Source organism: Moschus berezovskii, chromosome 11 (genome assembly GCF_049115385.1).
Source record: "Moschus berezovskii isolate FMDL1 chromosome 11, NW_MosBer_1.0, whole genome shotgun sequence".
Lineage (NCBI taxonomy): Eukaryota > Metazoa > Chordata > Mammalia > Artiodactyla > Moschidae > Moschus > Moschus berezovskii.
The window spans coordinates 91,753,690-91,825,778 of record NC_142470.1 but is presented as its reverse complement, the minus strand read 5'-3'; positions in this window follow the sequence as shown (position 1 = coordinate 91,825,778).

Genomic DNA, 72,089 nt, shown 5'->3' with positions numbered 1-72,089 from the left:
GTCATTCCACTTCCTAAGTGTTTCTCAATTTCAACCATCATGCAAGGCATTTAATCAAGATGGGCTTTTAAATAACACACTATGCTATTAACCAAATACCATTACTATAGAAAATGATGAAGAGTACTTTAGCTGAATTATTTGTAGCCAAAAATGCCCCAGATACAAGCTTTTTGCATATTTTCTTCAGGCAAATGCCTCAGTCACCTTGTCATTGAATAACTTTGCACCTGAATACTGCACTTGAGATTCCCTGATGGCTCAGACTATAAAGAATCTGCCTGAAAAGTAGGAGAACCTGGTTTTGATGCTTGAGTTTGGAAGATCCCCTGGAGGAGAGAATGGCTACCCACTTCAGTATTCTTGCCTGGGAAATCCCATGGACAGAGCAGCCTGGCTGGCTACTCTTGGGCATAGCGAAGACTTGGACACCACTGAATGATTAACACTTTCACCACATTAATACATCCTTTTCTAAACAGCTCTGTAAACAACTAAGCACACAAGGAAAACCCAGTAGAACACATTTCAAGGCATTCTAGCCATTCTTCCTATGGGCAGGATATGTATTATTTTAGGATATTTGCATTTGTATATATGCTGTTCTTATACACGAAGACGCTATCAATTTTCTCATAAGATTTATGACTTCTGAAATCGATCAGTCATTTAGGTGACAACCTGTACGATTTTCTCCCATGTCATGATGAGGTATGAGTATGTCTATGTGTGACTTCGATGAATGAATTCCTCTGTTCCCTGTATTTCCTGTAAATTGATATTTAGAGTTATATGTTGGGATAATTTAGATTGGATCACTTCAGAAAGACTGTTTCATAGATGTTGTTGGTTACATTCATCATTAGCAAAACATTTCTGGTTGTTCCTCTTTTGGTGATACTAGCAGACTTTGATTATCAACATTTAAACTCATTTTTTAAAATTAAGGTTTATGAAATGTCTATATTTGACTACAGTTATTTATTCTTTAGTTACTAGCTGGAATATTTCTATAATGAGAAGCTTTCCATCATCAACTATTTATTTCCTGTGAGATATAATTTTTACAGTAAAGAAAGAAAAACAGGTTTGATTCATTCTCATTTATTTACCAGTTTTCAAATAATGAAGTGGTTTTCTAACATTAGGTGTATTTTTATAGTATTATTATAAATGTGTGAATTAAAAAATATTTGATATATTTTATCATTTTGTAATTATTTTTCTTATTTATTCTTACATTGTCTAAACAATGGCCAGAGTAACCTCTTCATTTTAAATTCTGAGACCCTTGGATACTATCCTAGTAGTCACTGGTAGCATTCTTGCTTTCTGGTATGGGAGCCCATCTCTTTTTTTTTCCTTCAAGTTTATTAACATATAATTGACATACAGCACTAAGTTAAAGGTACAGCTAAAGGCTTATATTTAACAGTCCTGGAAAAAGCCATTTCTCAAAGGAGTCCTAGATCCTTTTATGTAGAAATCTGTTTAGAGATACAAATCTGAATTCTAGGCATGCTTATTGTTAGTGAATTGCTCATTTTTAATAGTAGTAGGAGTTTAGTCATAGTAGTATAGTAGTAGTAGTAGTTTAGTTGCTAAGTCGTGTCCGACTCTTGCGAGCTGGGAAATAAGTAAATATTTAAAAATTCAGAAGTGTGCTATTTTTTCTTTAATAATCACTTGACATCTGAATCTTCTTGGTTTCATGCCCTAAACTCTCTGTTCCTAATTACATTAATGTCAGTACTCATTTATTTATCCCATTATGGCACATGGAATTTTCCAAAAAAATGGGCACAAACATGTTTCCGATGCCATGTGTGCTTCTAGAAACTTGCCACTTTCCATCAGGAGGCAGTTTATTTTTCTTCCACTGAAATTGAGCAGACATTTGTGTGCACCTCAATAAATAGAATGAGACAGAAATGATACCACATGACTTCTGGAAGTTAGGTCATGAAAAGCAACGCAGCTTCTGCTGAGCTTTCTCATGAATGCTCAGCCACCTCTGAGGAAGTCCAGGTTCCAGGAAGAAGTTGCCTGTAGGATTTCTGACCAAGAACCTCTGGTAGGGTCTCAGCTGATAGACAATATTATAACGACCAGACATGTTAATGAGCCTTCAGATGGTTGCATTTCTCCAGCTGACAAAGTATTATTATTTTCTGATTCATCTGCTGTTCAGTTCAGTTCAGTTCAGTCGCTCAGTCGTGTCCGACTCTGTGACCCCATGAATCACAGCACGCCAGGCCTCCCTGTTTATCACCAACTCCCGGAGTTCACTCAGACTCATGTCCATCGAGTCGGTGATGCCATCCAGCCATCTCATTCTCTGTCGTCCCCGTCTCCTCCCGCCCCCAATCCCTCCCAGCATCAGAGTCTTTTCCAGTGAGTCAACTCGTCGCATGAGGTGGCCAAAGTATTGGAGTTTCAGCTTTAGCATCAGTCCTTCCAATGAGCACCCAGGATTGATCTCCTTTAGAATGGACTGGTTGGATCTCCTTGCAGTCCAAGGGACTCTCAAGAGTCTTCTCCAGCACCACAGTTCAAAAGCATCAATTCTTAGTGTCTATGAATAGTTCATTCCTTCTTATTCTTCTATTTTTAATCTGTTCCCTACTACTAGAAATCAAGACCATTACTAGTAACTTCTTCCTTCCTCCCTTTCTCCTGCATGTATTTGAAATAATATAGCTTCACTCCCAAATAGTATCAAAAGGCAATCAGTAAGCTTATTCTCCTTTTCATATATGGCCCTGTTTTTGTTCATCTATGTCCCATTTTATTATTGTCAGAAACTGTATTGTCACATATGATACTTTTCTCATTGTAATTATCACTTTATCTTAGTTGTACAGATAAATCCACTGCCAGATCTTGCATCAAAGTTTCTCATCATTTTGGTTGTCTGAAGATTTCTTTAGTGGAGGAAGTGGTATTCTGTTTTTGTGAGGCTTGTTGCAGCTGTTGTTTTCCTGTTTGTTTTGGCAGGTTAGTAATAGTTGTGCACTTTTTACCTGAAGTTATGTTTGTCTGGCTAATACACACTGGTTCACATTTTCTTTTCCACAAGTAAGTTACATATTTTCCTTCATTTTATTCTGACATAAAGTAAAAATGTCTGATGACAACCTGATTTTCTTTTTCTTACAGGTGAATTTGGGAAGTGGGGCACACTTCATATGTGCAAGACTCTTTTTTTCTTTAAAGTACAATTATTTTACTAGAATACACCATGACTGTCCTGTGATGACTTTCCCATACATGTGGAACAACTTTTCAATCAAAATTTCAAGCATTTTTATTTTATTATTGTTTTAACTTCAGAGAAGTTTTCCTGATTTGTAGCTTTTAGTACTACTTTTTTTTTCTTCTTTGCTTTAATTTTCTTCAGGGACTCTTATAACAATATGTCAAATCTTCTTTGCTTATCTTCTATAGCTGTCTCTTTCTCAAGAATGTTTTGAATCTTATTTGTATTTATTATTTTTAAAACTTCCCTGCTTTCCACTTTCTCTTTCTCTTAAGAAGTTATGCATTTTGTTCATTTACTTTAGAATGATTTCAATTTTAGTATTTTCTAAAATGATATTTTTTCTATTCATGTTCATTTCTGAGTTATGTCCCCTATCCTTGCATAGCTTCCATTTCCCAGTCAACTCATTTCTACATGTTTTTAATTCTCTTTTATGCTCTTCTTTCACAGCTTCTATGACTTTTTTTAAAAACAATTTTGCTTTTTTTTACTAAAATATTAAGATAGAGTTTTGTGGATGTATATTTCTAGAGAGCCTTATTATATTCTGCTCCTTACTTTTTTAAGAGTAACTTTGTATGGAACTTAATAATACTTTCTTTTTTGCTTATGTTTAAGAGAATGTTTCTCTATATTTAAACAGAAAAGCTTTTCTACATTCAAACTAGATTTATAACTACCTTTTCTATTGATTTCACAAAATGATTAAAAAAAAAAGCATAGTAGTTTTGAGATCTGACTTCTCTGCACCCTTCTTCCATTTTCATCTGAATTTTCTTTTTCCTTTGTTCTAGTGTACCTGCCCTGCTAAATTGGTATTCTTCTTAAGGTGGGCTTTTATCTTGCATGGGAGCTTCCTTTATTCATTTTGAAAATTCAGGGCTACATCTAATCTTACCATGATCCCCCCCACCCCCCACCCCCACATTCAGATGATGACAGTAAAAGCCCTCCTAGCTTCTGTTTCCAGATTGGCATCACAGTGAGTGTTTTGGCACTTTAGGGCACTATGGTTCTTAGAGCCATTAGAAGCTGCTTTGCCTTCTTTTCCTCCCCTCCCCACACATGAGGCTAACGTGTATATTTGCAACTGCTGGTTTTCCTCACTTCTTACTCATATATTTGGTTTTTGTATACCTGGTGGGCTGCCGTCTATGGGGTCTCACAGAGTCGGATACGACTGAAGTGACTTATCTGCAGCAGCAGCAGCAGTTTTGTTGCAGCAGTTGCTGGTGGCTGTTTAGATTTGTTCTTTCAGATTTGGTTGGAGTGGGGAAAGGTTCTGGGATATTTAGTAAGTATCCCACTGCTGTTCTCCCCAAGTCCTTGATTTTTTAAATTAGTTTCTCTGGTGATTGTAAAAAAGAGTCAGAGTTGAGAAATCCAAAGATCTGAATTCTTGTTCTACCTCCATCACTATCTGGCAATGCCACTTTTTAAAGTCACTTAAACTATGTGAATTTCAATTTCCTTATCAATAAGATGTCACAGTAGTACCTGTGCTCTCTTCCTCATAAAAGATGTGTATTATTCATGATTAATATAAGTGAAAATTCTTTGAAAATATAAAATTCTATTCAGTCTGTATACTAGTAGTTCATTCTTAAGCGAATACCAACAGCAGTAGCCACCATGCTTCTGATCCACATACAGTGTATTATACAGATGTTGCAAATGTGAGAGCAATATTTATATTTCTTACTAAGAAATCTGAGCCCTTGTGTTATTTTGAGAACCTGTTCCTTCTTGCTTCAGAGCAGTGGTTTTCAAGGTCTGCCTTGTATTTGGGGACCTCGGAGAGAACTGGAGATCAGGATTCCTGGGTTCTGATTCAGGCAAAGCTGCTTTCCTCTTTTTATGCTTTATATTGTTCTACAGATGACTATGTATGTAAAAGAGTTCTTCAACAGCAAGGACTACAACAACAGCAACAATATATTGGTTTGGAAATCTTGGATTTGGTAATTCCAAATTTAGGTACACACTAAGAAGAAAAATTTTATTTCCCCTTCAGTTACTTGGGACTCTATGCATTTTCTATAAAATACAATATATGCTAGTTCATCTGTAACCTACCATTAAAAATATACTGAACTGCCAATTGACCCACACAAGAGACTTCCCAGGTAGTGCTAATGGTAAAGAATCTACCAATGCAGGAAACACAAGAGACAGGATTTAATCCTTGGGTTGGGAAGATCCCCTAAAGAAGGAAATGGCAACCCACTCCAATATTCTTGCCTGGAAAATTCCATGGACAAAGGAGCCAAGTGAGCTATGGTCCATAGGGTCACAAAGAGTCAGACATGACTGAAAACAACACACACACATGCACACACACACGTGTGCTTTTAATATTAGCTGAGAACACTATGTCATGTACCCTGCTAACTAAGAGTGTTATGGTGCTGAAGACAGAAAGGGATTTTTTTCTCTTACCAATTCCTGGTACCCTGACAATTTCAGGCAAATTTTAGAAATAATTAAGTTTTAATTTTCCATCAGTCTACCTTTCTCTGCACCCCACTCCAATACTGTCAAGTCCCTTTCCTTCTGGTCTCTAATAATTTTGAGGCTATGCCTTTGTACCATTTCAACTGAGAAACAGAACAACGTTTTGGTCTTCTAAAGTGATTTACTTACCTCACTTGGCCATGAGTTATAGTTTCCTTTCTACAAAGAAGCTGATATTTGTCAGTCATTAGAAAATTAATATAATTAAACCAATTTACGCTAATGAATAACTAGTAGCCTATAACCACTCCATCACGATTAATATTTTAAAACTAGGATGCTTGAATTACTAATTGTGGAATTTTAAACACTTACTATAAAAGTGGGGAACAAAAGCAAAGCAACAGGCCAAATCAGAGATGGATTCTGCATGGGTGGGCTAATAAGTAGGTCACTTGGTTAGGACCACTGCAAAGAATGCAAGCTATGCTCTTTATATTTCCAGAAGGTGCCACCATGCACGAGGTGCCTCTGGAGCTGAGTCACTCTGAGGCCCTTCCACATTTTCTTTTTTTTTTTTTCCCATGATGTACCTCACAGCTTTATTCAAAGCTTTAAATTTTACAATGTCTTCTCAAACAGTAGAGCAGGTCACTTGTAAACACGAGACTGCCAGTTGCCTGTCCCAACATCCATTCTCTCCTTCCTCCTTTGTCCATAGATAATAGGGATATGTCTAAGATCTGGCCACTGAGATGGAAGCAAAGTGTTGTGTGAATTTTTCATAAACACACTTTGCAAGGGAGGGCATGAATTTTTGTCTTTGTTCCCTTTCTTTGGCGCACTTGCTGGAACTTGGACCTGATCACTGGAGATATAGAAACCATTTAGATGAGGGAAAAGATAAAATCCAGGGTTCTTGATGTCAGCGTGAAGCTGAAATAACAACTCTGGTCTTCTCATGTGTGGACTGCTTTTACTTGAGAGAGAAATTCCTGTCTCTCTTTTCCAACTCTCCATTACTTACAGCAAAGCCTATTATTGTTTCAAGCCCCTAATTCACAGTTTAACTACAGTGAGGACATTGTTTCCATGCCATGTATAGTTGAAGAAAATGACTTAAATTCTGTTCTAAAATATAAGTTTCAGTTTAAGAATATTTATTCTACCAATAAATTAAATTCATCAGACTTGAGAAATTCTTTCTAGTCCTTATCTGAATTATAACAGGGACTCTTATGCTTAAAACATTGCTGCTCAAGCTTCAATATGTGTATGAATAATCTGAGAATCTTGATAAAATTTAGATTCTGACTCAAGGTCTGGGGTGGAGCCTGAAATTCTAAATTTCGAACAGGCTTTAAATGGTCCCGATGCTGCAGCTGACTAGCACTTTAGACACGGGGGGTGTCTTTCAATGTGCAGCTCTCTTTCTTTGTTTCATTTCCCCTCACTGGAGTTTCTGGAGGCAGGCATCAGAAAGCTGGGTGATGAAGAAATATCAAATAAAATTTTTATAAACACACAAGTTTGAAAGTCACAGATATGGCACATGCGTTGGTATTTGTAAATTTCACATAGTATAGTACATACTGATGCAGGCTGGAAAATGAATTTCCTTTTTTTAAGAGCAATAGTAAATCTCCTTCCTTCTAATTTGGAAAAGATAATCTGTTTTAACCCAGAGTGTACAGAAATAGTCATGTTTTAAAACATTCAGCATATTTCTTGTCCAAGGAGAAATAGAAAAAAGTGCCAGAGCAGAGATTCTTTTTGTTTCTGAAATATTATTCAAGTGTCTGATTGGGAATACAAGGGGGTAAAAACCATTCTTTGTATCAAATTATGCACTGTTACCCTGGAGAGCTATTTGGATTAAAACATGTTCAAAGAGACCTATGCTATATTTGATCTTGGAATGAGTTAGATGTTTTATAGAATTACATTATTTATAGAAATTGTGGTCTTTGAGTCATCTCTATGATTAAATATCAAGCTTTTGAATAGAAGAAAGAATTCTGTACATTCAAAGTAAAACATTTTAACAATAATCCGTATTAACTGATTCAAAAATTTTCTGGGAACATTCAGAAATTCTAAGAGAAGTGTTTTTCTCTTAGTTTTTAGTAATTCATAGACTTTAACTTGTGTTTTGTATGTAAACAGCCATGTATGATTATGAATTTCTATAATTATTTTCTTTTTCTGTAATGTTTTTCTTTTTGTTCTTCCTCTGAAGGAATATAATTTCTAAAGATATTCTTTGATCTTAGTTTTAAAATAGATTTTTGATTATGAGTTCCCTTTGATTTGATACTTTCTTTATATATGATACATTCTATTCCTTTTTTTCACCTATCTTTTCTCATCATTATTTCATTAATTGAGGTTCCTTGTTTTCCCATTAGTTTTCTCCTTCTGTTTGTTTGGAAGTATATGTTCTGTTTTATTTTTTAAGTGATTACTCTAGCTGTTTTAACATGTATGTTTATGAAACATTTTACATGTTAATGACATTTTACTTTCTTCCAGGTTAAGATAAGACTTCTAGAATTTTTAAGCCACAATCTTCATCCCTACTGCTGCTGCTGCTGCTAAGTCATCCCTACTACTTATATGCAATTGTCGTTCAGTGTTTTATGTTTCCCTGATTATTATTTCTCTTGGATAATTACTGTTGTAGTTGTTGAGGTTGAATCAGTCACCAGTGACAACTGATTTAATAAATCATGCCTAAGTAATGAAGCCTCCGTAATAACCAAAAAGAACAAGATTTCAATAGCTTCTAGATTGGTGAACATGTGTTGGTGCTGGAGGCTTGGTAACATGCCTGGAGAGCGTGAAACTCTGTGCACCTTCCTCCATCCCTTGCCTTGTGAACCGCTTCCATATGGCTGTTCCTGAGTCATACTCATTTATAGTAAATCACTAATCTAGTAAGTAAATTCTTTTGTTGACATCTGTGAACCATTCTAGCAAATGATTGAATCCAAGGACAGGGTGATGGGAAGTCCTAATTTATAGCTGGGGCATCAGAAGCACAGGTAGTAATGTGAAGTTTTGATTGGTATCTGGAGTTGGGAGAGCAATGTTATGGGGTTGAGCCCTTAACCTGTGGGATCTAATTCTGTCTCCCAGGTACATAATGTCAGAATTGGGTTAACTTACAGGACACTCAGCTGATGTCCAGAGAATCAGAAAGTTGCTTCATGTGGAAATACCAGAATATATATTTGGTAACTAGAAGTTAATTGGGCTTCCTTGGTAGCTCAGCTGGCAAGGAATCTGCCTGCAATGCAGGAGACCCTGGTTCAATTCCTGGGTAAGAAGATCCGCTGGAGAAGGGATCAGCTACCCACTTGAGTTAGTTAATTGTGTGTGTTGTGTGTAGAGATGAAGCACGGTTTTCTTGTGTTCCATTTAAATTTCAATCAGGATTGTTATTTAAAGGATAGGATTTATTATAGTCAAGCAACTATATGTTAAAGTTATTTGTTGTTTAGAATGTGAATATAGGCATATTTTAGATTTTAAAATTAAAAAATCTCTGGGAAAATGGAGGTTTATATGTATGTGATAAATAATAGCAATTATCATGTGTGATTCAATAGATATTTGACTACTCGAATCTCAGTTATATTCAATAAATTGTTTTTGAATTTATGAATGAGTTAATATTGTTTATAAGTCAAAGAAAGAAATGGTATGGTGGAGACTCTGTGTGTGTGTGTGTGTGTGTGTGTGTGTGTGTGCACCTGTATAGGAAAGTCATTGAATATAGTCATTTCTCTATATTCAAGGAACAGATAGCCAAATAGGGACTGGCCTGTCTTTTTTATTGACTGGTCATGTAATCAGCTGATCATGTAATCAGCAGTTTTTACTGCTATCATCTGGGCTATCAGACAGAGCAGACTTGATACTAAGTCATCATCTTCCAGGACTCTGAAGCATCCCGACAAACAAAGCTAGTGGAGGTGATGGAATTCCAGTTGAGCTATTTCAAATCCTAAAAGATGATGCTGTTAAAGTACTGCACTCAATATGCCAGCAAATTTGAAAAACTCATCAGTGGCCACACTGACCTTGGAAAAGGTCAGTTTTCATTCCAAGCCCAAGAAAGGCAATGCAAAAGAATGTTCAGGCTACCACACAATTGCACTCATCTCACATGCTAGCAAAGTCATGCTCAAAATTCTCCAAACCAGGCTTCAACAGTACATGAACCATGAAATTCCAGATGTTCAAGCTGGATTTAGAAAAGGCAGAGGAACCAGAGATCAAATTGCCAACATCTGTTGAATCATCAAAAAAGCAAGAGAGTTCCAGTAAAACATCTACTTCTGCTTTATGGATTACACCAAAGCCTTTGATTGTGTAGATCACAACAAACTGTGGAAAATTTTTAAAGAGAGGGGAATACCAGACCACCTGACCTGCCTCCTGAGAAATATGTAGGCAGGTCAAGAAGCAGCAGTTAGAACTGTACATGGAACAGACTGGTTCCAAATCGGGAAAGGAGTACGTCAAGGCTGTCTATTCTCACCCTGTTTATTTAACTTGTATGCAGAGTACATCATGTGAGATGCTGTGCTGGGTGAAGCAAAAACTGGAATTAAGTTTGCCAGGAAATATATCAGTAACCTCAGATATACAGATGATACCACCCTTATGGCAGAAAGTGAAAAACTAAAGAGCCTCTTGATGAAAGTGAAAGAGGAGAGTGAAAAAGCTGGCTTAAAATCAACATTCAAAAAACAAAGATCATGTCATTTGGTCCCATCACTTCATGGCAAATAGATGGGGAAACAATGGAAACAGTGACAGACTTTCTTTTCCTGGGCTCCAGGTAGTGACTTCAGCCATGAAATTAAAAAATGCTTGCTCCTTGGAAGAAAAGTTATGACCAACCTAGACAGCATATTAAAAAACAGAGACATTACTTTGCCAACAAATGTCCATCTAGTCAAAAGTATGGTTTTTCCAGTAGTCATGTATGGATGTGAGAGTTGGACTATAAAGAAAGCTGAGCACTGAAGAATTGATGCTTTTGAACTGTGGTGCTGGAGAAGACTCTTGAGAGTCCCTTGGACTGCAAGGAGATCCACCCAGTCCATCCGAAAGCAGATCAGTCCTGGGTGTTCATTGGAAGGACTGATGCTGAAGCTGAAACACCAATACTTTGGCCAACTGATGTGAAGAACTGACTCATTTGAAAAGACCCTGATGCTTGGAAAGATTGAAGGCAGGAGGACATGTGGTCGATAGAAGATGAGATGGTTGGGTGGCATCACCGACTCAATGGACATGGGTTTGGGTGGACTCTGGGAGTTGGTGATGGGCAGGGAAGCCTGGCGTGCTGCAGTCCATGGGGTCACAAAGAGTCGGACACGACTGAGCAATTGAACTGTATAGTCAATCTACTGCTATCTACTGAGAAGAGGGAAGGGATGCTGCTAAACATTCTACAATACTTAAGAATGACCTTTCATAAAAAAATTATTCAATCTAACTTAGTAATATGCAAAGTTAGACCAATCTGCTCCTGCTTAGTAGCTCTGTACCTTGGCTGAAGTTTAGAATGATTTGGGAAGCAACTAGACTAGTTATATTAGAATCTCAGAGAGTGGGATTTTTTTTTTTTTAAGTTCCCTAGGTGATTCCAACGTACAGTCAATGTAGAGGTCTACTGCCCTGGGGAAATTTGTTCTTTTGAATGCAAGGCCCTAGTAAATTCTGTTGTGTTTCCATCTTCATTGATTCCAAAAGTGGCTGGTGAGAGAGGCAGGAGTTACATTACAGCAGTTTTACTTTTTGAGAACTTTTGCACCTTCTCTAAGAAAATAAGATAAAAATGAGTCTGAAGAACAAAACAGAATATGTGCTCATTCTCTATAGGGGCTGCTCTAAAGTTATACTGTTTATTTTGTACCAAAATCTTGATTAACCAGTCCTTGTCAAACTTGATTAAGACTAACTTGTTGATCTTGATGTCAGTTTGTAGGACTAAGAACTTTACTGGATGTGGGAGACTTATTATTAGTATGTGCATGGTTGTGGTGGAGGGACTGTTATAGCTAGAAGGTGGGGAAGTTGAGAATGATAGTTCCAGGTGTCTCTCACTTGTGAAGGCACAGGTTTACTCAGGGAACTTGAAGGAGGACTTTGACAGGTACGTTGGCAGCGGTGCCTTATGTGTCTTTGAGAAGAGCACATGTCTAGAGGTGAGCTCTTGAGTGACGGCCATGATGATTGTCTACTTAATATTCACCAGGATCTAGGAGGCGGCAAAAGTCAAATTTCTTATATAAACTTTAGAGATCAAACCAGATCATCTAAGGCAAATTATTTAAGTATTTAGATGTTCTTTGCTTTTAATACTTTAAAAGTCCTAAAAATTTTATAAAATCAACCTTTAATATTCTAAGTTTGACCCAACTGTGCTATGGGATCTTAAGAGAGAATATTTCCATGCTTGAGTCAGAATATTGAAGAATGGACAGCACTTTATAAGAATTTTGTTGTGCTGGTAACAGTTCCCCATAAAATGTTTCCTAAAGGAACCATGAATGCTTCAGCTGGGACTACCATCCAGACAGTCCCCTGCATCTAGAAGTCCCTCATTTTAAGACTAGGATTTGCAGAGTGTTTTATTTGTTTTAAAATTTAATTTGTTCCAGAGAAATACAGCTTTGTCAACATTTTGATTTTAGTCTGGAAGATCCATTTTGGACTCCTTACCTTTATAAACGTAAGATAATATTGGCGTTGATTTAGGCTACCAAGTGTATAGTAGTTTATTGAAGCAGCCGTGAGCAACTCATAATGCCCCTCTTCCTTGTAGAGTCCATCCACTGCTTTCGGACCCTTGCCCATTCATTACAGTAATCTCTCCTGTTATTATTAGTAAGACATATGAACGTAGGAAATGTGATGACCAAAAGTAAGAGCGAATGAATAAGCATGATATAGCCTCATCAAACATTTTCCATACTAAATTGTGAGGAATTATCTGTTAGAAGATATTTTTCAAGTCCATAATAGTCAGTTACAGGAAAAGTATGTTAAAGATACATAGAACATTTTGCATAATGTAATATATGGATATGTGTTATATACATTTAATTTAATATATCTAGAATAATGAAATTTCATGCAAATATGAGCCTAAAAATTCCAGCTTGTATATGGGGGAAGAAAATTTTAAAGTCCTTTATTATCCAGTTGAACACATAATTTCTAGGTCCCTGTTTTTCTAATGCCTATTACAACCTTGATTTAAAATTCTTTAATTATTAATGCTCAAATTTTTGCAAATGCAGATTTTTAAAATTTTTTCATAAGCAAGAAAATGATATTTCCTTTTGATTACTACTTCCAAGAAGAAAAATATTTTGGTTCTTCCATTTTTTGAATTTATATTCTAGTGTCAGAAATAACATTTAGAGATTTGGAGTTCAGAATATCAGTTACAGAACAGTATTTGCTGGATGAAATTAAAGGTAATTTTTCTCTGGGAAGGACAGAGAATACATAGAATATTCAGGTAAGACAAACAAGTGAGTTAGTAGGTGTTGGTAAAGGAAAAAGAGAGCTGGGAAAATAGACCAAAGTAGCTGATAAGTGACTCCAAAGTATGACAATTCTGGGGATAGTTTCATAGGTGACAGCATAGCCAGTGTAGAGATAGGCAAGCTTAATGATATACTTCAGATTTTGTTTGTCATGTGTATATATATACAGGGAAGAATATTGGAATGGGTTGCCATTTCCATCTCCAAGGGATCTTCCCAACCCAGGGATTGCACCCATGTCTCCTGCATTGTAGGTGAATTCTTTACCACTGAGCCACCAGGGAAGCCCCATATGTGTATATATATACATATATACATACATATATATATATATAAGTTATGTATCAGGGTGATTCTATTGTTTTCAAACTCCTACCTCTATTTCTGGTTTTAACTGGAAATTAGAGAAGGCTTAAAATCATTAAATTAATAATGCATTTAAAGTTATGATTCATTATTGAATGATTATGGGACTCGTAGTTCTTTTAATTATCCATTCTCTAACTCTTAGCGGTTCTCAGATTTTAATGTGTATATAGGATTACGCCGGGAGCTTGTTTAACTGGCTCTGATTGGATGTGTTTGGGGTGAGGCCTTGGAATTTTAATAAGTACCTCAAATGATTTTTGTGGTGGCTGATCCACAAACCGCACATGGACCAGCCCCAGGCTGCCTACATCCACCCCATGGCCACTGACTTGAAGTTGGGATATAAAGCTTGCTTACTTGCCTCATAGAGTGGGGTCCCCACACCAGCAGTATGGACGTCACCAGGGCTGCTGCGACCCCATAGACGGCAGCCCACCAGGCTCCGCCGTCCCTGGGATTCTCCAGGCAAGAACACTGGAGTGGGTTGCCGTTTCCTTCTCCAGTGCATGAAAGGGAAAAGTAAAAGTGAAGTCGCTCAGTTGTGTTTGACTCTTAGCGACCCCATGGACTGCAACCTACGAGGTTCCTCCGTCCATGGGATTTTCCAGGCAAGAGTACTGGAGTGGGTTGCCATTGCCTTCTCCCGTCACCAGGGAGCTTGTTGTAAATGTAGAAACTCAGCCCTATCCCAGACCCCCTGAGTCAGAATATTTTAACGAAGATCCTGAGATTGGGGGGCGGTATTGGGATTATTTTCAAGCACATTGAAGTTTGAGAAACACTGTTCTCCTGGAAATCATCCTCTATCACAGTAGTTCTTAATCAGTGCCTCCAAGTCCTCTAAGGAACTTTGAAAAATCACCCCAGTTCCAGTGACTTCAGACCCAGTGACCTTTCAGTGATACAGGGTCAAAAATACAATAGGTTTTTAAAAGATATCCAAAGGTGACTCTGATACACACCACTGGTTAAAACCAATTGCTGTATAGGGCTTGTCTGGCGACTCAGAACCTTTGCAATGACAGAAATCACACCAGATCACTCTACAATCTCAGTTTTGCTTTGTGGTGTGACAGCTTAAAATTCAGAGCTGCCGTTTTTATTACCTCCTTTAGCCTTTGTTCTCTTTGCTTCTTTGTCCTAGTCACACTGGGAGAACTCAAAGAAGTCAGCAAGTTTTCATCTCTGTTCTGTGTCCTCAGGGGATGGCTGATTTATTCCCAAGTTCTCCTGCCTTTTAATTTTTTTTTTAAGTTGAAGGCTGTACTAGTGTAGGTCAGCCAATTCATAATTCACTATGAGACTGGGGAAAGAACTCTGAGGTCCTCATTTTGCTCAGGAATTGAACAGTAGTTTGTTAAAACTCCTGAGAGCTGTCAGTTCTCACTGTAACTTTGATTCTCATAAATGTGAAGAAATGATGAAACTTTATTAAAGGACAATCCAGGCATGAATCTTTGTTTCATCTAATGGTTCTTGTATTACTGCAACTTTTAAGACATTCTGATGGAATTTTTAACTCAGTCATTTGTGGGGTAGACAGATAATTTTATTTTATAATTGGATGGGACTATAAATTACAGCCTAGTTCTGATGGTCTTTAAGGACAAACCACCTACAAACCTTTGTAGGTGGACTCTGAACCAATGGAAAACAATCAGATGATTGGTAGTCTGTAGCTAAAGCATCATTTACTTATACTTTTCTTGGATTCAGAAGGGAATAAAGAAGCTAGGCCTGATTGGTGATGAACTCTGATGGTGGAATTCTTTAGGAATTTCTCTGACTTACTTTGTGTTCAGTCCAAACACCAATCCAGCAGCAGAAAACCTTCTTTTCAACTTTTCAGTCAATTGACATAAGAATTGATTTTGTTACAAGAGGAACTATGGGGTGAGGTTTTTCTTCTGTTGCACCTTTTCTTCAGCATCTTGGAGAAGATCCATCTCCTTTCTTTGGGTCCAGAGCTGTCACAGAGATCCCTTGTTGTCCAAGACTTTCACCTGCATTTTCAAATGGGACCATGCTTAAGTAAAATTGCTGCTTTCTATGATGAAGCATTTTTGGGCTGAGGAAGTTATTCTTAAACTTTGTAAGTAATCGCTGCTTTGCCCTATTCTATTTGACCTGTCACTTTCTCTATGCAAAGAGAACTCACAGTTGAGAGGACATTTGCTTCAAGCTGAGAAGTGTTAGAGGATATTACTTCTAGTAGATGGTTTCTCTTCAAAGGAAGAGGCCTAATTTGATAAGTGAGAGAATAACATCCATTGTGCCATCTTGCCATTGAAGGAAGCCTATTTGCTTGAATATAAGAAATGTCTTTCCCTGCAGGCAGTGCTTTTCCTTAAGGATTTTATAGCAAAGATAAAAACTGTGATTGGGAAAGTAGTAAACATTTTACATGCTTTTAATGTTATATAATAACGGCACAAACATGCATATAGTGAGGGAGCAGACTCATCTGCTGCATTAATTGTGTTAGCATTTAGCATGAAAAATAATTCTTGCCCATGACTACTTATAAGGCTGAAGTGACTTGAAGGAAGAAACAGGCATCAGGACTTCATAACCAGGGTAGGGATGGACGCTCAGCGTCTGTGAAGCTTCACAATGTACTTTCCACAGAAGTAAGCCTTGTATACTTTTTAGTCAAATTGGAAGATCAAAGTGATTTTGTCCTCATGGAGAAGCACCTTGATTTTCTGAAGCAGTTGTTTAGCAAATTATACTCAGCAGTTTTCTAGCTTCAGTCACTGGAACGGTGATTGTGTCACATTATAGTAATTTTTTTCAAGGAGTGGTGTGACCTGGTACAACATTCTGTGGCAACTCATCACTGACTTACTCCTTCCATGGCCACTTTGTGAACGAAAGAAAGAGGAATGCAAGGAGAATTTTGTCATTTTCTAATTTAACATTAGGGGGACTTGTGGAGTGTGCAGCAGACTTAGAGAAAGAGTACACAGCTCTGTTTATGGTTCAGCAATGCCAGGCCTGTTACTCTGCTGACAGGAGTCAATGCCTACCTCATTGATTCTTTACAGTCATCTTGGAAAACCCCTTACCCATTGCTCTTATAACATGGTGACCAATAAGGGGATCATTTTAATAATTCTACTTTCTCACAAAATCATTAAAGGATAAACAATTACTCAAAAAAAAATTCTAATTCCTGCCTTTGATTCTTAACCTTTATTTAGGGATATAGACCTTTTGTGTCGGTGTAACCCAGAATGTCAGAACTCTTCATTCTGACCCATCTGTCTTGAGTGGCCCTGCATAGCATGGCTTTTAGCTTCATTGAGCTATGCAAGACCCTTTGCCACAACAAGGTACCACTCTAATGGCAGAAAGTGAAGAGGAACTAAAGAACCACTTGATGAGGGTGAAAGAGGAGAGTGAAAAAGCTGATTTGAACATCAACATTAAAAAAAAAAAACCCTGAGATCATGCATCTGGTCCCATCATTTCATGGCAAATAGACAGGGAAAAAATGGAACCAGTGACAGATTTTATTTTCTTGGGCTCCAAAATCACTGTGGATGATGACTGAAGCCATGAAATTAAAAGGCGCTTGCTCCTTGGAAAAAAAGCTTTGACAAACCTAGACAGTGTATTAAAAAGCAGAGAAATCATTTTGCTGACAAAGATCCATATAGTCAAAGCTATGGATTTTCCTGTAGTCATGTACGGATATGAGAGTTGGATCAAGAAGACTGAGTGCTGAAAGATTGGTGCTTTCAAATTGTGTTGCGGAGACGATGCTTAAGAATCCCTTGGACTACAAGTAGATCAAGCCAGTGAATCCTAAAGGAAATCAGTCCTGAATATTCTTTGGAGGGACTGATGCTGAAGCTGAAGCTCCCATACTTTGGCCACCTGATGCAAAGAACTGACTCCTTAGAAAAGACCCTGATGCTGGGAAAGACTGAAGACAGGAGAAGGGGTCGACAGAGGATAAGATGGTTAAATAGCATCACTGATTCAATCAATGGACATGAATTTGAGCAAACTTTGGGAGATAGTGAAGTAGGAAGCCTGGAGTTCTACAGTCCATGAAGTAACAAAGAGTCAGACAAAACCTTATGACTAAACAAAAACAACAAACCCAGAAATGTGGTATAGTATAAAGGGAGGGTTTTAAAAGTTAAACATTTAATTTTTACTAGTTCATAAACCCATACCTAATTGATGGGAAAAACTCAGAACACAATCAAAAGGATCATGTCTTCCTGTTCACCACAGCATCCATAGTACAGAGCACCTGTCTGCCATATGATCCTCTATAAAGACATGTTGATTACTGGACTAATTGGAAGATCACCTAAAATACTATGAGTGAAAGCAAACAGAGGACAGACTGTGAATGCTGTGTGCCTTTCTCTGCTCTGCTGGTGTGTGCATGATAAAAATCATCACTTTCTGTAAACAAGTGTCAGCCATACAGTGCCTGTGCTCAGAAATGCCAGGGATCAATTCATTTAATAGATAAGTCCAAGATGACAAAGTCCAACAGGAGTTGTGGAAGAAATAGCTAAGCCAGATCTTCTTTCCATTTTATGTTCTCTTCCTGTGTGTGTGTGTGTGTGTGTGTGTGTGTGTGTGTGTGTGTGTGTGCTCGTGAGCATGTGTGTGCTAAGTTGCTTCAGTCATGTCTGATTCTTTGTGATTCTATGGACTGTAGCCCACTAGGCACCTCTGTCCATGGCATTTTCCAGGCAAGAATACTGGAGTGGGTTGCCATGTCCTCCAGGTGATCTTCCTGACATAGGGATTGAATCCATGTCTCCGGCTCCTGCATTGCAGGTGGATTCTTTATTGCTGAGCCTCCAGGGAAGCCTCCTCTTCATGTGACGCATTTACAATTCCTTAATTAACCTTGACTTATAACAATATTTTCTGGGAGGATACAACTTTAGAGGAAAGCAGATATTGATGATTAGTTTGCCTCTTTCTGCTTAGTATCCTTTTATCATTTTTGTTTTTTTGTACTGACAGGATTTCAATCTTTGCAAATCAAGATGATTAAATGCTTAGCATCCTGACTAGCTAAACCCATAGCACTGTCTATAGTGGTTATGAGCTGTTCTGCTGTTACTAAGCAGTTATTGAAAAGTAGTTGAGTACACAGGATGATGGTAATTAGTGCATTGCTATTGTTATTTGCTGTTGTTTAGTCTGTAAGTCATGTCTGGCTGTTTTGTGACCCCATGGACTACAGCCTGCCAGGCTCCTCTGTCTGTGGGACTTCCCAGGCAATACTGGAGTGGGTTGCCATTTCCTTCTCCAGGGGATCTTCCTGACCCAGGATGGAATCCACATCTCCTGGACTGGTAGGCAGATTCTTTGCCACTAAGCCACCTGGGAAATCCAATTAGTACATAAAATACACAAATAAAAGGTGGCATTGTAGAAGGAATAAGCAATATTCTATAAAAGGTATCACTAATTTGGAGTTCTCCATTCTGGGACAAGAATCATATCTGCAATGGTCTCCGTACCAAAATTTTAGAATTTCTTTAATTAAAACTTATAGGGACGCAGAAAAAACAATTAGTTGGTAGAGAGTTAATGCATTAGTTGTGAATAAATGAAAATAGTGTATAGTGAACTTAAGACATCATCTATATTCAGTACTGCTGATATTAATATATCAGGGTTTGATATAAACTTTGGGTTTCTCTCTACCATCCTGGTGAAGACTTTAGTCTCTTTATCCTGCCTAGTAATGCAGAGAGGGTAGGCTTTAGATTTGATTCCATGGACATATGGGGATACTGCCTCAGGTTTATGCTTGAGCCATTCTGGGCTGAACTCTTATTTCAAAATCCTTGCTTTTAGTTTTGTGTATGTATGGGCTCAAGTTTTGTTTCTTTAACTTTATGACATTAATTAAGCCCTACAAAATGTTTATTGTTAATTTTTTATTCAACTAAAGTAGGTCTTCAATTCTTGGTCTTTTTGCATGAAACTTTAGTATCCATCACCAGGCTTTTACTTACTTCAGAATTGTTCAAATCTGTTTTCAGAGCTTCAAACCTCCGTGTTCAAATGCCTTCTGGGATGTTCCCAGGATCATTCAAACTCAGCATGACTAAACATGAGACTATTTTCAACTCTCTCCCACTGTTAGATTGTTCAGACTCACATTTAGCCATTTCCTGGTGTGGGACATGTGCAGTTCATTCAGCCTTTCTGTACTGCAGTTCCTCACTTATAAAAGGGAATAAGAAAAACAATTATAGAGTTAAGGAGAATGGTTAATATGCGTGCCTTTGCATAATAAACACTGTATAAACAATAATTATTATTTTTAAAAGTCCCTTGGTACTCTAACTTTTAAATGACACCACCTTCACCCAATTACTCAAGTTGAAAAACTCAGATTGCCTCATCCTCAATTTCTACCTCACTTTCCCCACTCCAGTCAAAGATTGAGTCCTAGATATTACTTTCTACACATCTCTTGAGTTTCCCTCTTTTCTCTAACCCCAATGCCACTGCATAATTATGTATTACTGCAGTAGCCTTCTAGCTAGCATTTTACTATTCATAATACCTTCTTCATTCTTACTCTCTACACAAAACACATGACTGTATTATAAAAATGTGAATCTCTTTGAATGTTGTCCCCACTTAAAACCTTTCCATCCCATTATCTTTCCACTGTCTTTAACAAGGTACACAGAGGTCTGAATAAGCTGGTCTCTTCTTTCTTCTTTAATCTCAGTTCAGTTCAGTTGCTCAGTCGTCCGACTCTTTGTGAGCCCATGGACTGCAGCACAACAGGCTTCTCTGTCCATCACCGACTCCCGGAGCTTGCTCAAACTCATGTCCATCAAGTTGGTGATGCCATCCAACCATCTCATCCTCTGTTGTCTCCTTTTCCCCCTGCCTTCAATCTTTTCCAGCATCAGGGTCTTTTCTAAGGAGTCAGTTCTTCACAACAGGTGGCCAAAGTATTGGAGTTTCAGCTTCAGCATCAGTCCTTCCAATGAATATTCAGAACTCATTTACTTTAGGATTGACTGGTTTGATCTCCTTGCTGTCCAAGAGATCATCAAGAGTCTTCTCCAGAACCACAGTTCAAAAGCATCAATTCTTTGGTGCTCAGCTTTCTTAATAGTCCAACTCTCATATCCATACGTGACTACTGGATGTTACCTCATCTCCTCCCTTTTCTCATTTTTGAGTCTTTACTGAAACTGTTTCTCATGCCTGGTTTGAAGAGCTTTTCTTGCCCAACTCTTCCTTCCCCCACCTCCCACCCACAACTTAGCTACCTTCTTGTACATTAGATTTCAACTTAAATATCACTTTTTCCCTTCCAAGTAGGCTTCGAAGTCTTTATTAATTCCTGTGGATTATATATTGCTTTGAGTGCTTAGCATGTTCTTCCCTGATTGGACAGTCAACTACAGTGCCTGAAACTGATCTGTTGCCACTGCAGAGGTAACTTTGTGACTAACTATATATCTAAGACCATAGACAGTGATTCTTCTGTCAAATATTGTTCTCTGCATCAGAGAACAAAACAGCCCCAAGACCAAAATAGTATATAGAAATTCAGTTTTCCTAAATACATTTACAAGGTAGGGAAAATGGGGTCCAATTTTAGATTGTCACTAGAATGAGCAATCTTAACACAGGGGATTAACAAGTATCAGTTTTTAGGAAAAAACACAATGATAACATTTATGTCTCTTTCATTAAATCTTCAGTTCAGTTCAGTCACTCAGTTGTGTCTGACTCTTTGTGACCCCATGCACTGCAGCATGACAGGCCTCCCTGTCTATCACCAACTCCTGGAGTTTACCAAAACTCATGTCCATTGAGTTGGTGATGCCATCTAACTATCTCATCCTCTGTCATCCCCTTCTCCTCCTGCCTTCAATCTTTCCCAACATCAGGGTCTTTTCAGATGAGTCAGCTCTTTGCATCAGGTGACCAAAGTATTAGAACTTCAGCTTCAGTATCAGTTCTTCCAATGAATATTCAGCACTGATCTCCTTTAGGATGGAGTGTTTGGATCTCCTTGCAGTCCTAGGGACTCTCAAGAGTCTTCTCCAACACCACAGTTTAAAAGCATCGATTCTTCAGCACTCAGCTTTCTTTATAGTCCAACTCTCACATCCATACATGACTACTCAGGAAACCATAGCCTTGACTAAACAGAACTTTGTTGGCAAAGTGATGTCTCTGCTTTTTAATATGCTGTCTAGGTTGGTCATAACTTTCCTTCCAAGGAGTAAGTGTCTTTTAATTTCATGGCTGCAGTCACCATCTGCAGTGATTTTGGAGCTAGGAAAAATAAAGTCTGACACTGTTTCCACTGTTTCCCCATCTATTTGCCATGAAGTGATGGGACCAGATGCCATGATCTTTGTTTTCTGAATGTTGAGCTTTAAGCCCACTTTTTCACTCTCCTCTTTCACTTTCATCAAAAGGCTTTTTAGTTCTTCTTCACTTTCTGCCATAAAGGTGGTGTCATCTGCATATCTGAAGTTATTGGTATTTCTCCCGACAATCTTGATTCCAGCTTGTGCTTCATCCAGCCCAGCATTTCTCATGATGTACTCTGCATATAAGTTAAATAAGCAGGGTGACAATATACAGCCTTGACGTACTCCTTTTCCTATTTGGAACCAGTCTGTTGTTCCATGTCCAGTTCTAACTGTTGCTTCCTGACCTGCATACAGGTTTCTCAAGAGGCAGGTCAGGTGGTCTGGTATTCCCATCTCTTCCAGAATTTTCCACAGTTTATTGTGATCCACACAGTCAAAGGCTTTGGCATAGTCAATGAAGCAGAAATAGATGTTTTTCTGGAACTCTCTTTTCTATGATCCAGCGAATATTGGCAATTTGATCTCTGGTTCCTCTGCCTTTTCTAAAACCAGCTTGAGCTTCTGGAACTTCACGGTTCACGTATTGCTGAAGCCTGGCTTGGAGAATTTTGAGCTTTACTAGCATGTGATATGAGTGCAATTGTGTGGTAGTTTGAGCATTCTTTGGCATCACCTTTCTTTGGGATTGGAATGATAACTGACCGTTTCCAGTCCTGTGGCCACACCTTACTCTCTCCAAATATAAGGACTTTGTCTTATATAATGTTTGCTATTGTAGCTTTTGTGCCTTATCATGAAACTATCGTTTAAAAAATAATGTATAGAATTGAGTTGTCTGAGTTGTCTATCTTAGAGTGTGAAGAAGTACTAAGAAATGATTTTGTCCAGCCCTCTGATAAAAGTATATATCTTAATATTACTATTCTTATATTTGACAACTAGGTCACCTGAAATCCAGAAATTTAGAGACTCACTCTAAGCCACATGGAATAGACTGAAAATAGTCTTCTCTTCCCTAATATTACTCTCTTTCTACCATTCCTTGTTGCCAACCAGTTGCATTTGTACATTTCTAATATGCTAATTTGCCTACACAGAGACTGGAAAAAACTGGCTCTCATATCCTAATTATATAGCACTTTTTGCTTGTTAAGTCTTGGGATTGAAAACAAAGGTGGAAGTTGGATTAGAATGGGCCAAAAATATCTGTTTAGGGAGTTTGGGTTTTATCCTCTAGGATGATTTTTAAATTATACTCAGTGGAGCTCTTGTCAGGGACACCAAGAGCTTTGTCTGGACTTCCTACTTATATTTCAATCAGTGAAACTCCTTGTTTATTTATTTTCCTTGGCTTTATGGAAAGTTTCTTTCAAAGAAAGAAATGTGTGAATAAAAATACATTTGAAAACTATTGCTTCAGGGAGTGTTGTAACATTTTCACTCACTACTCAAATATCATCTTTGGCTGAGCTCTTAAGGTAAAATTTGCCTTTTCTTTTTTGTCTTTGACCAGATTATCTTAATAGCTTATAGTGTGGGGTTGATTTTAAATCTATATGTTTAAATAACTAAATGCTATCAGTTATAAAATAAAATATATTAGAACCTAAAATAATTTTATCTGCCAGATTAAGAGAAATAGCAAATACTTTAAGTGTTCTTTTCCATTTCCTTTGAAAAAATATGCAGTTGTGGGGAATTTTGAAAAAAAAAAAGTCTTTTCCATGCATGTTCTTATATTCTCTGGGCTAGTTTAGTAATAATTGCAACTGTTGAGTTAAATGAGAATGGCTAGAAAAACTGCTGACGTTTGACCAGTAATTGTGGACTAGTTAATGGGAATTTGCCTGGGGGTGGGTGCTAATGGTCGTAATGATTTTTGGAAAGTATTGCAAAGGCTTTTGAAGAATCTTGTAAATCACTCAGTCTATTCTGTTATTTGTAAAATGTGGGACTTTATATACCAATAGATGAGGACAATACATATTTTATAGATTTGTGTGATACTTTACCGTTTCTAAGTGCTTTCACATTTTCCTCTTCTGAGAGAAATATAAGGCTTTCTGCAGCTCCAACATTCTATTACTTTATGTTTTATTGGTTCTTCTGAATATTCTTTGAGATTTTCAGAATTTGAAATTGATGGTTTTTAAAATTTGAAGGGTTTAATTTAAGCAGTGATATGACCTTCCAACCCCTTGCTTTCCTAAAAATTATTTGGGTTATGATCATGGACTCCATTAATGAATATGAATGAATTAATAGTACAGAAATATTCATAAGGATGCATTTCTAAAGAACTATCTAATCCTAATACCTTGTGAGCAACCAAAGTACTAAATAGTTGAAGATTACCCCATTGTAGCACAAAGTTCCATTTATCTTTTTCATTTTCTTTAAAGAATTCCACAAAACTGGGGAAATGATCTAGTTCATATGGAAACTGACTTTCAGGTTATCTTATCTTGGGCAGCCCAGTGAGAGTTGAATTATTAAGGTGAATTACACACACACACACAATGGAATACTACTCAGCAAAAAGAAGAATGAAATTTTGCCATTTGCAACAACGTGGATGGACTTGGAGGTTATTATGCACAGTGGAGTAAATTAGACAGAGAAAGACAAATACTGTATGTTATTACTTATCTGTGGAATCTAAGAAAATAAATTAGTGAAATAACAAAGAAGAAACAGACTCACAGGTATAAACAGCAAACTAGTGGTCACCAGTGGGAAAAGGGAAGAGGGGAGGGGCAATGTAGGGGTTGGGGATTAGTAGGTACAAATTCGCAAAGAATCAGACACGACTGAGCGACTGAACTGAACAATAAATAAACCACAAACATATATTGTATATCACAGGAAACATAGCCAATATTTTATAATAACTATCAATAAAGTATAACCTTTAAAGCTGAATTACTGTGAATACATCTGAAAATTATATAATATGGTGAACCAACTATACTTTTAAAAACCACAAATAATGGCCATTGTCAGAAGACAATCTAAATGTTTCTACTAACTCAAATATTTTCTCATTTCTCTAGCTTTAGTTTGAAATTATAGCCACTTAAAATGAGCCCCCCAAAGGAGATGAAACATTTTGATATAGGCTATTTTTAAATTAAAAGGAATGAACTATGGGGGGCTTTGCTTTTTGCTTAGTCTTTTTTTGGGGGGGTAGAGAGAGGATAGGGCAAGAGACTGATTGGGAGTGATTCCAGTCATTTCTCATACAGATCTTTATATAAGAAAAGAGATTGTCAAAGAAATATGGTAGGTTAATGCTCTTCCCTGGTGTCTCAGAGGTTAAAGCATCTGCCTCCAATGTGGGAGACCCAGGTTCGATGCCTGGGTCGGGAAGATCCCCTGGAGAAGGAAATGGTAACCCACTCCAGTATTCTTGCCTGGAGAACCCCATGCATGGAGAAGTCGGACACGACTGAGCGACTGAACGGAACGGAACGGAATGCTAATACAGGTCCTTCTTATAGACATAACCCATGTTCCTGTTCAGATTTTCATGCCTTTTCATGAAAAAACCTAGAGTAAGAAAATATGTAGAATGACATTTATTGAATGTCTGCTATTTATTCTCTGTACACTGAGAATAAATAGACTAAGATGGAGACTGTAGATCTAGGTAGAGTCATACTCTTTTCTATGAGGTACTTCAGTTTAGTAACTCAGTCATGTCCAACTCTGCGACCCCATGGACTGAAGCACACCAAGCTTCCTTGTCCGTCATCAACTTCCAGAGCCTGCTCAAATTCATGTCCATCAAGTCGGTGATACCATCCAACCATCTCATCCTCTGTTGACCCCTTCTCCTCCTGCTTTCAATCTTTCCCAGCATCAGGGTCTTTTCTAATAAGTATTTCTTTGCATCAAGTAGCCAAAGTATTGGAGCTTCAGCTTCAGCATCAGTCCTTCCAATGAATATTACAATGAATAATGAGGTGCTTCAGTTCAGTTCAGTTCAGTCGCTCAGTCGTGTCCGACTCTTTGTGACCCCATGAATCACAGCACGCCAGGCCTCCCTGTCCATCACCGACTCCCGGAGTTCACTCAAACTCACGTCCATCGAGTCGGTGATGCCATCCAGCCATCTCATTCTCTGTCGTCCCCGTCTCCTCCCACCCCCAATCCTTCCTAGCATCAGACTCTTTTCCAGTGAGTCAACTCGTCGCATGAGGTGGCCAAAGTATTGGAGTTTCAGCTTTAGCATCAGTCCTTCCAATGAACACCCAAGATTGATCCTCTCCAGAATGGACTGGTTGGATCTCCTTGCAGTCCAAGGGATTCTCAAGAGTCTTCTCCAGCACCACAGTTCAAAAGCATCAATTCTTCGGCGATCAGCTTTCTTCATACATTTAGAAATAGCCATTGTCCATCTTCTATTTCTACACATAAATTTGCAGAGGAAAAGATCTGAGATTCATGTCTTGAGAGTCACACTTGTTGAAACTAGTCCAGTGAACTGGAGTGGCATTTACTAGTCTATCTTAAAGAAATGAGAGGAACAAGCGTCTCAGTCAGACTTGACTTGCATCAAGGACCAGAGACTGAGGACACTGAATAGAGCTAATAATCTGTAAAGCAGCAGACTCTGGAACCTGATCCAAACCAACAAACCTGGAAGCTAAATTATGACCCAGGAATATGTCTGAGTGAGGACATGGGGCTTGGTTAATATAGAAATTTAACTCTCAAATTCAATAACATATATGGCAGAGACTAGAAAGTCAAAATTACAATTTAACTTTTTTGAACATTTCTAGATTTGCTATCACTGAATTTCACAGAGTAAAATGGGAGACTTCATCTTTTGTTTACTTCTCAGATTTGTTTCTCATATACCTCCCATACTGTGAGCACCTCTCTACATGGAGAGATAACTCATATTTAAAAGTTTGTGCATTGACTCTAATTGTGATTTTTCAACTCTGATATTACATTCTAATTCCCATATATTATGGGGCTCTGGTGTAATAATGGGATACAAGCCAAGTTTGAAGTAGATTTTCCCTGATTAAGCAGAATGCTGTCAAGGAATGACCTAATTGTCAACTTGAAGTTTCTGCTGTTGCCTTTGCAAAATGACTAGCTTCTGTAATGGAAACCAGGCACCAAGAAGGACAACAGAGGGCATTGGTTACTCTGTTAAGTGCAGAGTACTCTGATTTTTGTCAAGAAATGATACTGAGGTTCTGGTCTCAGGAATGGTGTGAACAAGACACTGGCATGAGCATGGAGTAAGGGGTATGTGTCTATAAGAAGTCAGTTGTGTTTGCCCTGATGAGCTCTGGTGGTGAAATAAAGAGCTTTTATCACACTAGGAAGTGCAAGTTTTGGGAACCTAAGTGCTACTCCTTTGTGGTGCTCCTTCCAACATCCATTCCTTTCACTCTCTCTTGTAGTTAATACTGAAGGAATTAGCTCTTTATCTTGGTTACTAATGTGCAAGTAAAGATTAGTGTTTTAAAAATCATTCACGCTTATCAAAAAATACTCTGAAGACAGCAGCTATATGAGCTTTTCTGTCAATATAAGTAGGTTAGGCCAAAAGGGAAAGATTGTTTTTCTGTCTCAGAATTCTGGTAAAAGAAATACAGACTACCCAGTCACAGTAAATATTTTAGCTCCCTTAATTATTTTTCCTGTGCCATGAAGAAAGCTCATAAATGATATATAGTGGTCAAAACAACAAATATTTATAAAGTTCTTTCTCAGTCACATTTTACAAAAGATTCCAAGTGTGCTTTTTTCCCTCTGTAATTAAGTTTTGTACAGTTTTATTGAATGAGGAAAATGGCCCAATTTTGACTTTTCCTTTTTTATAACTTCTAGAAATGAGCATCATTCTGGAATATGCCCCTAGAAATCAAGTAATGCTATGGAACTTATTTTCTCATATACAATAGTAGAGTTAGGCATCACATTTCTTATCCAGGTCTTAGTGACCTACAAATCATACCCATGATCCAAAATATATCACAAAATATATCCAAAAGAATCAAAGATAACTAGTCATCACTATGAATATTTGATAGATGACTTTTATTCTTAGAAACAATCTATTTAATTATATACTATAGAAAGCAGTGTACTTTCATTCTGCAGGTCTGTGATTGTCAAATAATGGCAATGTCTAATAGTTTAATCTGTTGTATATAATATACATGAAACTCACAAAAGCAGCTAGGTTATAAATTTGGCCGTAACCAATATCTTAGTTCAAACATGTTTTTTAAAGTTTTTATTTAATGATAACTTTCCTTGCCTGATTTGGGAAAGTTCTTTTAGGGTAATTTGGATGACAGTCCTAGGAAGTTTACATGAATATCTTTTTCCTTTATATTGAGCAGGGCATCCAAAATCATTATGTTGACTTTAGTTTTGTGCATAAAATATCAGGGACATCTTTACTATTGTGGATAAAATTTTAGTGATTCCTTTGTTGGCAATAATATTAAAGCATTATTTTTTATAGTGAAATGCCAAATGAAATGATTAGCTAAATGAATTACATAACAGAGGAAAGTTTCATAGATGTTAAAAATGATACAAGCATTTTTTGTTAATATTGAAAAATTATTATATGTTTTTAAGTAAAAAGCATAGATTGCAAAATAATACAACATAAAATTATGTAGGTTATATAAGACTACTCAACAACAGAATTACTAATATAGTGGTTTCTCTCATTGTATTTAGTTTTATTTTGCCAGTCTGAATATCTGAGTAACAAAAGAAAATTGTTAAAGAATTGCTTTATCCCTGTGATAAGAAAAAAAAGAAAATTTAGAACTTCTTTCCAAATCCCAAGATTTTTGTGACTTATTTTAAACTATTAGAAACTCCTTGTATATGTATCTTTACATTCTTGAGGACATATTATTTATGGATTGAACTGCTGACAGCTGAGTTGTTGGAGGAAAGCATATTTGCAATATAATTTTTGATGTAGATCTCATCCAATACAAGGGAAATGATATGAAAAGATAACTTATAGAAGGACAAATACAAATGGTGACCAATAATATGAAAATCAACTCAAAGTAGCATGAATTTTAGACTTAACAGATATGTGTAAAGTTAATGAATCTGATCTGTCAAGTTTTGGTAAGGGTGAGGGAAACAAGTGCTCTCATGTATAGTTGAAGGGAATATCAATTGGTGCAGGGTGTTATTTTTAAAAGAAATGAATAGGATTGATCTTTCCTTATATTATCTCGGGTTCTTCAAAACCACATTTTGAACCTACTGTCATCCCTACCTTTATCTCCAGAATAGACAAAGACTTGAGAGTTATCTTATTTTTCACATCCATTTTCCTTTCTCAAAACACTCTTAATCTAACTGTGCAAAGAAGGTTTGTATCCTTTTTTTTTCTATAGGGACCCTACAATTTGGATAGGCTTTTACATGTCAGTTTTGCTGTGCATTAACCTTAAAGTACCAGAGGATTACATCATGAATCTCATGGGATTACATCATGAACCTCATTGTTGAACAAAAACCAGAGAAAAGATGATTCTTACGTTATTAATGATTCCATCAGTGGAGGGGAACTGTGTAAGCCTGCACTTCAAGTTCCAGTCTGCTGCATGTTTTTTCTTTCTTTCTTGACCTGGGTACCCTGGGCACATTCTTCTTGTGGCTGATGGAGGGAAGGCAGAAGTAAGAGGCAAGCCAATCCATGCATGCACATTTAACCTCTGCTGCCATCGTATCCACTAATATTCCACTGACCAAAGCAGAAAACACATCCAAGCCCAGAAGTCATTTGGGTGAGAAATGAACTCTGCCTAACAACAACTCTTAGTGGGAGGTACCCCAAATTTATACAGCAAGGGTAAGTCATGTGTATTAACACCTGTCTATTTTAATACCTTGAGTGGTAAGAAGGCATTTCTCCTGCAGTAAAAGAATGATTTGCTTTAAAAAGAATTCCCTAGTAGGTCTCCAAATACACATTTTGAGATCATACTGGTTTTATTATTGTGGTGGATAAAATTATTTTTCATGTGAAATTTTTCTTTTTTAATGGTCAAAATTATGAACATAAGGATCCATAGCTGCTCCTGTATATTTTACCAATCACTTTCTCATAAATTCTTTTTCTATTTGATTCTCACAATCACTCTAAACTTTATTATTTTGAGTACCCTGAATAGTTAAATGATATGGTGGCATTCAATAGTTGGGATCTTTAGCAATGCATAGCAGACCATGTAGTAACTCCTGCATGTGACTTTTTAAATTGTCTTTCTCAAGGTCACAGACTTAATATGTGGCAAAACCAGTGTTGGAACACTTGTGTCCTTTCTCCTTCTAACTCTGCCAATACACATCTTCTGTAATCAGTGTCCAACAAACGGTCTGGTTTTTCTAAATGCCTCTTCTAAAACCACATTAAAAAGAAATTAGCCTAAAGGTGTAATCAGGTTAAATACTGACCTTATGACTGAAGAGGCCTGTTCAGATGGCTAGACCCACATGGCTCAGGGAGTTTAGGCACCAGACACATTTTCTGTGAGAATGACAATGAATAAATATTTACCCCAAATTTGGGCCAGGCCATTACCTGACTGCTTCATTGCTTTTGCCATTATCTCTCCTTATTTGCATCTCTCCTTATTTAATTCCCTGGTAGCTCAGATGGTGAAGCGTCTGCCTACAATGCGGGAGACCTGGGTTCAACCCCTGGGTCAGGAAGATCCTCTGGAGAAGGAAATGGCAACCCACTCCAGTACTCTTGCCTGGAAAATCCCGCGGGTGAAGGAGTGTGGTAGGCTACAGTCCATGGGGTTGCAAAGAGTTGGACATGACTGAGCAACGTCACTTTCACTTTATTTAATTTAGATGAAATAAAATTAAGAAGCCTCAGTTTAATCCCACATGGGGCAAATATAGTTGTGCCATACACTACTTTTATTACTTTGAACCTACTCTATCTAAGACTATAGAATAGGCAAGTTTATTCATCCATCAATGACTGGATTTGTGAAGTGACATAGGTCATAAAGATCAGTGAGGTGGTTGTTTTTATTTAAATTACCTTGGAAAAGCATTAATTTAAATAAGCCTAACCCAAGCCTTATAACTGGGAAGTATAGGATTTTAGAATTTCATTTTTAAGAATTAAATTTATACTAGGATTTAAAAAAAAATTAAATGATCTTTCCATGCCTTACAGTATGTGTGTTAGGAAACATTGATGTTTCAGTTCTTTTCAGGAGAAAGCTTTCTTCCCTCTTTTAATGAAGAACATTAAAATATATAATGGCTGAGGGAGCTCATTTTGTTTCACTTACTAACTGCTGCACCTTTGAAATAAAAGGAAATACAGTATCAAAGTTATTCTTAATTCTATCTTTCATTGTTGAACAAAAACAGGAGGAAAGATGATTCTGATGTTATTAATGAAATATTCGTTAAGAAAAAGAGACTATAAAAGTAAGATACATTTAACTGCAATACTTTGGCCACCACATGCGACAAGTTGACTCACTGGAAAAGACTCTGATGCTAGGAAAGGTTGGGGGTGGGAGGAGAAGGGGATGACCGAGAATGAGATGGCTGGATGGCATCACCGACTCTGTGGACATGAGTTTGAGTGAACTCCGGGAGTTGGTGATGGACAGGGAGGCCTGGCGTGCTGTGATTCATGGGGTCGCGGAGAGTCGGACACGACTGAGCGACTGAACTGAACTGAAAACTATTCCAAAGTAAATGAAAAAGTTTTCTTTAGGGTAGAAAAATTATAATCTTCCACCTATAACTATTTCAAGCTTTTAGGACCTGGGAAAAGTTAGTAAATTCTTTGTTGTACCAATGTCTAAAAGATATCCAAAATGAGAGTGAGCCAGAATGTGCCTACCTCTAAACATTACATTTTAAAAGGGGCAATGTGAATCTTTAGGAAATCACTTATTTCCATCTTTTATCTTGAATGACAACAATAGGAAAAGCCAGACTTACAAAAAAAATTACCCCTGATATTGAAGGATATGTCTAATTAAGAGATCACCTCCTTTATGGAAAATCCTCAGAAGTACATTTTGCTATTAAATACTCACTTTTCTTTCAATAATCGTTTTAAAAGCCCTGTATATGATGTATGAAGTCATCCTTAGAAATGACTGTATGATCAGAAAAATTAGAAGCACGCAGCAGTCAAAATAGATCAGGGAGGCTTCGTGAAGGGAACAAAAACAGCTCAGCAGGAAGTAGACTCTTGAAAACAGCAATTTAAAGTTTACAGGCATAGGTTGAGGCTTTTAAGAGGCACTTCCACACTAGGTGTGCCATTAATCCTTTATTAGGCAGTGGAAAGGCATTGCACTGAAGAGGCTGTTTCCCCAGTTAAGCAGACATAATTTTTTTCCTCACCAAGTCAGTTAAATAGACAGTTTTTCCTATGTAAATATTTTGGAGGAGCTAACTGGCCTTTTATTGAGGATTTTTAATAGAACTCTCTTCTTTTGTTTGTTCTCTAGGACCAACTGCAGATATAACAACTCAGCATGGGGGTATTGAGGAGAATGAAGAAGGAAGATTTTGGACAATAGCATTAAGAGGGACAAGAAATGAGAAAGAATCTAAAAATAAGGGTTGGTCACTGGAGAATAGGATGGAGAAGCATCTTTCAGGAGAATGGGCAGCCATATGAATGGAGAGAAAAGGCTCAGTGAGGTTCTGAGATAGTTGGCTGAAAGGAAGTCACTCAGTCGAGAATGCATATCCCTGTGTTAGAGGACAATTCTGGAAGCCGAAGAGTGGCTGGATGGCTCATTGGCCAGATGTTATACCCTTGGTGACTCCTGAGAGTGACCTAGAAATCGGAGAAAGGATAGAATGAGTCCAGAGGATTCGTTTCCCAACTACAATATCCTGCGTTGATTTAGTCTTTCTGAAACACTCTCTTCCAAATATTCTCTCTGACTATCCCTCAGGGACCTTACTATGGCATTATATGTGATGTGTATTTTCTAAGAATAAGGATGAATTTACTAATGAATTTTAATTTTTCTAGGTTCTACTTATAGTCAACAATTAAAGGCATAAACTTTGAGAGCCAAAAAGAGTTCTTGAGATCATAAAACCAAGTGCCACTGAATTTCATAGAGATCAGCCTAGAGTAAAAGATAGTGAACAGGGAATTTATACCTGACTGGCAGACTGGTCAAACTGATCTGGGTAGACATAAAGAAGTTTTTTATTTTAAAGGCAAACATCTGTGTTTTTCTTTTCCCTTTTAAGACTTTTTGAGTGGATCCCCCTCCTCTAATATATGTTGTTTTGATTTTGCTTCTGTATCAATGCACTAGAATCAAAGGGAGTTCATGAATTAGATCTCTAATGGCAGAAAAAAGATACTTCAGTTAAAGGTCTCAGAACTTTACCTTTATACCAGGACTCTCCAAACCTAGCTACAGTAACTTCTGGATTACTTAACATTTGTACAGTTTTCTTACAAATTTTAAAATTAAAAGCCAAGGGCTTCCCAGGTGGCACTAGTGGTAAAGAACCCACCTGCCATTGCAGGAGATGTAAGAGACACAAGTTAAATCCCTGCAACAGGAAGATCCCCTGGAAGAGGTCACGATAACCCATTCTAGTATTCTTGGCTGGAGAATCCCATGGATAGAGGAGCCTGGTGGGTTACATTGAGTTGCAAAGAATTGGACATGACTGAAGTGACTTAGCATGCACACATAGGCCAAGACATATTCTAGCATAGAATAGTCTCACCCCACTTGGGCCTAAGTTGATTTGTGAACACCTGCTGAAGCCACACTGCCTGTTTTCTTCCCTGGCTCACCTCACCTGTAAAGTTCTGGTATTAGAGATCTTGATGGTAGTAGTGGAGGATGTCCTGGCATTTTACTAGTTGTTTAGACTACTGGGGACCTGCTTCACGAAAATGGATAAAAGGAGAAAAGTATGCAATTATAAGACAGAAATAGCTCTGCTAATAATCATTCTTTTGGGTCCTAACACCTTGACAAGCCTACCTACAACTTGAATATGAATATATGGGCTTCCCTGGTGGCTCAGATGGTAAAGAATCTGCCTGCAATGCGGGAAACCTGGGTTTGATCCATGGGTTGGGGAGATCTCCTGGAGAAGGCAATGGCTACCCACCCTGTATTCTTGCCTGGAGAATTCCATGGATAGAGGAGCCAGGCAGGCTACGTCCATGGGGTCCCAAAGAGTCAGATATGACTGAACAACTAACACACACACACACATATATCCCCTTGAATGCTGAATGATGTATTCATATTGGGTAAAAAAGGTTTGGAAGTGGGTATCAGTTTGCCCCTCTGGGGAAGAATAGTTTATCCTTGACATTGTTTAGAATTCATAGATGTATGGTCATCATAAAAAGAAAACAAGTTTTAGCTAATATTGTTTATATTTCTTTTCTCTAAAGACAGTGAACCCACAGTTGGTATGTTACTGGTGATAACTTATACAAACACAGAGGAAATATATATCAGATCTTTTTATATGGCATATTTATTTAAAGCTGACATCCTGAGCACATTATATCTATAACATATTCCAATGTGCAGTGATTAAATGTGTATGTGTTTTAAAGTTTGCATAAATAAACAGGCACACCACAAGACTGCCATAGACCATATTGACATCAGTCTAATGAAGAAGATGTAAGAAAGGAACCATATCTTGCTAACAGAGCAAAGTTAGATATTTCTATAGGAGTCCTTGTAACATTTCATGCAGCCAGCTGGGAGTTACCTCCTTCTAGATGATAGCTCAGGTACAAGGAAATGAGATTCATGTTGGATAAGTGCCAAAGCCTCCCTTACTTAGATGTCTCATGTTCCAGAAAAATCTAAATATTTCATTTTATCTCCATGGGCATTACTTCCAGGGACAATTAAAGAACCGTGTCTGGATATAACAGTCATCATTCTTAGGGAAACCCAAATCATGTGTTTGCTTGAGATGTCCTCATCAGGAATGAGTAGTACTTCTTTGCAATTCCTTCCAGTCCAGATGAGGTCTATCAATCAGGGATCATTTTACCACAATCAGTATTGTCTTATGACAGAGCTGGCATTCTACCTTTAACTGGTCCTTAGAGAAACAAAATAGGGAGTAAATCAAAGGTCAAATTCTCATGAAGTATGGAAAGAGGTTTTGTTAAATCATTGCCACACTGGGTCATACACAGTCAAATTTGGCCACTCAAGTCAGTGACTGTGTCTTATTAAAACAATAATTTATTTTCTCAGTTGGATTATTACCTGTTGATAGACTCAGCTTAGACATGATAGGCAAAAATATATATTTTATTTATTCATGCATTATCTTTTTTACTTATTTTCCAAACTTATCTTTTTGGCTTTACATAATTGGTTTTATCCTAAGTGCTTCCCAAATAATATTTTATATGTACAAAAATAGTATTTTTCTTTTAGTGAATAAAACATATATTTCTCATAATTTATTAGAATGACTTATTGGGTTTTTTTCCCTCTCCTGTAACTATCATAAGAGTTGCTACATGATGATCAAAATGTAAGATTAGTCTGCAACAGAGAGTCTAAAATCAGTGTGCAAATGTTAGGTGCTTTAGGCATATGCACCTATCTTAGGAATGTTTACCTTTGCATATAAATTTTCTGAAATGATGCTGCTTCTTATAAATATTGTTAAGGCAAATATTTCACTTCAGCCAGTTACGGAAGCAAAATGATTGTGAAATATTTTCATTGATCTTCCTTCCTACTAGAAGAAATAGAAATTCTTGCATTCCTTTCATTTACAAGTGAACCTAACATTGGGATTATTGGACTCCAGAACAGTGTGTAAGCCCAGTATGATGATTCTCTTAGAAAGGCCAGCACTTATCAGACACCTGTTATTGGAGCCCTGTGCCCACTTTGACACCATAATGCTAAATATTTAAGAAATTTAGACATTAGGCTCTCTATGAAAGGGCTTCCCCAGTGGCTCAAATGGTAAAGAATCTGCCTGCTATGCTGGAGACCTGGGTTTGATCCCTGGGTTGGGAAGATATCCTGAAGAAGGTAATGGCAACCCACTCCAGTATTCTTGCCTGGAGAATCCTCATGGACAGAGGAGCCCGGAGGGCTACAGTCCATGGGGTGTCAAAAAGTCAGACACGATTGAGCAACTAAGCACAGAAGACATGCTGAGAAAATTAAAATATAATATTAGAAAAAAATGGAAGGATAGAAATCATTTAGTCGGAGATGGATAAAAAGTGAAAAAGTAACTAACCTGACATCTACAAATCTGAACCTTCTAAGTTTTATAATTTACTAAAATTTGTAATGAAGAGTGCTGTGTTCTTTACACAGAGAACAATTATTTTATGTGCTCCTTATGTTATCAGAACTAGACCTAGGCACATTTGTTGAAAGTGATGTAAGTAATTGTAAAATTTGTCCACTACGCTTACTGAATATTGCCCTCTTTTAGGGTGAAGTGTATTCATGTTACACTTGTATTGGCAAATAAAACTTAATGGAAAAAGATAAATTCAAATCAGAATGGAAGTTTTTCTCCCTCACCAACCATTGGAGGATTATGTAAGATAGCATATAACTGATTGTGAATATGTGGTGAAGCTGCTCTAAAATACACTGCATCAAGAAGTATCTTAGGAAGGTTTGTTCTTCAAGTTGGTCTTTTCCATCTCTGGGAATGAGTTAATAGGGAAACTAAGCTATGCATCACAAAATACAATGTACTGCTGAAGTTTGTAATGGACATCTCCCTACCAGAGATTTGATGTTATAAATTGTGTTTGTAGGGAATGATAACATCTCCATTACTTATGTAGAAAATGTTCCATTTGTACAAAATATGACAGCTTGCTAAGATCTTTTCATTTGCTTGATTTTATCTGATTAATTACTTCTTGAATGGCCATTTTATTTTTGAATATTTTTCTATAATTAGATTTTAATTAGTCTGAAGCTTAAAAGGAGCCAATGGCTACTAAAATATGAATTGAGCACCATGAAGCAACGTATTCTGTCTAGGATAAGGGAGATAATAGTCTCATTTTGTTTTGTACTAATGAGAAGATTTCTTAAGAACTATGTTTAAATGAAGTCAGTTAAATTATGTTAGGTTCAGAATATCACTATCACAATGATGAAGAATCTAGAAATTATCTAAATTTGGAGATGTTTGAGACAGTTAACCTGAAGAATTAGAAGACAGAGTTCAAAGCAATCACTGTTGCTGAAAAGTGACAGGGTCATCCTGGAAAGGAGAGAGCCAGTAAGAAGAAGATCCAAGTTTTGTATATAAACTCTGTCCAAATCTTTGGCTGACCCTTGATATATGGATGAAAAGACAAAGTACAAGTAAGCTAGCTAAGGACAAAAGATCTGAACTAAGATTTGAGATGTTAAGCAAGAGACAGAGTTTTCTATTTAAGTATGCTAAGGAAACTGCAAAGCAAAAACCAAATTAAAACAAAAAGGCAACGTTCTCCAGAGGAATATTAGAGAATCTAGTCTGTACAACTTACCAACCTGAAACTAACAGATGAACTCTGGAATGACCCAGATGTAACAATAAGCAAATATTTTAAAGAAGCTATAATAACTCTAGGGCTTCACTGGGCTCAGTGGTAAAAACTATGCCTACATTGTAGGAACCACAGGAGACAGGGGTTTGATTCCTGGGTTAGGAATATTCCCTGGAGAAGAAAATGGCAACCTTCTTCAATATTCTTGCCTGGAAAACCTCATGGACAGAGGAGCCTAGTGGCTACAGTCTATGGGGTCACAAAGAATTGAACATAACTGAGTATGCTTTTTTATTTTTATTTTTGATAACTGTACTAAAGGTCATAATGGAAAGCATGCTCACACTAAATTAAAAATTAGGAAGTCTAAGTAGAGAAATATAAAGTATAAATAGTAGAAATTCTAGAAATAAAAATGTCATATACTCAATAATGAAATAGTATAATTTCAGAATCTCTAGTTGCTTATTACTTATTCTACTATTAGGAGTTTTGGTAATATTTTGACTGTGTTTGACTCAGTTCAGTTCAGTTCAGTCGCTCAGTCCTGTCCGACTCTCCACGACCCCATGAATCACAGCACGCCAGGCCTCCCTGTCCATCACCAACTCCCGGAGTTCACTCAAACTCATGTCCATTGAGTCGGTGATGCCTTCCAGCCATCTCATTCTCGGTTGTCCCCTTCTCCTTCCACCCCCAACCTTTCCCAGCATCAGAGTCTTTTCCAGTGAGTCAACTCGTCGCATGAGGTGGCCAAAGTATTGTAGTTTCAGCTTTAGCATCAGTCCTTCCAATGAACACCCAGGATTGATCTCCTTTAGAATGGACTGGTTGGATCTCCTTGTGGTACAAGGGACTCTCAAGAGTCTTCTCCAGCACCACAGTTCAAAAGCATCAATTCTTTGGCGATCAGCTTTCTTCATAGTCCAACTCTCACATCCATACATGACCACGGGAAAAATCATAGCCTTGGATGGCATCACCGACTCTGTGGACATGAGTTTGAGTGAACTCCGGGAGTTGGTGATGGACAGGGAGGCCTGGCGTGCTGTGATTCATGGGGTTGTGGAGAGTCGGACACAACTGAGCTACTGAACTGAACTGAACTGACTAGACGGACCTTTGTTGGCAAAGTAATGTCTCTGCTTTTCAATATACTATCTAGGTTGGTCATAACTTTCCCTCCAAGGAGTAAGCGTCTTTTAATTTCCTGGCTGCAATCAGCATCTGCAGTGATTTTGGAGCCCCCCAAAATAAAGTCTGACACTGTTTCCACTGTTTTTCCATCTATTTCCCATGAAGTGATGGGACCAGATGCCATGATCTTTGTTTTCTGAATGTTGAGCTTCAAGCCAACCTTTTCACTCTCCTCTTTCACTTTCATCAAGAGGCTTTTGAGTTCCTCTTCACTTTCTGCCATAAGGGTAGTGTCATCTGCATATCTGAGGTTATTGATATTTCTCCCAGCAGTCTTGATTCCAGCTTGTGCTTCTTCCAGCCCAGCGTTCCTCATGATGTACTCTGCATATAAGTTAAATAATCAAGGTGACAATATACAGCCTTGACGTACTCCTTTTCCACAAGAACCCTCAAATCTTGTAGGATATTCATCGATCCTGAGTTGACTAAATATATTGCATAAATAATAATGCAAAACAGCAAATTAATACCTGGCTGATCACTCTTAATCACAATTTCTTATATGTTTTAATCAACTGTGGTAGAGCAAATAGCTTAGGCTCAAAGAGAAACAGAACTCTTCATTGCCTCCATAAATCTCAATTTTAATAATAGCTATCCTTTGAGTCTTGAGTGGTGATAATTTATTTTATGTGGTTTCTGTTTATGAGGAGAAGAAAAATAGCTATTTCTTAAGAGGATACACTCATTCAAGTGGACAATCTTAATTTATGGAGTGGAAGAGGTTAAAACTTTGAAGTAGAATGAGTCTGCCTATCAGTAGAGATGATCAGATCATAATTCTGAATATGAACAATTAGTGCAGTGACTTTTCCCTTGTTGAATGGAAGTGAATATAGAGGGAAAAAAGTCTCCTTTTCCTCCTGCTAATGCTTGAAACTGAATTCTATATCTACTTATCAATTATAACTCTTTCTCCAAAGACATCATTGTCCACTTAATCTCTGAATCCATTGTGTTGTCAAAGTTTCCTACTGGATTTCATGGAATATTAGTATTCTGAATCCCCTTCTTCTTTCAATGTTGTTTTAATGTATCTCTTAGTAGCCTTGTCTTCCCTGTCTCCAAATGTCGACTATAGCCTTAGATTTGTATTTAATCTTCTGTATTTCTGGCTTATAGTTATTACCTAGGAAGACTTACACATTGTTTTCTCTCATACACTTTCAAGGTTCCAATGAAACTTTCTTAATGAATGGTCCTTAAAAATAGGAATCTCCCAGCTTCTCCTTTTTCTTGAGCCTCAATTTTGAGTATATAACTATCTCTTTTCTCTTGGTTCTCCTGATTTTCTTTAGATTTTGTCCCTTCTTGATCCTTTTGATTTCCATCTCTGAGTGGATCTCTCACTTGTTTTTAGAGTATACTACTTCATGGAACTTCACTCAATCTTAATACACATTATATTTTATGTATTTGTTGTCTATCACCATCACTCCAACTAGATCGTAGGCACCATGATGTCATAGACAATGATTGTTCGTTTCTACCCCATCTCCAGCACACTGATAGATACTGTACTAGACAGTTATTTCTTGTTAAGAAAATAAATAACTAATGCACAAACTACTTTCATTTGAATATATTTTCTATAGGATTATGTTTCTTGAGGCATGTATATGTGTTTTGTTCTTTAATTTTTATTTTTTATATACCTAGTGTCTATTATCATGCTGATACCTGCCACATACTAAACTTAATGTTAAATAAAGTAAAGCTTATGAGATAAGAGTATGTGGGTGAAGAGGGAATGAGGGAGTAATCTGACTGAGAGATTATAAAAGAAAAGATTAGGCAAAAAATCTGCAACTAATTAGAGACAATCTTATATTATTCTTTATTTCTAATATGAGAGAGAGGAACAGGGATTCAGGCATACTGATTAAGGTAAATTCACATGTTTACTTATTATAAATATGGCAAATCTGTTTTAACATAATGTTTTACATGTTTTGTTTGTAAAAAGTTAGAATTACTTACACTCAAAATTACATGGTAATGTGTACCTGATACTTATAATTAACAAATCCAGGTGGAAATGTAACTTGTGAATTAAAGGGAAGCTGGGAGTGGTGGGGTGGTGGTGGTATACCTAAGTACCGTTTGATAAGACCATTGGCCAAATGGGCCTTGTGATTTTTCTTTTTAATTTAGACATTTAAAAAACCATTATTAAAAAATATTAAACCTATCACATAATTCTATATTTACATGTAAAATCACAAATTTTAAACCAGAAACTTGGTTATTGGTGAACAAAGGAGTATAAAAGGAGAATTTAATCATTTCGAAGCAGAGGATTCTTTTTCCCATTGCCTTAAACAATATTCTCAATCTTCTTGCTGCTGCTGAGTCACTTCAGTCGTGTCCGACTCTGTGTGACCCCTTAGACAGAAGCCCACCAGGCTCCCCCGTCCCTGGGATTCTCCAGGCAAGAACACTGGAGTGGGTTGCCATTTCCTTCTCCAATGTGTGAAAGTGGAAAGTGAAAAGTGAAAGTGAAGTCGCTCAGTCGTGTCCGACCCTTAGCGATCCCACGGACTGCAGCCTACCAGGCTCCTCCATCCATGGGATTTTCTAGGCAAGAGTACTGGAGTGGCTTGCCATTGCTTCTCAGTCTTCTTACCGTGAATGAATTTAAGGTAAACAAAATATCATTTTTTTCCTATTCACTATTAATCTTGAAATTTATATGGAGCTAGATAGAAATGTTTAACCCTGTGTTTCAGGAGAATATACTGTCCATGAAGCCTGATTGGGCATTTCTTTTCGATATCACTTGCTATCAGTCCTCAGTTCTCAGGTCCTGCCTGGGATAACAGTGTCTCTGCTCTGGGTCAGCTGGACATAACAATTTTGTTGAATATGGTCCTCGGTTCTCAATGTGCATCTGTGATCAGGGTATTTCTAATTATCAAATACAATGACCAGATCTGTCACCCAATGTTATCAATGTTTGTGTCCCTGTGAAATTCATATGTTGAAATCTTAACCCCCAAAGCAATGATACTGGAAGGTGAGGCCTTCGGTAAGCAATTATGTCACGAAGTTGGAGACTTCGTGAGTGGATTAATGCCCTTATTAGAAGAGCTTGTTTTCTCCCTTTCTACTCTTTGCATGTGATGATACAATAATAAGACAGCTATCTGCAAATAGAAAGTGGGTTCTCACCAGATATTGGGTCTCACCACACTTGGACTTCTCAGTCCCTTGGACTGCAGAAAGTATTTTGCCATTTAAGCCACCCAGTCTGTAGGTTACAGCAGTTTGAACTAATGACTAAGACACCCACTTCCCCATTATTGTCTCTTCTATTCTGAATTCTACTCTGAATTCTCTACATACCTTTTTCCATGCTGTCAGACTTAGGGGTTTGGATTTTCTTTCTGCCTCCCAATTCAAATTTGATGAACTCTTAACACTTCATACCTTTGACATAGACAAAACCCTTCTGGAACACTGGCCTATCTTGGGTTGTCATCTTTGATGAAATTAGGATAATCTCAAGCAGGAGAACAGGCCTGACACAGTTGATTTATCTATGGGGTTAGCCATGAGCCTCCCCTTACAGGTCATCAGTGGGCAGGCATGCAGGGAGAGCTAACAGCAGGGAGAGCTGCTGAGGGCACAACTACTCCAAGAGACTGAATCTGGAGCTTTCTTTCTTGAAAGTTCAGAGCACCCCAGACTAAGACCATTCTACTCTTGATCTTAGAGAATCAGGATCAGCAAAGGTGGATCTGTTTCTCTTGAGTGGGGATGGGACACACTTAAGTCAGTGACCTACCTTTATATCAAGGATGCCTGATATGTTCTCAGGCTGATTTTACCTTTTGTTAATGTTTATATTTTCTTTGACTGAGTCCTCAAAGTTAAATGCTTTATAAGGCCAGATATAACAATGTAGTAAGTGAAGGAGGGAGGCTCAGAGCAGAGCCAACAAAAAAAATATGTTTTTGGATATGTGGCTTTGAAATGGGACAGCCACTGTTTAGCCACAGCCAGTTTTGCTTGTTTGCTATTGCTTTTGTTTTCTACTAGTCTTTTTTTTTTTAAAGAAAAGATATATATCTGAACTTTTGTGAGAGATTCTCCAAATCATTTTTATTTTAATCTCCCTTGCCTTTTTTTTTCTTCCAATTTTATTGGGATATAACTAACATACAGCACTGAAAAAGTTTTAGGTATACAGAGTAATGATTTGACATCATGAAATGATTACCACAGTATTTTGTGAACATCTACCTTGTGTAGCTTTAACATCAGTCCCTCTAATGAACATCCAGGATTGATCTCCTTGGGGTCGCGGAGAGTCGGACATGACTGAGCGACTGAACTGAACTGAACTGAACTGAACCTTGTGTAGATAAAACATTAAATAAATATAAAAAGTGCTTTTTCCTTGTGATGAGAACTCTTAGGATTTACTCTCTTGATAACTTTAATATATAACATAAAGTTGCTTTTATTTATCATGTTGTGCCTTACATCCACAGTATTTATTTGTCTTTTAACTGGATATTTGTACCTTGTAACTGCCTTTGTCTAATTTTCCCCCCACTCCTTTCATCTCTAATAACCCCATATCTGATCTCTTTTTCTATGAATTTGTTTGTTTTTGAAGTATAATTGACCTATAACCCTATGTTAGTTCCAGGTGCACAGCATAGTGATTCAATGTCTTTGTGGGTTTTCCTGGTGGCTCAGCTGGTAACAAATCCGCTTGCCATGTGGGAGACCTGGGTTTGATCCCTGGAAGATCACCTGGAGAAGGGAAAGGTTACCCACTCCAGTATTTGACCTACAACATGATGTTAGTTCCAGGTACACAGCATAGTGATTCAGTGTCTCTGTACATTTTAAAATGATCACCATGATAAATCCTATTACCATCTGTCATCATACAAAGATATAATTATTAACTATATTCCTCACAATGCATATTTCATTACAGCGAGTCATTTATTTTGTAACTGAAAGTCTGTATCTTTCAACTTCCTCACCTGTTTCTCTCTGGCCTCACCTTCCTTCACTCTGGCAACTGCCAGTTTATTCTGTGTATCTATGACTCTTTTCCTGTTTAGTTATGTTCATTCATTTATTTTGTTTTTTAGTTAGACATATAAGTGAAATCACACAGTGTTTGCTTTTCTCTGACTTATTTCACTTAAATAATACACTCTGAGTCTATCCATGTTGTCACACAAATAGCAAGATTCCATTCTTTTTTATGGGTTTTATACAAACATATATAAATACATACATATATATATACATATCCAATGAACATAAAGGTGCACATGTCTTTAATTTTCTGTTTTTACCTTTGTTTGTTTTTGGAAAATACCCAGGAGTAGAATCGCTAAAGAATAGGTAGTTCTATTTTTAATTTTTGGAGAAGAAAATGGCAACCCACTTTTTACTGTTTTCCTTAGAAGCTACTCCAATTTACATTCCCACCAATAGAGCTCAAGTGTTCCCTTTTCTCTACATCCACACTGGAACTTGTTATTGTTTTGATAATAGCCATTCTGACTGGTGTGAGGTGGTATTTCATTGTGGTTTTGATTTGTGTTTCTCTGACAATTACAGAATTGAGCATCCTTTCATGTGCTTGTTGGCTATATAGTCTATTCATGTCCTCTGCCCATTTTTTAAATTGAGGTTTTTTTTTTTTTGATGTTGAGTTGAATGAGTTTTTTGTATATTTTGGATATTAATTCCTTGTCAGATGTATCACTCACAAATATTATTTTTTCCATCTAGTAGGTTGCCTTTTTGTTTTGTTGATATTTTCCTTTACTGTGCAAAAGCTTTTTAGTTTGATATAGCTGTATTTGTTTATCTTTGCTTTTGTTTCCCTTGCCTGAAGAGACATATCAAAAAATATTGGTAAGACAGATGTCAAGCAGTGTACTGCCTGTGTTTTCTTCTGTAAGTTTTATGGCTTCAGGTCTTACATTTAATTCTTTATCTATCTTGAGTTTATTTTTCTATATGTTGTAAGAACGTAGTCCAGTTTGATTCTTTTGTATGTCCAGTTTTCCCAACATGGTTTATTGAAGAGGTTGTTTTTTTCTCATTGTATATTTTTGCTTCCTTTGTTAAAATAATTTTCCATATAAATGAGGGTTCCTTTCTAGGCTCTCTATTCTGTTCCATTGATCTATGTGTCTGTTTTTGTGCTAGAAATTCTTTGATTTTAAAATGTTCAGAACTTCATCACATTAAAACAAATTCCAGGGTTAAGTAAAGCTTGTGGGAAGGACATGTCTGGCCACTAGGTTACCATGTGTCCTAGAAGTCTGATATATGGAACAGGGAGAATGTGGAGTACAGTGGTCTTCAATTTGAGCATAATACTGCTTTCATCTACTGGACCTCTCAATCTTGGTCCCAGGCAGTCCAAAGTCAGCATTCTATTTTAGCCTCAGAGAAGTTCCTATGCTCTTTGGGGAGGTCACTACTCTTGAAACCTGGCATCTTAATGACAAGAAGACAAGGAAATCAGGATGGCAGACTCCTTTTATAGTACATAGGTTACTGCTCTGACCTTAAGGGAGTTATATGTTAATTGTGTTTGGATGTCACTAGTGTGGTATGGCATCTATGTGGCTGTTAGAAAATGAAAGAATTTAATATCTGGTGCTATACAGAAAAAAAAACACAAAAAACCCAGCCTCTGGTAAAGTTAACCCAATGGATAAAGCACAATATGGATTGATGGCTTACTTGGTAACTAGTTTCAGCTAGGAGTGGTTCAGTGACTTGGTTACTGGTACAAGTAAACTGGTGAATGAAGACTATGGTTTGGTTATAGGTGACTGTAAATTGGTAACTCTGAGTTGGTGACTGGTGAAGGTGACCTGGTGACTGTGGCTTGGCTATGGAAAGGCTCACTCAGGAACATGAGGGGTACTGGGCTTCAGGCAGTAAAATTAATTCCTTACCCACTTCTACTGTTAAGATACTACCCCACTTGATGAGCTGAAAATTGTTGAAAATTGTAAAGAGCTCAGTCAGGTAAGTCTTCAGTTATATAGTTAGGAGAGGTACAGGAATTAACTTTTAGTCATTTACAGGGAGAAACAATTTTAAAGGAAATGAAATTTACGTTTTGTAAAATGGTTTCTGTGTGGGAAAAGCTCAATAGTTCTCTATTTTTTTTCTTCCTTTGCTAAATTGTAGTTAAAGCACCATTCCATACCCACTGAGATTTTGACTGTATCACTTTATTTTCTTTGAATCTTATAAATCCTGTCTTATGGTCTTCCTGTTTTTAAAGGCAGGTGTGCCCTTACCTCAGGATAGTGTTTTCATAGACACTTACACCCCATGTGTGTGTGTTAGTTGCTCAGTCGTGTCTGACTCTTTCCACTCCATGATCTGTCCATGGAATACTGTAGCAAGAATATTGCAGTGGGTTGGCATTCCCTTCTCCAGAGGATCTTCCTGACCCAGGGATTGAACCCAGGTCTCCTGCATTGTGGGCAGATTCTTTGCTGTCTGAGCTACAATGAGCTCATTTATATCCCATAAAGGATCATTAAAACTTTTAGAATTATGTTTCTAACGATATTAGTCAAGCTGACTATATACTGCTGCTTAGATTCATGTGAATTCTCTTTAGATTCAGTATTTTTTTCATTATATTAACCATAAAACCCATATGTTCCTTTCTGTACATGAGCAGAAAGAGAAAGTGGAACAGATTGCTGTAATGCGTGTAGAAAGAGAGAGTGCAGCTCTGTGGCCATAATGGTGTTATGGGCGCTAAGCTTACACATGAAGGTCAGAGAAGTTCTTTTTTACAAGAATATTGGATATAATGCATAAGTGGTTGGAAGGGTGGTCAACAGTTCTTCTGAACATATGTCATGGTCCGCGGAAGACAGTGAAGCTGGTTTTTGAAACCCCTTACCCATCAAGGTCAAGCCACATTTTCAAATTTAAAAGATGTTCCTGACAGGAGGGTGCTTTCAGCCACAAGAACTTTAGGTCCCTCTGACACTGAAATCTGTACTTTTTCCAGAGTACATATTCCTACTCCAATATGAGCAGTTGTTTGAATCTAACTCATTCAATCCACTTTTACCCCACTGTTGAATCTTTTTGATCTTACTGTACATACAACTTCCATACATGTATGCTTTTTGAGCTTGTATAAACCACCTCACCTCTCTGGAATTCTCATCTGTAAAATGAAGAGGTAAGCTTTTAAGTAGATTCCAGTTTGAGAACCTGTGATGGAAAGACTCTCATATAGCACCTATGTAGAGTCAGCCTGCACCACTGATAGAGCAACTGAACTACTTTCCTAAAAGCAGCTTTGAGTTACATGCAGTCTTATACCATCCACGCCGCATCTTCTACTTAACCTGGAACTCATTACCTGCCTTAACGAAATAGCTCCCTGACAGACGACCTAACACAATTATATAGGCTTTACCATCTTGGTCTTATTTATTCTCTTAATTAATTTTCTAAATTCATTAGACTTGTTGAACGCTAAGCAGTACCCTTAAATTTCTGTTTCTAAGTATGTTGCATCCTCCAGCAATAGCAGTGATTTAGTGCCTGGGAAGAATGAACATCTTCTGTGATAGTGATTTTGTCTACAGATATAATTCATCTGAGAGAGAAGAGAAGCCCTTTTATGCATGTTGTGTCCCTGTCCAGTTTCAATGAGTGGGGTCTAGCTATTGTTCAATGAGAACTTAAAATAAAAGTAAACTTTTTTGTTTAAAAATTGGCCATAGGAAATGAGGATAATTTAGACAACCTACCTGGTGGTTCAGAGGTTAAAGCGTCTGCCTCCAATGCGGGAGACCCGGGTTCGATCCCTGGGTCGGGAAGATCCCCTGGAGAAGGAAACGGTAACCCACTCCGGTACTCTTGCCTGGAGAATCCCATGGACGGAGAAGCCTGGTAGGCTACAGTCCACGGGGTCGCAAAGAGTCGGACACGACTGAGCGACGGAACGGAACGGAATGGACCTAGTGTATATGCTTATCTTTAAAGAATGGGGATTCTTCCTTCTAAGCTGTCTGTTTTTGGGGAATGAAAAGCAGATAATATACAAGTCAAAAGCAATGTGTTATTACCTCAACTCCATTAAATTTGGAAATTTAATTAAACATCAAAGGGTTAACTTTTAATTAAAATAATGTTAAACTGATTTGAAGCAATAAGAACAATAATTAATATTCAGTTAATTAATACTGAATAATAGACTCTACATTTTCTTCTAGATACAGCCAGTTTTATCTAAGGTAACAGAAAGACGCCATTATTTCAATTCAATGTGTGACTCTTACGAGATAAACCTCTGAAATTCCAGTGTTTCCACTCATGGGACAGTCTTAATGAATTATACTGAAAATGAATGAGCCATAGATTTCTCCAAAGTCTGAATTCATCTGGTATCTTATCTAGTATAGATGGGAAGAAATTGAGTGCTGCGTTTTTCCCAGATCTCTTTTATTCATAAGGTCTGAATTTTGGAATGGTGACTAAACAAATGACTCTTGATTCCATCTTTCTTTTTGTGTTTCAGCTTAGAATAAACAGAAACATATTACTATCAATGTTGAAGTTAAATAATACCAACAGGGGTTGGTCGTAAAAGCACAAAGGAGAAATTTACTGTAGTCTTGTCAGCTGTTTTCTGAGAACTGCTAGTATATAGTAAATGCAAGGTCAGGTATTTGCCTGAAAAGGAGGCTGAGTTTTAAAGGCTGTATAGCGTGTCTTTGTTGGTTGTTCAGTTGCCCAGTCATGTCTGACTCTTTGCAACCCCAAGGACTAGAACATACTCAGCCTCTCTGTCCCTCACCATCTCCCAGAGTTCACCCAACTTCATGTCCATTGTATCAGTGATGTCATCCAGCCATCTTATCCTCTGATGCCCTCTTAGCTTTCTGCCCTCAATCTTTCTTAGCACCAGGGACTTTTGCAATGAGTCAGCATGTCTATATCTTGAGTAATATCAGATGATCCTCATCTTGATTGTCTGTTCTGTGTGCTGTGCTAAGTCACTTCAGTCATGTCTGACTATAAGACCATATGTATTGTAGCCTGCAAGGCTCCTCTGTCTATGGGATTCCCCAGGCAAGAATACTGGAGTGGGTTACCATGTCCTCCTCTAGGGGATCGTCCCGACCCAGGGATTGAACCTTTGTCTCTTACATCCTTGCATTGGCAGGCAGGTTCTTTACCACTTGTGACACCTGGGAAGCCTATTGATTGTCCATAATATTAAAAATTTTTCTTATTTCCTATTCCTTACTTTCAAAGCAAGTAAATAATGATCTAATGGAAATGAAAATGGCCGTGTTAAATGTAGATGGGTGAGTGGAGCTTAGAGTGGATACTGGTCAGTGTTTGTGAACCAACTCTATCTCTTATGCATTTATTTTTTATGGTAACCCTCTTGGGCAGATTTTTTAGTCTCAAATTTACAGATGAGACCATGAAGCCACTAGGTCCATATGTGATAGACCCAGAATTAGAACCTGGCTTTGTGTTGTCATAAGTTCTGCTTCTTAAGGATTTTGGTCACTGTTCTGTCTATACATGTTAGTTTCTCAAATAGAAACATGACTTTAGCTGTGATGTTTCCACTAAGACTGTGTCTGATCTCATCTCGCATTTTTCTTGCTCATATAGAAATAGATTGTTGTCTCTATTGCCATCTGTTCTAGTTATATATGATTTTATTTATTTTTATAAATATAAATTTATATATAATTTTATATATTGCTATCTCTTCTCTTTATACAAGGCTTCCCTGGTGGCTGAGTTGGTAAAAGAATCTGCCTTCAGTATAGGAGACCTGGGTTTGATCCCTTTGTCAGGAAGATCCCCTGGAGAGGGAAATGGCAACCCACTCCAGTATTCTTGGAGAATCCCATGGACAGAGAAGACTGGTGGGCTACAGTCCATGGGGTTGCAAAGAGTCTGATGTGAATGACTAACACATACCCTCTTTATATCTACTGACCTGCCTCTTGAAAAACCTGTATGCAGGTCAGGAAGCAACAGTCAGAACTGTACATGGAACAACAGACTGGTTCCAAATAGGAAAAGGAGTGCGTCAAGGCTGTATATTGTCACCTTGCTTATTTAACTTATATGCAGAGTACATCATGAGGAACGCTGGGCTGGAAGAAGCACAAGCTGGAATCAAGATTGCTGGGAGAAATATCAATAACCTCAGATATGCAGATGACACTACCCTTATGGCAGAAAGTGAAGAGGAACTCAAAAGCCTCTTGATGAAAGTGAAAGAGGAGAATGAAAAGGTTGGCTTGAAGCTCAACATTCAGAAAACAAAGATCATGGCATCTGGTCCCATCACTTCATGGGAAATAGATGGAAAAACAGTGGAAACAGTGTCAGACTTTATTTTTTGGGCTCCAAAATCACTGCGGATGCTGATTGCAGCCAGGAAATTAAAAGACGCTTACTCCTTGGAAGGAAAGTTACGACCAACCTAATAGCATTTTAAAAAGCAGAGACATTACTTTGCCAACAAAGGTCCGTCTAGTCAAGGCTATGGTTTTCCTGTGGTCATGTATGGATGTGAGAGTTGGACTGTGGAGAAAGTTGATCGACGAAGAATTGATGCTTTTGAACTGTGGTGCTGGAGAAGACTCTTGAGAGTCCCTTGGACTGCAAGGAGATCCAACCAGTCCATTCTAAGGGAGATCGATCCTGGGTGTTCATTGGAAGGACTGATGCTAAAACTGAAACTGCAATACTTTGGCCACCTCATGCGATGAGTTGACTCACTGGAAAAGACTCTGATGCTGGGAAAGGTTGGGGGTGGGAGGAGAAGGGGACAACAAAGAATGAGATGGCTGGATGGCATCACCAGCTCTGTGGACATGAGTTTGAGTGAACTCCGGGAGTTGGTGATGGACAGGGAGGCCTGGCGTGCTGTGATTCATGGGGTCGCGGAGAGTCGGACACGACTGAGCGACTGAACTGAACTGAACTGAACCTTCAACAAAAGTAAAAATAAATAAATAAATAAATAAAACTTTAAATTCGCATCAGTGTTCAAAAAATGCAATACCATAAACTGTTCTTCTTATCCATTAAATCCAATTATCTGGTAAAAGTTATGTGTGTGTATGTGCATGTGTATTTGTGTGTGTGTGTTTGCAAGGATTGCAGATCAAAAATAGCTGCCATGAAGTTTTCAGAATATTTTATTAACAAAGAAAAAGAACTAAAGCAGATGTTATTTCAAAAGTAAAAGTTGTTGAAAGATGTCAGAATATACCAGAAAATAATCAGAACTTGGTTTCAAATAAAGTGATAATGCAATGTTTTCACACAATGAATCTGTTCCTAGAAACTTAATCATCAAATTAGGGCATAAAAAGAGAAACTCTAATAATATCACACACACAAAAAAGAAGAAGCTAACAAGAATTCAACATGTGGAGATCAACTACAACAATGAAATTGTGCTATTGATAGAATTTATAACAACAGTTAAACTCTTAATATTTTGCCTAATGATAGCAGAGTTCATGGAGGGTTCAACCAGGAGCTAGACATCCAAAGGAGTCATCACAGGGCCCTGGAATTATATGTATATATAGTAACTCAATGAATAATTGCAAATTTTTTAGTTTCTCAAAAGAAAGAACATCTGTGAGACTTTGAATACAACTTCATTGTCTGTTCATACTGAGTTCAGAACCTTTGAGGCTCCAGAAAATGTCCTTAAGCCTTTGCTTTCTTTATCTGCTCTGAACTGGCTACTTAGATCCACAGATGTTTTGAAATCCTGCCCCCATCACAGCCAGCCGCAAGTGTTGTATTGAGATTCTGAATGAAACTTTCAGAGCTGTGGAATCTTCAGTCTTCCAAGGATCTTCTGCCTACTGTGAGCTGAAGCAACTTCAATATGGCCACCATGATGGCCATTAGCACTATCTTACACCTCAGTTGGGGTCTCTCATATTCTGCCCTGCACCTAAAAAGGACTTCTCTTTATGGTCCCCAAAGATCCTGCCCTAGCCTTCAGACACCTCTTTCTTGGCAATGAAGATGTTTTCCTGGACTTCACCAAAGGTTTCACTAGTCTTTCCTTAAGTCCTTTCATGACTTGTTCATTTTATACATTCCATTTGAAGTCTCAGGTAATGTAGGAAATGATCATATTTATGTTTTCTCACTTTTTTCACTTCTTTAATCATCTGAACTGATATTTCATATGTATGAAATTTAAAATACTTTCCCTTTTGTCCTCTGTGCTTATAGTACTGGCTATCAGATTCATCACTGCTTAGAAAGGCTTTTAAATAATTGAGCATCACATTTCACTGATGCTTAGTAGGCAAGACATTGGAATCTATCATAACTAATCTAATGCATGTGCTCAGTTGATTTAGTCCTGTCCGACTCTTTTTACCTCTATGAACTATAGAGTAGTCCCAGGCTCCTCTGTCCATGGGATTCTCCAGGCAAGAACACTGGAGTGGGTTGCCATGTCCTCTTTCAGGGGATCTTCCCAATTCAGGGATCAAACCCATGCCTCCTGCATTTCCTGCATTGCAAGTAGTTTCTTCCTCTGAGCCACCAGGGAAGCCAAACAGTCTAGTATAGGAAGGCATATTATTTTAGCCTAATGCAATAGAATATGTCAATACATTTGGAGATACCACAGCATAATTTCCTTAATGGTATCTGGAGGAATTCATCAAGGAAAGGAAAGTCAGGATTTCTCCATTTTCTCTTTTCTGGCTCAACATTTCTTACTTGATGTGTTGAATTTTGTGATTTAAAATATTATAATTTTTCATCATGCAGGCTTTTTCTACCCTTAAGTGCTATGTGTTTGATAAGCATTTTTCAGTAATGGGAAAGTTGGGAGATTATCAGATTCCTTTTTTTTAAATTAAATTTTATAATGAAAAGGCACAGATTTATATTCATTTGATTCAATCACTTTAAACAATGTGTACTGACATTTTGTCATGTTTTTCAACTATCTGACAGAGACAGCTACTCAGTTTTTAGTGTCCTGTGCAGCACATTTGGGCTCCTAACCTAGTGAGAATTTAATTTGTTGAATTAAATTGAATTAAATGGAAAATGATGTTCTTTCCTCTGAGATCAGAGATGAAAGACTGAGAAGTGAGAGAAAGCAGAAGAAAGAAATTGACTTTAAAGAAGGTGTGAGATCGGCACCTTCTGTCTTTGTTCACTCTGTCTTCTTCCGTACTCTTTCACTGCTTTGCACTGTAAGCTCTGAGGCCCTTTCTCCTTGATCAGAGGTACCTACTTGGGATCTGTGCTACAGGCCTGCATAGGACCGTCTGAGATAGATGTTTGTATTCTACTCTATCCTGAAAAAATGGACCCACCCCTAATATTCTCTGTCCTTTGTTCATCTAGTTATGTGGCTGTTGGTTTGATGCATTAAGAAAATCAGTTTCTAAAAGTGAATCCAAAGTGTCCCTTGGGATGCTATTAAGTATTATGTGATAAACTGGGGCTATAACCAAATACATTTGAGAATTGTTTGATTAAACAAAGTTTCTTTAGTGTTAGGAAGAAATTAGTTTCCAAGTAATACATGAAATGTTTACTATTACTCAAAGTTATTTTGTATGGAACCATATATTATGGAGATACATTTTATAGTCATTGTACCAGAAAATAAATCTGGAAAAGTGATACAACAGGGTTGAAGGTATTGATAATGGCTGGATATATTGTAAATATCAGTGACAGTTGCATTTGCATTTCAAGGTAGACATATGCATGTCTTTTTTCTTCACCAATTACTGCAAGAGAAATTTTAGGTTTTTGTTTTTTTCTTCAAAAAGGTTTAATATGTCTGTGAACTGACATGCTATTCTATTTGAGTTGTCTTAGCTTTTAATTCCAATAAAGGTGAAAACCATATTTTAAACCTTTTACATGTATTTTAGTATTTGCCAAATGCTGACCCAGCATGAAGGCTTGATCATTAAAAATGTCAATTGATTAATTGATTGTGTCAGGTAAACAGACACAAAATAACCAGTAAGTTATTTAAATTTACTAGTTAAAGTGTTAAAATTGTTTTCTTTGCTTAATAATTTGTTCCTAGGGCCAATGTTCCTCAGTAGTTAATTAAAAAAAATAAAATTACTCCTAAGGCTTGTATAAAGATACAAGAACTTCAACACTTTGAAATCATCACGCTGAAGCTATTTTCATTGATCAGTGCTTTTTAGGGACCTGCCTAAGATCTTTTGAAGAGTATCATGTTCCCTTTTATAAAAACTGGGAGCATGAAAAAGACTGGGGAAGAAAGCGGCCTTATGCAAACTCCTGCCAGACAAACGTGGAGTTTCTGAAATACAGGCTAACTGCAGTGATTGATTTTTTTTTCCACCTCAGCAACACACAAGGTGATAACAATATTAGGCAAGGACATAAACCATATTTAGGAAGCCAACACATCCTCTGGTAGTCTATCAGTCAAAGATATATCAAGCTTCAGACTGAGATGAAAGTCTACCATGCAAGAGCACTGTCCAATTTTCTTTATGAATGTGAGACTGTATCTGTTACTAGTGTATGACTTCCAGCAGCACAACTGTCTTGCTATGTTTCACATTAGATGGCAGACTGTTTCCAAGTGCAAGCATCTAGGAAGCAGTGGATCATCAGGTGTTGACAATAGTATCATTAAAAATCAGTTCCACCAGGCTGGACATCTGTAGGACGTGAATAACAAAATATCCCAGTTCTTGAGCGGGGAGGGCAGTATACTGGGCTGAGTGACACTAGTGTTTCTTGTATACAAAGACATTCCAGGTTGTTAGCTCTGGTTCACAGTTCCCCAGAGAGCATTTTTCATCATTTAATGTATATCCACAACTTATTAGGAGTATTGATGTGTTTTAGGGATAGCAAGACAAATAAGAGTGTTTAGTTGAATAAGTATTTGTTATTGAATTAAAATACTTTAAATATAACTGTTGTAAGTGCTAAAATAGTATATGCAATATGCCAGGGGAGGGCAAAAGGAGAATCTATTAAATTAGCCAATTAGTCATTCAACTCTGGAACTCCTCTGATGTAACTCTGGTCACCAGAAGGACCCTGATATCTGACCATGACTCAGGGGCTTCTGCTACCTAATATTATAGGGCTTCTCATATTTTCCTCACCTAATTTCTCATCACCTTTTGTTGTAATTACTTATTTGATGATCTGTCTTCTTGAAGATTTTAGAAAGGCACCATCTACTAGAAATACAATGTAAGATGCACTTTCGAACCACTTATGCAGCTGTAAATTTTCTAGCACCTGTGTTAACAAAGGCAAAAATGAATAGGTGAAATTAGTTTTAATATTCAGTTCAGTTCAGTTCAGTCGCTCAGTCATGTCCAAGTCATGCGACCCCATGGACTGCAGCATGCCAGGCCTCCCTGTCCATCGCCAACTCCTGGAGTTTACTCAAACTCATGTCCATTGAGTATTATATCATGTTTAAAACAACATATTCAAAGTTTTGTAATTTTAATATGTAATACATTAAATTTGTCCCATGTTGGACAGCACAGCTTTAGAGAAATTTCATGTAGGCAGGGGAGACTCTATATATCTGATTTACTCCTATGTCCTAAATACCTAGCACTGGAGGTCAATAAATATCTGATGAATAAACCAATTTTTTAAAAAGTCTCTTGACAACATTTGTAGCTAAAGAGAGATTTAAGCATCCAAGAATGATTCCTCTAAGCAATGGATTCAGGCCTATATTTTTTAAAGTTGGAGCAGCAATTTTCATTAGCAGCACAACTGAGGTTTGAAAAGTATTTTAGAGAAATGCAACAACCCACTGAAACTCATTAGTGAACAGATTTAAAAGGTAAGCTTTGAATGTGAAATACTACAGCATGTCTCTACAAAGGACTAGTGTGTACTAATGAGGAGGAAATGGTGTTATCTTGGAAGTGTTGTAATTGCATTTAGAGAGTGTCCCTCATGATCAAATTACAACTACCTCTTATATATCTGGTGGCTGATGATCTGTGATTTATTTGGATTGTCTACTTTTTTCTTTTGCTATTTTATCATTTGCCTGTGTAATTGCTTATTATAAACCTAGGAGATGAAATGGATTATAAGCCAGGGATGTGAAAACTAGGTCAGTAGAATTTAATTACTGAGAAAACTTTATTGGAAAGCATTTAAAACAAACAATCTAAAGCTATAATAATTACTAATCATCACTGGAAGACATAATTCAGAAGAGACTCCTTTTGAGTACAGAAAAATACCAACTATATTCCGTATAACTTTAGGAGAAAGCAATGAATGTAATACAAATAAAACCACCTATGTTATCTACATTATCATCTGAGCACTTCTGTACTGTAACTGAGCAATCCAGTTTCGTTTATGGAACTAACCTGACAATACTTACAAAGTTTGCCTGACAATATATAACCAGAAAATAATTGAATTCACTTTTGAAAGCAAATACTAAGAAATGCTATAGGTCACTATTTTTTTACTAAGAATGTGAAGTTTTCAAAACTACCATTTAAGGTAAAATTCCTTTTTTTTTTTTAATGAACAAATCACTGTTTTGTCAGCCATCTTTTCTGATGGAAGATTCCAGGATCGGAGATATTGTGATGAAAAGGCAGGGTTATATTTTTAGTTAGTTTCCCTGGAAGAAACAGAATTTCAGATGAAAGTCTATTGATGAGTTAAGTAGGTAAAATATATTAAGCACTTAGTGTTTGTATTGTATTAAATACTGCCTCATATTCAGAAGCAGTATAAAGTGTGACTATGACCTGACGAGAAGTATTACAGTGAACTCTAAGGCATATTTCTTCATGAAAAAAGAGTTTTGAGTGAGGGGACATCAGCGAAGTTAGAAAAATCAGGAAGGGATTCATGGAAAGATGGGATTTGGATTTCAGTCTGATGGCTGAGGAGGTGGAGGAGGCAGAGAGCAAAGGTACAGAGGCATAACTGCAGTGGCATGTCCCAGGAGACTGGATGGAGGTAGGAGTATGTGCTGAGAAGTGCAATGGGATTACAGTGAGAGGTAAAACTGAGGGTTTTGAAAGCCAGGCCAGGACAGTCTTGTAGTACAGGGCAAAAGAAAGCCTCCTAAAAAGCAAGTGCTACAGATAAAAGTTTTCTAAATTTTCAAAATGATTAAATTGTCTCTCATCTAGAGGCAAAATAAAAGTCAGTTATTTCTTAGGAATTTATGAATGTCAAGAAACATTTCTAATTTTTAATGATGGGATACAGCAAAACATGGAGCTAAGAAAAGCACAAAAATGACTTAAAATTCACCTTTTAGTATAGTTGAAAGAAAATATGATTTTGGAAATGTCTAGTCAAGGCTATGGTTTTTCCGTGGTCATGTATGGATGTGAGAGTTGGACTGTGAAGAAAGCTGATCGCCGAAGAATTGATGCTTTTGAACTGTGGTGCTGGAGAAGACTCTTGAGAGTCCCTTGGACTGCAAGGAGATCCAACCAGTCCATTCTAAAGGAGATCAATCCTGGGTGTTCATTGGAAGGACTGATGCTAAAGCTGAAACTCCAATACTTTGGCCACCTCATGCGACGAGTTGACTCACTGGAAAAAACTCTGATGCTGGGAAAGGTTGGGGGGCGGGAGGAGAAGGGGACGACAGAGAATGAGATGGCTGGATGGCATCACCAACTCTGTGGACATGAGTTTGCGTGAACTCTGGGAGTTGGTGATGGACTGGGAGGCCTGGCGTGCTGTGATTCATGGGGTCACGGAGAGTTGGACACGACTGAGCGACTGAACTGAACTGAATGTGCTTATGGTTAAAAAGATGTGCTTCTTTTGAGACATTGTATCAGTTGAGATAAGTTAAGCTTATGATACATAATAAATGATCCCCATATTTCAGTGTTTTTCAAAAATATATTCCCGTAACACTTGTTCAATTCTGTTCTCAGTGCCTTTCCATAGCAGCTACGTTCCATGTGGTGATTCAGCAGACCAGGCAGCTTTGATCCGGTGGGCCCTGTATTATCAAGAAAAAGTCTCCTCCTGATCACAGTAGAAGAAGAGAAAGATTGGAAAATTGTGTAGGTTTTTTTTTTTTTAATTTTTTACCAACTTAGCCCAGAATTAATATGTGTCACTTTTGCTCAGATATGCATTAGAATTATTATATTTCCCCAGTTAACTACATGGGGCTTAACAAGTGTAGACTGATATATCCAGAAAGGAAAAAAAACAAACTAGATATTAGTGAGTAGTCAAGCAAAAGATCAACAACAGACATATTGAGGGTGAAAATATCTACAATATAGTTAGTGGTATAGGATTTAGAATCAATTTAGAGTTGACTATAACCTGAGTGCACATTATAGCTATTAATGTTGCTTTATTAAGGAAGTTGAGATTTAGGAATAGTGGCATTACAAGGATGACATGGCTAATTCTGCACAGGAAGGAGATCTTGGATTTGAACTCAGGACTAGTCTAAAACCTATGCCCTACCCTTAATCTAACATGTTATCACAACTAAGTAAGCAATTTGGTCTGAACAGCTTGAATATAAAATGGTTACTAATAAATTATTTAACTCCTTACACATGGTAAGGAAGCCAAGGACTGTGGACAGGCAGGTTTTAAACTAAGTCCTGGCCCTGGACCACACCCTCTGAGACTACTATATCCCTTTGACTAGTGTGAGAAAAATCATCACTGAAAATCCTAGCAAAATCTTTTTTTGGATCAATGCTTTAACAACATACCTTATTGTTGCTATCTTATCCAATATTTTTATTACTAGATGGAAGTGAAAATCAATATTTTAATTCTGGGGTGGGTATATATGGCAATATTATAAATATTAAGGTTATTATTGCTCACAATTATTTTATCTGTCAAGTTGCAATTTATTATATGGACTCAGACTATCTCCAGAATCAACTTTTATTAGGTATTTAACAATCTCATCAGGTCTTTGTCAGTTGCACCACTGTAAAATATTCCTATTGGTCAAATCACCATAATGTATTCTAATGATAAGGAAGATCTAGTACATGAGCTTCCTTTGTGGCTCATCTGGTAAAGAATCTGTCTGCAACGTGGGAGACTTGGGTTTGATCCCTGGATTGGGAAGATCCCCTGGAGAAGGGGAAAGTCTACCAACTCCAGTATTCTGGCCTGGAGAATTTCATGGACTGTATAGTACATGGGGTTGCAAAAAGTCAGACACGACTGAGCAACTTTCACTTTCAGTACATGAAAATTGGTAGTGGCCAGAGGCAAGAATTGCACTGAAAATGTTGGGGAGGATTCTGTGGAAACTAATTATCCCATCATACCAATCTGAGTATCTGCCACTTTGTACACTGGAAAATCAGTTAACATTAAAACAAACAAAACAAAACAAAATTTAAAAAAAGATATGCTATCATACTCAAAACACTATAGAGAAGACATCATCCCTAATATAGAGGGTATAATATTCCATTGATATTCAATATTTAATAGTCCCTGGAGGGCCTTTTAAAGCAGATTTCTCTGTCAAATCCCACAGTTTCTGATTAAATAAGTCTAGGGTAGGGGCCTAGAAGTTTCATTTCTGGTAAGTTTCCAGGTGATGCAGATGCTGTTGGTCTGGGTATCACGGTTAGAGTCACTGTTGTTCTCAGACCTACTGAAACAGAACCTGGGGATAGCTCTCAGGAATTTGTGTTTTATTAGGCCATTCAAGATACTCTGATGTGTGATAAAGTTTGAGAATCACTGATCTAATAGCATTGAGCAAATGCACTAATTTACTTTTATTCAGCCGATAGGCAAAGTTTAAAGGAAGAGATTCCGATTTCATTGAGGCATGAAAGTGAAAGGTGAAAGTGAAGTCGCTCAGTCATGTCCGACTCAACGACCCCATGGACTGCAGCCTACCAGGCTCCTCTGTCCATGGGATTTTCCAGGCAAGAGTACTGGAGTGGGGTGCCATTGCCTTCTCCACTCTCGGAGTTAACAATCCAGAAATGAAGAAAAATTTAATCACATAAGCGTGAAGTTGCCATCATGTGGTCTAGGGTTAGGGCATAGAAAAGATGTCTTTAATGTTGTCATTTGATGAACCAGTTGGGGAAAACCAGAAGCACTAAGAAAGGAGCCTTTGGGCACCAGGTTTAAGCACTGTCTTCTTTGTGAAGCCTGAGCAGGGTCTTGAAATGTATTTATCCTGGTGGTGAGAGGTCAGCGGGAAGGACTGAATTTCAGGCAGAGGGAACTCCATTGCAGTGAAACATCTCTGGAATGCTTCATGGAGCTATTGGTGTGCAACATTTAAGGAATTTTAACTAGTTGGGTATAAAACATTTAGAGGATATTAGCTGGTTAGAGATAAAATATTTCAGGAATACTAACTAGATTGCTTTGACAGGAGTGAAGGTTACTTGTTAAGGTGTAGCTGGAAGCAAGCTGATAGTCTCCTGGCGCACATTTTAACTGTTGGCTAGAGTGTTGAAATACTTTCATTTGCATTATAAATTACCACTGCCTCAAATCCTTTGTGTCATCCTCCCACTGACAAACAGGCTGCCTTCCTCATTCCTTAAATCCACCCCCCCAAATCTAAAGACTAAAGGAGATGAAACACTGAAGGAGACCTCCAAGACCCTGCTCCAGGGATGCTACTGTTTGTTTCCTGTTGGTTGTTGCCTCAGCCTTGCTGGTTTTTAATATATGCCTTAGCTGAAATCATTGGAGTTAAAATGCAGGGAAGTCCAAATTGTGATGGGCTTCTCATGCCATGATAAGGCATTTGGACTTTATATTATAGATATTTGCAGGGAGGATAAAGAGGACCTATGATGCTTTTATGTAATTGCCTACTGTGACAGAGGGCAAAATATATCCTGGAAGAATCCAGAATGTTCTATTTTTTTTCCATGAGATCCTTATCTTTTCTTGTAAGATAAACACCCTGCCATCTTATACTCAGTCAGAAATCTCTCAAACAATGAAATTTCTCACATGGTTAAAATTGATGTATAAAACAATGCAAGATATTTGAGGGCAGAAACCTGGCTACTCATTTTTGTAGGCTTTCTAGCATCCATATCTGAGCATTATATGTAATTAAGATTCAATACACATTTGTTGAGTGATGTTGATACACAGGAAGGGTATAAGAAATTATTCGCCATCAAAAACAAATTATAGTTAATATTTTAATGTCAAATATAGTAGTATCTTTATTTCAAGCTAGATCTGCAAGAGAACAACATTGAACTCCTCACTGTGCAACATGAAGAGCTTACTAATGATGACCTGATGGAATTGGAGGCCCAGAGAAAGGATGAGGAGAGACAAGAGGAAGAAGGAACTGAAGAACTGAAGAGATGTTTGATGCAGGAGACGGAAAAGGGATCTTCTTATTTGAGGAGGCACTGTTAGTTTTTGAGGCACAGGACCCAAATGTAGAACTGTACACAAGTGCTCCTGCAGCTATTCAAAATGCAATCCAGTGCTACCATGTCATCTATGACGAGAAAAAAGAGCTACTGCCCAAACATCACTGGACAATTTTTTCAAGAGGGTAGACAGAAGGAAGGAATCAGACCATGTGCCATCAACGTCAGATGTGAGTGAAATTGCAGCTTGCCCTCCATCTCCTACTGCTGATGATCCTTCAGCTCTACCATCTCCCATCCACTCTCCCTCCTCCAGTCAGTAAATCATCTCTTCTGTTCACAAGATCTTCTGTATGCCAGTTATTGTACTGTACTGTTGTATCCTTCAAGGTATTGTACCATAAGATTAAAAGTGTTTTCTCTTTCTTGTGTTTGTTCATTTCTGTTATGTATTCTTTTGTGTGAAAAAGTATTACAAACTTATTACAGTATAGTACTATATAGCCAACTGTGCTAGTTGGGTACTGAGGCTAACTGTTGTACTTAAAAACAAGTTTGACTTACACACATGCTCTTGAAAAAGAACTTATTCATATGTAGGGGACTGAGTGTACTACTTATTTTATCAGTCTATCTGTTACTATAGATTGGATTCCTGACATTACATAATGGGGATGAGGTAGACACAATTAGTAAGATATTGGTAAAGAATCCACCTGCAATGCAGGAGAACTGGGTTCGATCCCTGGGTTGGAAAGATCCCCTGGAGAAGGGAAAGGCTACCCACTCCAGTATTCTGGCCTAGAGAATTCCAAGGACTGTATAGTGCAAGGTGTCGCAAATAGTTGGACACGATTGAGCAACTTTCACTTTCAATCACCACAAAGAAATATATGAGGTCTTTGTTGAAAATTATATTAAAATCTGGTAGAATAAAAAAATTCTATAATCTAGAATATTTAATGTTAAGGTTAAGAATGTTATTAAATGTATAATATGAAAGGATTTCTAGTTTTCAAAAACTAAAATGCCCTTTCCCAAATGTATTTGACATTAAAATATTAACTATAATTTGTTTTTGATGGCGAATAATTTCTTATACCCTCCTGTGTATCAACATCACTCAGCAAATATGTATTGAATCTTAATTACATACAATGCTCAGATATGGGTGCTAGAAAGCTTACAAAAATGAGTAGCCAGGTTTCTGCCCTCAAATATCTTGCATTGTTTTATACATCAATTTTAACCATGTGAGAAATTTCATTGTTTGAGAGATTTAGAAAAGTACACAAAAACACAACCACTTGTAGAGGATGCATGCACCTGATGATGTATGCCAGACACATGAACTAACTTAGGTGATTGGGCATGGGAACACAGGTTCACATCTTTGAAAGCTCACAACTTGAAGGTTCATGCATAGGGAAATAACTGCATAAGCAACTGCCATAGGAATTAATGGTAGTCTCGCTTCAAATACATGTGGAATATTTCACTTAAGGCACAATATAAGGAAGAAGAAGTCAGAGTCTACAATATAAAGAAATATGCCTCTTTGGTGATAGGGAAATATATAGATGAACAAAAAAGAATATTTCTATTTCCAGTAATTATCTCTGTAGATTTATCTAATTTATATAATTTCAATAAATTTCTACCTGAGAGTAATCTCTAGATAATCTGTCCTAAGGGAGATTTTATGAAATGTAGCAGTATTTTGTAGGTATCAATGTGCCAACACACTTTCTCTGTCTGATTATCTTCAGTTATTATTTGAAAAACTTGGCTCCATAAAGTCCGAGTGGCAGACATTTGGCCACAATGAATCAGTTGGAGAGTAGTAATTCATACAATTATTCCATTCCTTAGGGTTGGGTGAGTTGAGGCAATGTGCTCAATTATCTCTTCAGAGGCCAAACTTATAAAGTCAGTTTGTGCAGCAAGTTACAAATGAATTTCCTCAAGAAAATGAAGAGCTTTGGAAGACTTGTGACGACTAATGTCAAAATCAAAACAAGGGAGCAAGATTTCCCTTCCAAATAAAGGAAATCCAAATGAAACTAGAAAGAAATAGTTTAAGGACTTGTACAAAGGAAATGTTTTGTAACAGATTCTTAAAAGAACTGGGGTGAGGGGCATCCTTGGATGGTATTCAATCAAGAAAGCATTTAGGAGAGACATTGAGACCTTAGGGAATGTCTTGTTGCCTAACATATTCCAAGCTTTCCTCCCTGGGTGGAAAGTAGTTGTATATCTAATTCAGCAGTCTTCTAAAGGAGCAGTAGTTGGAGGATTCATGCTTGCTTTGGCTTACAGATGCGGTTTTCTTGACCTTAGGAATCAATTTTACTTATTCCTCAGGGTGCGGTTTGTGGGGTTGTTGTTTAGTCGCTAAGTTGTGTCCAACTCTTTGTGATCCCATGTACTGTACCAATTTCTCCTCTGACCATGGGATTTCTCAGGCAAGAATACTGGAGTGAGTTGCCATTTCCTTCTCCAGGGGATCTTCCTGACCCAGGGATCTAACCTGTGTCTCCTGCATTGGCAGGAGAATTCTTTACTCCTGAGCCACCAGTTTTTTTGGACACTGAGTCAAACACAGACCAATAATCAACATGAAGGTCAATTATTTATGCCTAGAAATAGAGTCCCTTCTAGAGTGCATTTCATATAACACCCACGCACAAAGACTGAAGATCTGATCCCTGTTGAACAGAACTAGGTATCTGATTCAGTTGATTAGTATATCCTCTTCCAATAGGGAAATCCAATTGCCAGTAAACTAAAACTAGGAGAAAAGCAGCAGTTTGAAAAACAAACTGATTTTAAGTAATAATAGGATCAGTTATTAAAGCACAATGTACTCGTCTTTCTTTAGTGATATTATAATGTTACGTTATAATTTCCAAAATGGTACATTTTCATTCAATCTCTATAGTTTAGGCTTTTATTTTGCTTTTTCCTGACCTTATCCTCATGTTCCCGGTTCATGGCATTTTGATGCACTGATATTTGATGACCCACTGGTATATCAAATTGGTACATTAAATGCCACTATGACTGTGGCTCAAAAATGTAGCAATAAAAATGTTACAAGAAAGCATTTTGAAAGGTCTTGTGGAAAGACGTTTAATTTAGTGGAAAACATAGCTGTTGGAGGCAAACAGACTTCAGGTTGGATCCCACTTCTGTTGCCAACTAACTGTGTTATCCTGGGCAAATACTTCAACCACTGTAAGCTTTGATATATACTCATTCTTAAAATGTAAATATTACAAACTACTTCAGAGTTTATGATGTAAAAATAGCATTATATGTACCTAGAACATACCTGATACTTAGTAAAAATTCAATAAAATATAGCTCTAATATTAATATTATTATGACAATAGTGATGATGATGATAGTGATTTGACAGTGGCTCTCTGGGTTGACAAGGTCATTACTTTATACACAGGGAGGTGGGCAAAGGGTTTAACCTGAGCCAAGATACCTATATTTCTCACTAACATGGGAGAACAAAGATATGGTCAAGTTCAACTAAAAGAAGATTTGAAGTAGGAAGAGTAAGATTCAGGGAAACCACAAATTTAATACTCAAATATTTATTTTTCTTTAAGTGTATGACAGAAGATCAAAATAAACTGCCAAAGTGGGTGAAGAATAAGATATTGACACAATACACGTGTTTGTCTGTAGCTTAGATCATCATGTTGAAGAAACCTGGGGCCTTAAGGTATAAAATCACATTTGTTGTTGCCTATTGTGTGTCATTTAGCTTGCTAGGCACTTCCTCATACTTCTTTGTCTTAAACCTACCTGTGAAATGTGTATTTCTATTCCCACTTTACAGATGGGAAAACTGAAAGTTGTCTGAACCGAGGAAAACAATAGAAAGTAAAGATTAAAATGGCTTGTCAGATACCATGGAGAATCCCACATAGGGTAAAAGATGGATAAGCAAAAACCCCAGTACAGGAAAGCAACCTTAGCAGTGATTTTCTCTGGGAAGACTCCTCATAACTAGACCAGATTAAGTCTTCTGCTGTTTGCTGCCACAGCATTCTAGGTCTTCTGCTTTTATACTGACACTATTCTAGAATTATCTGAAGTAATATCACACTTTGTGCACATTTTCTCATGCACTAGATTTGACACTCTGCACCCAGTAGCTTTTAGAGGCTTCTGTCCATAGGCATTAACAGGTGGATGGATAGATAGTGAGGAATCTGGCAGCTTGTCCGATTTGATTCCCCTTCACTCCCTTCCTGGAAGCAAGTTTTTGATAGGTGGGGAAAAAGGAATGGTTTCATCAGCACAATTGGAGAGTTTCATTCTTTAAGAAGGAGCTAGTATTAGCAGGAGAATGGCTGGTTAATCCTATAAATGCTTCACTATAAGTAAACTCAGGGACTTAACAGTCCCCCACAATCAACTGTGGTCCCCACATCAGATCTGAGAGGAAAAACATTCACTGGATTTGGTGATGGTAGCAGTTGCTATGGCAGGAGAAAATCTCAGTGAATTAAAATGCAGAAACTTACTTTTTCTCATTTAAAGATAAAATGGTGATGGGGAAGGAGGGCTCTCTGCTCTGCATAGTCATTGAGGAATCTAGGTTAACAAGTGCTGTATGAAATGAAGTCTGCCTGTGAGCCCAGGCGGGAAGGGAAAAGAATTCCAGAACAACAAACTAGCTTTACCACATTAACCTAAATAGAAAGGCATTCAAGTGTTTAATGCAATTTTTTGTGGTTCTCTCACACTCAGTACTCTTGCCTGGAAAATCCCATGGAAGGAGAAGCCTGGTAGGCTGTCCATGGGGTCGCAAAGAGTCAGACACGACTGAGCAACTTCACTTTCACTTTTCACTTTCATGCATTGGAGAAGGAAATGGCAACCCACTCCAGTGTTCTTGCCTGGAGAATCCCAGGGACAGGTGAGCCTGGTGGGTTGCCATCTATGGGGTCACACAGAGTCGGACACGACTGAAGCGACTTAGCAGCAGCAACTGCAAGACTTTACAATTTGGCTTTATTTTCTTTAAATAACTTTGCCCTGGTAGAGTATTTTTTGCATGAACGCATTTAAATATAGGAAATTTATTTATTGTATTTATACAATTTATGTATAAATTGGTGCCAGTGGTAAATCTATTAGCTATTCAGTGAAAACATCTATATTGTTTAATGCAGTATATAGAATGCACATATATTGTTTAATATAGTATGTAGCATACACATATATGATGTGTGTATATATATATAACTATAGGTTACAAGTTAAGATGTATGCTGCAGAACAGTAGATTTTGGAGGACAGAGAAAGAGAACTTCTGGATGACTCAACCACATTTTACTGTTTGTTTATCAGTCTGATTTCTGCAGAGAACACAGAGGGAGGGGAACCAATACAGTGAGTTCATATATCTTCATTTCCCCTCATTAAAACTTTTAAATAAAGTTTCACAGTTTTACTAAAAATATGTATTTTTAATTTTGAAACAATCATAAATTTACAGAAAAGTTTCAAGTACAGTATACATGTCTTTTTTCCCCTTGAACCTTTTGAGCTCAAGCTGGTGACTTGCTGCCCAGTCACCTCGGAATATTTTAACTTAGTGTATGGAGTGATTTTTCACACAACCCTATGACTACAATGTTATCTAATCATCAAATGCATTCACGTTTCAGCAATTGTCACCATATATTCTTTACAGTAGGATGATCAAATTCAAAATCATTGTTATATTTCATTGTCATTTCTCTTTATTCTCATTAGGTCTTAGGACAATCTTTCCATGACTTTCATGACTTGGGTACTTTTGAATATAGTCTACTTTTTTTTTCAGTTAAATGCTTCTCAATTTAGGTTTTTCATTATGACCAGATTCAGGTTATGCATTTTTGGCAATATCACAGAAGTGATATGTTTTTTTATATCCTATCACAGGGTATACAGTTATGACTTGTTCAAAATTAGTGATGCTAGCTTTGATCATTTTTTTTTAACTTTTATTTATTTATTTTTTATCAGTTAAAAGTATTTTTATTGAAAAAGCACAAATGCAAAGAAATGAACAGAGGAAAATTTATGCATCGAACCTGGACTGGTCCCTTATGATAATATACATGCTACAATTCCATTCTCCCCAACCATCCCACCTTCACCCTCTCCCACAGAGTCCCAAAGACTGTTCTATATGCCTATGTCTCTTTTGCAGTCTCTTATACAGGGTTCAGGTTACCATCTTTCTAAATTCCATATATATTCTGGAGGTGTCTGTCAGGCTTTTCCACTTACCTTTTCCCTTTTGCAGGTAACAAGGAAACCATGAGAAAGCACTTTGAATTATGTAAATATAATGTTCCTCATTAAACTTTCAAATTAATCATTTCCTATTTAGTTTTATCTGTATAGATACATTAAAACTGTTTTATTTTATTTGAGCTATTAGTTGTTGTTATTTATTTTGATGTTTGATTTTTCCCCAATTTTGCCAGGTAGAGTTCCTTTTTATCAGGTTTCTCTGTCTTTTTGACATATCTCTAACTTCTTTGAATACTTTCTTACTTCCTTACACAATATGTTCTCAATTTTTACTTGCCCTGCTTCAGCTTGCCCTGAAATCAGCTATATCTTCCAGGAACTCTAATTCCTTGTAGTTGAGAATGGCATTTAGAAGTCAAGATTTGGGTGCTAGATGTGTTTATGATTATTGAGGTGCCAATGCTCCCAGGCCCATGCAGTAGATAGACTACATATGTACACGTGTGCACACATCAACATCTAAATTTCTCTATGTCTATTTTTAAAGCCATGAGTTTACATAGATGCCTCTAATTTCAGTCCAACAGCATAGTTTATTCTCAGTTTAGTTCAGTTGCTTAGTCGTGTCTGAATCTTTGCTACCCCATGGACTATAGCACACCAGGCTTCCCTGTCCTTCACCAACTCCTGGAGCTTACTCAAATTCATGTCCATCAAGTCGGTGATGCCATCCAACCATCTCATCCTCTGTCGTCCCCTTCTCCTCCAGCCTTCAATGTTTCCCAGCATCAGGGTCAATGAGTCAGTTCTTCACATCAGGTGGCCAAAGTATTGGAGTTTTGGCTTCAGCATCCTTCCAATGGATATTCAGGACTGATTTCCTTTAGGATTGACTGATTGGATCTCCTTGCAGTCCAAGGGACTCTCAAGAGACTTCTCCAACACCACAGTTCAAAAGCATCAATTCTTCAGCACTCAGGTTTATTTATGGTCCAACTCTCACATCCATACATGACCACTGGCAAAACCATATCTTTGACTATGACAAACCTAGACAGCCTATTAAAAAGCAGAGACATCAAAGGTCTGTCTAGTCAAAGCTATGGTTTGCCCTGTCTAGGTTTGTCTTTGCTTTTTTTCCAAGAAGCGAGCGTCTTTTAATTTCATGGCTGCAGTCCCCATCTGCAGTGATTTTGGAGCCCAAGAAAATAAAGAGTTTATTCTAGTTTTCCCCTTTCCACATTTGTAACACTTCTCTCTCGTAGTGTGAAACGTAGATCCAATGACTCTAATATATTTAGTTATTTTGCTTATTGCCTGCATGTTAACCAACCTATCTCTTCTTACTCTCTCCTCAGGTGTTGCCCACCTCACCTCCTTCTCCCCACACCCACCCTCGGTATAGTAGTCCAAAACGCCAGGGCATATTTTTCTCTATCACGGACATACACCTCAACTCTCTCTGGCTCTGCCTCTTCATTATAAGATGCATCCCCAGCGTGGATTATTTATGAGCCTGCTTGTCTTTTCATACTTTCTGCCAGGCCACCCCTAGGCATGGATGCCCTTTTCACCATGGGTTCTGTTGCCCCAACCATGTTGCTCCTCTTCATGATTGAATTCTGACAATCTGCACAGGATTGACTGCCCCCTCTCATGAATACCCAGTCAGAATCTGACTCCCCTTACACCTCTGCCTTCACCTCTGGAGGCTACCTTCTTCACTTCTGACACTACCTGCTGGTTCGTCCCTCTGTTGGAATGCTACTTTTTCCATTCTGGACCATCCCTATATGTTGCTCTCCTCACCTTGCTTGGTCTGATCTCCTTCATGGGCACCAGCCTCACCTTGTTTGAACGTCGACACTCTACATCTAACAACAATCCACCCTTTGGGTGTAGCCATCTTTCTCTCCACTCAGGGTCTTTCTCAGATGGCAGCTTTCCTGTCCCATCCCCTCCAGTGTGGACAGCTACATTACCTTGTCCCACCTAATGACTCTAAGAGTGCAATTCTCAGGAAGAGAAGAACAAGGACAATTCCATTTTTTTTTGAATACAGATTCTTAGGGGATGTGGAGTTATTTAGCTTGTTAATTTGGTTATTAATTTATTCATCAAATAAATATAAGCAGCTGTTCATCAGGCACTGGTCTAAGTGCTAGAGTTATAGTGGTATAAAAAATAGGCAACGTCCCTGGTCCCCATGCATGGAACTGGAAAGGTAGCTAGTCCTCATGGTACTGATTTGATATTGGCATGCTCATACTGGGTCATTAGCTTGGAAAAGTGGCAAACAAATGATGCATCTCGGACTGGCTGCCACAATTAAGTTGAAAAATGTGCAGTTACTGAAGTAGCCTCAAAGGGCAACATAACCTCTCAGAGAAGAGCCCCAAGGAGAAAATTTGTGAGAATTAAGTATCCTGAAGACTTAGAAGGTCGAATATATTGTAGAGCTCAGATGGACTGTATGTCTAATTACCTATATTTGGAGAAATCAGTGAGGTACAGTTGGGGATTAGAGAAGCAGTGGTCATTTCTGTGATGCAAGATCTAGACTTCATTGAGCTTATCTGAAATGATGTCCTAATTAGGGTTAAAACTGAAATTTCCATCATGTACTAAGTAGTAATAGTGCGTGTGTGCTCAGTTGTGTCTGAGTTGTTGTAACACTGTAGACTGTGGCCTGCCAGGCTCCTCAGTGCATGGGATTCTCCAGGCAAGAATAACTGGAGTGAGTTGCCATTTCCTATTCCAGGGGATCATCCCAACCCAGTGACTGAACCCAAGTCTTTTGCATCTCCTAAACTAGCAGGCAGATTCTTTACCACTAGTGCCACCTGGGAAGCCAATTTTATGTATTAAAATCTCTCATAAATAAAGATCTCTATTAACAACAACAACAACAACAAAAATCCCTAAAATTTCCAGATAGTATATTAGACTCAGGCAGTCTCCAGCGATCTTCCCTATTCTTGTCATCCTAAGGAAGCTGGAGGCACTGGGGGATAACCTTGAGCTATTCAAACCAGCAGTCTAGTGGACAGTGGAAAGTGATCGTTTTTGGACTGAGGCTGCCCTTTCTGGTCTGCTGGGATTAGGGTTGGCCCATGACTCTGATGTATTAACCTACAAAAGGGGAAATTTTTGCTGTCTGAAGTAAAATTTATGGGCCTCTATTGCCAAGGAGGGGCTTCCCTGGTGACTCAGACAATAAAGCATCTGTCTGTAATGCTGGAGACCCGGGTTCGATCCCTGGGTGGTGAAGATCCCCTGGAGAAGGAAATGGCAACCCACTCCAGTACTCTTGCCCAGAAAATCCCATGGACAGAGGAGCCTGGTTACAGTCCATGGGGTCGCAAAGAGTCGGACACGACTGAGCGACTTTACTTACTTGATTGCCAAGAAGAGATCCACTGCTAAAGGAGACAAAGCCCTTCCTAGCTTCTGGGTGATTTCTCACTTCTTAATTAGGAATATTAAAAGATTAATTATAACTGTACCTTTTTTGTGAGGTTATTTTTGAGAAAATTAGAAGAGTAGAGAAACAATTTGCATTGAGTTGTGTCAAAGAAGTTTTCTAAATTTTCTGTTCAACTCTTAAGAAATAAAACCAACTATACTTCTTTTACTGTTCATATCTAGACCTACACCTAAGTTCCCTTTAAGATACTATAAAATCCAACAATGTCACTCTCAGTTTAAAAGTTTGTGCAGCTTGGAATATGGATCAATAAAATGGCTATATATATTTATTTTGTCACCCAGAGGATGTATAGTTTGCAGTGGCCTCAGTGGCTCATGCTAAGGAAACTATAAATTTGTTTTTATGAATTGATTAAAGAATGATTGTGAGGAAATAGCTGAATCTCCCTTTCCCTCAAATTTGGCAGAAAACTACCAAATTTAATCAAACAAATACTTTTAAGCCAAGTTAATAGATACTAATACTGATTTCTTCAGATACCTCCAACTTTTGTTTTTTTGCCTTCAAAATGTATTTATTAGAAAATAATTGCCTTAATAACCTTAGAAGTCATTTTTCAACTGCAAAATATAATTATAATTAACAGAGACATGCTTGAACTCACAGTTGGACTTAAAATACAACAAATGGACATTATTTCCTTATTCAGTGATTTTATATTTTTCACCCTGTACTTTTATATCTATACCCGTTTGATTCACAAAATACTTAGAGTGAAAATACTCACATTTTAAATACTTATATTTTCTTTTACCTGCAAGTTAAAAACTTTTAAAATGTATTGGAGACTTCTGCTTCTTATGTGACTGACAAAGCTCCTACCAGATTGACTCTTCCATAGATAGCAACTATAAAGTCTGGGTAAAATTAGAAAACAAAAATGAAAACCATGGCACTAGAAAGTGAAACAAAAGCAAGTGTATTTTAGAGGAGTTGTATGGAAGAGGGAAAAACACTCTGATCTGACTTTTCTACTTTTATAGATTTTAACCTGTGTATAAGCTGTGGCCAGTGATTTGAGAGGCTGATAGAGACGGTAGAAACAGAAAAAAACTTTCAATTTCAAAGAGCCAGAGAACATAGTTTGGAACCACCAAAGCTGCCAGAAAATGGAAAAAGGAATCTCAAGAAAGAAAAAGTAACAAACAGGA